This window comes from Triticum aestivum, chromosome 3B (genome assembly GCF_018294505.1).
Source record: "Triticum aestivum cultivar Chinese Spring chromosome 3B, IWGSC CS RefSeq v2.1, whole genome shotgun sequence".
Classification (NCBI taxonomy): Eukaryota; Viridiplantae; Streptophyta; class Magnoliopsida; order Poales; family Poaceae; genus Triticum; species Triticum aestivum.
In genome coordinates this window covers 3,494,385-3,566,303 of record NC_057801.1, presented here as the reverse complement: position 1 = coordinate 3,566,303, position 71,919 = coordinate 3,494,385, and the positions used below count along the sequence as shown (strand labels likewise).

Sequence of the window (71,919 nt, the reverse complement as noted above, 5' to 3'; positions counted from 1 at the left end):
CTATCACTCCGACGGGCAGTGAAGGCGAGGGAAATCCCAGTGCCTCTGCTCCGGTTTGTAGTTCAGGCTAGGGTTTATTAGTCCTCGCAGGTATGGCGCTCGGGCGGATTCTGATGCTACTTCTTCGAGTTTGACTTCCGTGCTCTGATACTCATCTAGTTCGCCCGTATATACGTAGTCGATGGAGCTCCGGTATAGATTTATGTCATCTCCTGGGGTCTGTGAGGTTATGATTTCTCGTAATGGCATGATATTTGGTGTCAAGTGCTTCAGATCTTTGCAAAGGTTCAGCGGCGACGAGTGCGGCTCCATGGCACCGGTCCGCACGGGCATGTGCACGAAGACTTCTCGGTTGTCATCGACAAGGTCAATCCGGCTCTGGTAGGGGAGCGGTGACAGCGGCGCGTAGACAACTTGTTTTGGCGACAATATTGGTTGCTTGGTTCTCTTGGAATCTCGATGTAATTTTTAATATGTTTGAGATACTTTTTAATTTCGGTGAACTTTAATAATAGATCAAGATTATTTTCGTCAAAAATATAATGTTGTGTATTTTAAAAGACACCTTTCGGCCTTCCTATCCTAGTTGAAAATGACTTCTAGTTCCTAGCACCTCTAGCATCTAAAACAAATTGGAAAAACTGCCTTGACCCCTGACCACTAGATGGAAACAAACCAATATATGAGAATATATAGGACCGCATTAGCTGGTGAACTAGTTCGTCATGAGGGTTGGTCTTCACAAATGATTTGGCTGCCAGTTTTAAGTTGTGAGGGAAGACAATTTCTTTGGAACACATGACAGTTTCTTTCCGAGAAGGCAAAATTGGTTTAAAAATTGCTACCGATTTATCTCACCTCGCAACTAAAACTGGCATAAAATAAACATTTCGCTTGCCACCCCCTTTCCATCTGACGTTCGCAAGGTAATTTTTTTTCATATGTTTATGTTTTTTCACCTGCTGATTTAAACTGGTGTGCGGGAAGCAATTATATTTGTTTTTCTTTTTCCTTTTCTCAAAATGAGGTTGAAGACGTGTCATCTCATCGAGCAAACCATACAACCATTTATTATATATTCAATAATGCTACAAAATAAAACATGATCCTTTCGAATCCACCTTCTAGTGACAAAGTCGCTCCACCTAAAGCCTGATGATAATGTGGTCATGATTAGGGCCGTTGGCCTGACTTGACCCCTATACAAATCATCTAAAATGGAGCACCAGTCCAGCAGATCTTAGCAACACCGCACGCACACGCTCCAGAACTCGCCGCGTCTTCGCGAACCCATCTTTGTTGCAGGGATCAATGAGAAGTCCTGCAGTCGATGCCACCACGACATAAACAAGCCACTTCCCTACACTGTCTATCATCAGTGTTTGCCACCGAGACCCGCTATACGACGCGCGACTCACCGTCTTCGACTCGTAAGACCATGCCACTCCATCTCAGGACCCCCCAACTAGCACATTGTGCAAAAAAAGATGCCCCAGGAGGGTTAATGCGCTGCATGTCCATCGTATGATCAGGGAGATCTATATCCAGGGTTTCCCTAGGAGCATACTGGGAGAAAAGACAATAGTTGCACAATTATACCTTCAGAAAGAAATGACACAAATATGCTGCCATCGTCCGCCATGACCGACGTCCGCGAGGTTTTCATCTACAATTGCACCTCCAACCCACAATAGTCTTTTGATTCGCAACTCTGGAGGACTGCAGATCTACTGCATCAACCGTTGTAGACGGCGGAAAGCTCCGGCCGCCACGCGCATCAGCGACGAACAAAGGTACGGGATCCCTAGATCCGCCACATCCAGGCAACGCCACATGAAGCTTCCTCCTGATCCATCATCCTTGGAGGAGGGGACACCATCGCTGCCGTGTCTGGAGCCGCTGCTCCAGGGGCCCTTGCATTCTAGATGGTCACACCCCAGCTGAGTCCCCCGTCCCCACTCTAGCACCAGAGCAATGCCTCGCCGCCAGGAGAGCAGCCGCCGAAGGAAGATCTTGTGTTATGTTATGCTCCAAATTCAAGTATAAAGAAGGAGGCTAACTTATGATGAGCGAGTGGAGCGAGGGCCCGTCGCCGGTAGGCTTGGGCCGAACTTGATCAGTATTGGCCTACATCACCTGTGTTATATATACCTCTTGTAAACCGTTGCACGGGGATAAGTTGACAGTTGTAAATCATCGTGTTTTTAACCTCCCCCCGATATAGTGAGGTTTGGTTGCTGGCACCCGTGGGTTTTTCCCCTTCGTGTTGGAGGGGGTTTCCACGTTTAAATTCTCGTGTTCCCTACTTGTTCTTCATTCTTCATCGAGTTGATTTGCTTGTCGTATCTAACATCTTGCACCATCGTGCACATCCCCTCTAGGCAGTCACGCCACGCCGTTGACGCGAGATCCCCGCTGCCCCTTTCAACGGTGGGGCGCAGGCTTTCTCGACGGCCACCTCTAGGGGCGACGTGAGGAGAGGGAAGAGTGGAGGGAGTGGAGCAGCGTGGGCTAGGGTTAGCACCCTCGGTCGCACTGGAGGAGCGACGCAAGGGACTCCCAGTGCTCACATGCGTCGATTTTAACGTTGACATTTTTCTTGTACATTTGACATGTACTAGAAGGTGGGGCGCTCCTCCTCCTGGATGGGCGCAGTTCGTCCTATGTAGTCTTTGTCATGTTCAGTTACAACTATTCCTATTGATGTGGTGGCTAGTAGTGGGATCTGTCTTCGCCCGGTGCCACAAACAAATCTACTAAGTTAGTAAGCTTCGTAGCAATGGTGGGTTGTGCTGGCTTGGGGCTTTGGAGGGTAGTTGGTGGGGCATTTGTAAAAGTGAGCTTGGCTGCCTGAGAGTCATTTGTAAAGTGAACTAGAAATATAGTTCGTTTATTGTATTTAATTGTTTCTGTAGTAAAAATAAGCTGTGTAATAGAATGAAAAATTTCCACGCATGGTTGCATGTCGATATGATTTTTGCATGTTGAGAGAAATAAGTTGGTAGGATTATGAATTTAGTTATGTAGGAATAACAGGCTGGAATTTGGGTTATTGTATGGGTGTTAGCTTAATTATTTGTTGTAGTTTAACTCCAGTTCACCGTTTGTTGCACGTTGTTGATTTATGGTTCGTCCAGGAAACAGAGTCATATATATGTGTCCTCTGTCAGACATGAACACATCTCAGTTGTAACCTCATCTAAAATAACATCAAAGTAGAGAAAATGATGTGAATTTCCCGATTGAATGAAGCAAAAAAGTGCGAGATTATATTTGATCTATCTACCGTTTTTATGACATGCACAATAGTTGCAAGATGACCTCGGTCCTTTCTAAATTGAAGCAAAAATATTAATGATAATTGATTTGATTTGATTCTGTATTTTATTTGGCAATACTCAACAATCATAAAAAGAAAATATTGAAGGCAGGGGAATAAAAAGAAAGAGTTTTGCCATCTTTTCTACAAGGAGAGGCCCCGATAACGGGTAAAGATAAAATGGTTTTCTTATTATACCTAGATATCATCTTCTCTTGTATGTATAGTTAGAATTTTGGTCCAAGTATGTGTAAGGTGACTGAAATATTTTATGTACATATCAACGTCCGATCCCTCTAGCTAATATTCTTAACTCATGAAACCCTTTCTCAAAAAAAAAAAAAAAACTTGCCATCCTCATGTCAATCTCAACATGGCTCAAGGCATCAACTTAGACGTAACAGATCTTAGACACATAGATTTAAGCAAACCTTTTGAATTTAACAAAACTGGAGGAATGTGAATATTTTACTTCTAGAGATAACACTAGAAAATAACGTTCTCTTTTTACACAGGAAAAACAATAGGAAAAGATCTTAGTGTAGTTCTGTATTAATATTATAATGTAGTGGGCATATAATTTGATAAAGTACATGTGAAAAGAGGTTTTAGCTACAAAGGAAAAGATTATGTTGCATCCATGCTATAAGGCCCTGTTCGGATTCCCTCACTCCCCAACTGCAGCTCCCAAAGCGGGGGACGCCAGTACATCGCGCGGAGCGGTTCGAACCCAGCTCCTCGCACGGTGCAGAATTGAGAGTCTGGAGAGCATTCCGAACAGGGTCTAAATGTGGTGAGTGCTTGCTCTTCTCTGTATAACATGTTTCTGTTGCCAATTCTAAATCACAGGCAGAGCTAATAGTAGGTTGCCAACCCCAGCACTCTAGATGCCTTACTTGTGACAAGTAAGATGATGTTTGCAAGGAAAATATGGCTAAGGGTTAATTCTTGATTGTTTAATGTATGAAAAGAAAACATTGTGTCAGCACGTCACCTACATCCTGGCCTAATTATTAGTTTCGTATCACCTTGCCTTTTTCAATAAACGCCCTTTTGTATAGGTGAAAATAATGATTAGAGGAGCACTTTTTCAGGTGTATAATGTGCTGTTTTTACTGCAAAGTAGTAGACTTACATTTTAATACCTAACGTAGCATCACCAAACATGGTCCGATGATTAATTGTTTTTCTTAAAATGGGGTTTGTTGCATGCCATATAGTCCTCCATTTACTATAAAGATGTTCTAACTTTTTTTTTCTAAATTGGATGTATGCTACTTTGTATTGAAATATCCAAAATATTTTATAACAGTGAACGGAAGGGAGTGAGTTTTTTGCATGGGTACATTCAAATTTGCAAACTGGGCAGCATTCTCTCATATATATATTACTACGTAGTACAGTACATACCAGAGATGTCTAGCGCATATAAACACATGCACACACGCACTAGCTAGTTAAAGAGGAGAAACGTACGTACGCGCTAGCTAAAGCTTAAGGCTGAGATCAAGCTGGTTCTCGTCGCCGATCTCAGGATGAGACGTTGCGGTTGGTTCGGCGGCCAGGGGCGGGTCAGCAGCTGGAGGTAGAGGCTGCGTTCCAGCCGGCGGCGCCCCTGTCCTTCCTGTGCGCGTTCTGGTGGCCGCCCAGTGCCTGCGACTTGAGGAACTTTCTTCTCGTAGAAGAGGCAGGAGAAGACCTTTCCAACCGGCGCCAGCGACAGCGCTAGAAACGGCATCTCCGGCAGCCTGAAGAGAGAGAGGGGGGGCTGCTGCTGCTGGTGGTGGTAACGGTTGTGGCATGGTGGCCAGTGCCAGAGACAGGTCTAGAGAAGCAGGGGGAAGCCTGAGTCTCCATCAATCTGCCGAAGAAGAAGCTAGGGGAAGCTAGGCTGCTCGGTGCTCCGGTGGTATACATTACATAGCGACCTGAGCTGAGCCTGAGGTGCGGCGATGGCAGGTTTATAGCCAGCTGGTAGATGATGGCCATGGCCCATGGGTACTGCTGAAGCGACGCGGGAAAGGAAGCATGCCACTTGCTAAATCTGAGAGCCGCATTAGTTATTGCTGGTGGCACTCCCCGTGACCGTGGAGCCATGGCCCGGCCAGCGACGGAGGAACACGTAGCAGGTACGGACGGACAGGGTGAGGGCGAGGGTCCATTGGTGGACGTGGATCGATCGTGGCTACAGATGTTCCAGTACCGCTGCAACAGTTTTGCAGTGATCCTTGTCGAGCATCCTTCTGCCCTGCGTGCATGAGATATGGTTCAACAGCACTCATGGCGTGGCAGTCACTGCACTGGTTGATGGGTGCGTGAATGGAATCCTACCGCTTCCTATATCTGGGAGCCGCATTACTCATGGCGAGCAGTACCGGCTAGCTAACGTCCAACCACCGAGGAACGCTCGTACGTACGTACGACGACGACGGCGAGGGACATCGTGGTTGCTGATATATCCTTGGTCGATCATCATCATCATCATCATCATCATGCGTTATTGGACCTATCGATATATGCATATCTCCACTAGCCCAAGATTGTTTGCATGTGAGGAGCAAGCAAACACCAGACGTGCAGCGCGAGCAGCAGAGCTGGGAAAGCCGCCGATCAATTCATGTCATCGTTGTCGTCGATTCACACTCATTCAGATCATCGGGACCCGAGTGTCTTAGGCACCGCCAACACACACTTCACTTCACTTGGGGGCGTAGGTATCTGCAAGCTTTTGTTCTATGCCTTGCAATGCCACATTTTTCACACACTTCTTGCCAAAATTGCCTAAGTTTAATTCGATAAAATGGAAGCCACAAGTTGATAAGTCTAAAAAAATCTTTCTATATTTTTAAGTGTATGTCTTGTGGGACCCTAAAGTAAGGCTTAAACCAAACAACCATCTATGTTGGTCAAACTTTCCTTATCTTAGGTTGTGATTATGTGTGATAACCATAATCACAAACCAAACAGCCCCTATGTTCATCGACTATATACTGCTCCGGCATGTGTCAGGGGCCGGTGTTCATCACGGGTCCAGTTCAGTTTCAACAGTTCATCGACTGTATACTGCTCCGGGAGGACATCGACGCACACTATATTTGCAGAAGCAGCATCACAACGAGATCCAAATAATAACAATCCGGGTCACTGTATCCTCAGGCTAATCGTCTTTGAATCAATTCCTACATAATACAAAGAACCAACCACTCAAATGTCTTTAAGATCGGTAGAACCTGTAACAGAGTAGCGCCCGGGTCATGATCATATATAGTTTTAAATAGCGGGCTATGCCTTTTAGCGGCAAACCTCTTCTAAACGCTATAGCATGTTACATTGCGGAAAACTAATTAATTTGGCTCCCAGGTGCACATGCTTCCGGGTCCAAAAAAATTGAAATGAAAAAAAAATCAAGACAAAAAATTTTTGTGTACCTAGTCACATGCAAATGCTACCTGCAAATTTTGAGGCAAAAAGGTTAAGCATTTTGGCTTGTGGAAAAAAACAAAATTGAACACCAATTTTTTTTTCTTTTTTGCCGACGAAACACCACCGCTCTGTTTCGCATGAAAATTGTCATGCATGCTTGCGACACTAACACCAACATCTACAAAAAAAATCAGAATTTTTCGGGAAACATTCAATATAATTTTTTGCGTTACTGTTCACCCGGAGGAATGTGCTTTCACTATAGAAAAAGGGCCTAATGTGAAGCTCATTAATCCCGGTTTGTAACTGAACCGGTACTAATGTGACCATTAGTGCCGGTTCCAACGGCTAGGCGGGCGGCGCTCATTAGTACCAGTTCGTGGCGAACCTTTAGTACCGGTTCGTGCCACGAACCGGTACTAAAGAGGTGGTGGCCTTTAGTACGGGTTGGCGGCTCCAACCGGTACTAAAGACCGTACGGGTTCGTGCCACCAACTAGTACTAAAGGGGTGCGCTCCTGCAGTGCACAATGTTTAGTCCCACCTTGCTAGTTGAGAGAAGCTCGCACCAGTTTATAAGCCCGCCCGCAGCTACTGTGTCGAGCTCCTCTCTAAGCAAGCCTTTGTGGGTCTATTGCAAGTCTTCTGCCCAGTGGGGCCTACTGGGTCATACGGGCCTGCATCCTGGCCCAACTAGAGGTTGGGTTTCTAGTCGTATGCATGCCGTGCCGGCCCAGTAGGTGGGCTGTTTTTGCTTTATTTCAAAAAAATCCTTTAGTTACCAACCGAGACTAAAGGTCCCCGCCAGACCACGGGGCGCCTCGTGCCACGTGGTGGCCCATTAGTGGCGGTTCATGTTGAACCGGTACTAAAGGGGGAGGGGCATTTAGTCCCCACACTTTAGGTGCGGTTGCAGAACCGGCACTAAAGGGCCTTACGAACCGGTGCTAAAGCCCGTTATGCACTAGCGTCTTGGGAGCCAAAACGCCAGCCCCATTACATTGGTGCTATAGTGCGCTATTTAAAATGTTTTTTCATGTGTTTTGAATCAATTAAAGTCCCTTAGCACAAGATCTCTTCTAAATGTTATATTGTTCCATAGCGAAGTTATAGCTCCGCTATAGCGGTAGCGGATTAGGAGCACTCGGGTGCTCCACCCGGTTATATTCAAAAATAATTTAGTAATTCAGAAAAAATTCAAAAGATCCCGAAACTGTTTTAGAATCAAATATGATCAGGTATTATACTCTTATACAAAGTTTGGCCAAGGAATGATTCCCGTCAACTTCAAGGGAAAAATACAAATTTATGACGACATATAGCATGAATTGTACTTGTATGTAGTTCTTTTTGGCAAATCTTTAACCCCCGATACAATGAAAGTCATTCCCTGTTTAATCTTTTTATACGACTGCAATACTTGGTCATGATTGATTCCATAAAAAGTTTCGGGATTTTTATGGGGGGAGGGGTACCCGAGTTCTCCTATGTGTTTTCACGCTATTGCTCCTATTTAAAACCATGGTCATGATGCATGAACTTGCTCTTTCCATGTGTGTAGGCTCTAGACAGCAAATCTCTCAAACGTAAATATGCTTTCATTGCACATTGCCAGGTAGAAAATGGTGGAGCGAGGTCCGCAGAAAAGGAAGCATGCCACTTGCTATATCTGGACATGCACTGACGTAGTTTGGCCAGCCACAAAGGAACAACATATGAACGATTTGACGGGGTGATGGAACCCAGCAGTGACAGATCTCGGATTTGAAACCAGGGTGGTCATAAAAAAAATGCCAACAAACATGACATGTGATGCTCGAAGTAATTACCAATACCACAGAAATAGATCAATATGGTCTTACAGTCTTACTAAAATTTCTAGTTATAAATCTAAGTGGCAAGCATATAGGTCTTGTCCGAAAAATTGGGTTTGATAGCTTCTTGTCCTCGAAATATTTTGAGGTAGACAAGGGTCGTATGCTATGGTTAGTTCGTAAAGGCTCTTGAGTTTTAAGGAGGCATATCAATTCGAGTGAGGCTGCTTGTGAAGTTTTTTCCTTTGAATCCCTTCAGGTCCAATCTAGATAGTGGAGGGTCCCGATGTAGATAATACTCTCAGTTATCCGCTCATAATAATAGGAAAGGCAAGAATGCGAAAACATTGTTGGTTTTTACATTTTCAAAAAAGAATAAGAATGTCATGAACATATTTTTTGAAAAGTTCGATTAAGGGACTGATTCTATGGTTGGTTTATAAGTTCAACTCTCACACTAAGGTTGTTCAATCTGAAGGAGGCATGTCAATTTGAATGAGGCTGGCGTGTGAAGTTTTTCCTTGGAATTCCTCATGTCCAATTCTGGTTGTGGTGGGTCTCGATTTACATGATGCTCTCAATTATCCGCTCATAATAATAGGAGAGGGAAGAATGCAAAAACGGTGTCATTTTTTTACATTTTCAAGAACATTTTTTTATAAATGTCATGAACATATTTTGAAATGTTGAACAAAGGGTGTATGCTATGGTTGGTTGATAAATTCAACTGTGACACTAAGCCTCCTGAATTTGAAGGAGGCATATCAATTGGAGTGAGGGCGCCGCTTGTGAAGTTTTTCCTTGGGATCCCTTTGTGTCGAATTCTGGTTATGGAGGGTCTCGATGTAGATGATGCTCTCTATTATCTCCTCAAAGTAAGATGAAAGAGAAGAATGCGAAGACGGTGGTGTCATGAACATTGCTTTAGAAAATGTGAGGAACAAGTTTTGAAATGTGTTAATATTTTTTAAGTGTCATGAGAATTCTTTTTAATTGCATGTTGATTTTTAACTCGCATGATCAAACTTTCACAATCCAGGAATATCTTTTTAATGCATTGTGAACATTTTTTAAAGACACCACAAAGTAAATTCCCATGTAGGTATACAATTTAAATGTGAAAACCCCACTCTTGCAGAAGTTGAGAGCAAACTGAGTCAAAAATAAAACATTTAAATACATGAGAAACCGAAGATCGAAAATATAAAAGTAGAAATTGAAAACGAACTAAGCGTAGAAGCAAATAAAAGAAATACGTACTACACCAACCCTTTATTGCGTCTGTTATGGAAGACATCCTTCTATCTAGCTAAAAGTGGGACAAGATACCATCCAACAAACAAATGCTTATAGATAGTTGGGCTTTGGAGCACCTACTTCTCGCCTGTTGCGGCATGGTAGAACCGCTCGAATCAGGGACGCTTTAAATGGGCCACCCAAATTTGAAGGGGTTGGTTTGCTTCGTTTCTTTTTTTGTCCATTTTTTATTATCTTTCAGAATATTAGAAATATGAATATCTTTAAAATTACTTTACTAATTTTTCAAAAAAAAAATTGACTGCGCAATAAAAAAGTTCACATAACGTAAATAATTCTTCATATACTTTGTAAATAATATTCATTAATAAAAAACACTTCATGATATACTAGAAATGTACACACGTTTCAAGTGTATGTTTGTGACATTTTTTGAAAAAAAATATGCATCATGATACATTTCTCCCATATTTTAGAAAAATACTTTGCACCATTCAAATAAAGTTTGTGACATTTGAAAGATGCTCATAACACTTAAAAAATGTCACACATGTTTTGAAATAATCATGGCATAAGATGTTCTCCTCCTTCTGCCAATTATGAAGCTTCTAAGTGACAATCAAATAGGTTTTGTCAGAAAAATTGGGTTTGAGAGCTTCTTGTCCATGGAATATTTGAGGTAAATAGGGGTGATATGCTATGGTTGGCTCATAAAGGCTCCTGAATTTGAAGGAAGCATATCAATTCGAGTGAGACTGCTTGTGAAATTTTTACTTGGAATCCCTACTAGTCCAATTCAAGTTGTGGAGGGTCTCGATGTAGATGATGCTCTCAATTATCCGCTCATAATAGTATGAGAGGGAAGAATGCGAGAATGGTTTCATTTTTTACATTTTCGAGAACATTGTTTTAGAACTGTCATAAACATATTTTGAAATGCTTCAATAAACGGTCTATGCTATGGTTGGTTGATAATTTCAACTGTGACACTAAGGCTCTTGAATTTGAAGGAAGCATGTCAATTCGAGTGAGGCCGCTTGTGAAGTATTTCCTTGGAATCCCTTAATTTCCAATTCAGGTTGTGGAGGGTCTCCATGTAGATGGCGCTCTATATTATCTCTTCATAAGAAGAGAAAGGGAAGAATGCAAACATGATATGGTGTCACGAACACTGTTTTAGAAAATGTCATGAATATAGTTTGAAATTTGTTAATATTTTTTAAGTTTCATGGTATTTTTTTTAAATGTATGGAGATTTTCTAAACAGCATGAACAAACTTTCACAATACAAGAATATCTTTTTAGTGCATGATGAACATTTTTTAAAAACAACGTAAAGTAAATTCCCATGTAGATATACATTTTAAATGTGAACCACCACTCTCGCATAAGCTGGGAGAAAACTGATGAAATTTTTTGAACATTTTAATACATGAGAAATTGTAAACCCAAAATGTAAATATAGAAATAAAAAACGAACCAAGCGTAGAAGCAAATAAAAGAAGACGCTACTGGACCAACCCTGTATAGCGTCTGTTGTGGTGATCCTTCTATCTCGCTAAAAGCAAGACATAGACCAAAAAATCCAAAGGTGAGCATGGTTCTACACGCACCCTTGTGAATAGTAAATTCGAAAAAATACTAGAAAAATTAAACCAATCTGAAATTTTGGAGTATGAAACTTAGTCGAGCATTTTACGCATGTGTGAAGTTTCGTGATGTATTGACACCCATGGTATTCTTCGTGAAGAAAATACAATGGGGACCATACTATTCATCAATAGTGTTTTCTAATATAGCTTTGATTTTGTCACTTTTTCCTAGATTACCACGGATGTGATTTCTTCGCGAAACTACATACGCAAGTATAGTGGTTGACTATGTACTCCCTCCGGTCCATTTTAGTTCGCATATAAGATTTGTCTGAAGTCAAACCTCATAAACTTTGACCAAATTACAAAAACAAATACCAACATTCAGATTGTGAAATCAATTACATTAGATGCATCATGACTTTAGTTTTCACATTTATAAATTTAGCATTGTAGATGTTAATATTTTTTCATATAAAATTGGTCAAACTTGACGAAGTTTTACTTCAGACAATTCTTATATGCAGAGTAAAAAGGACCGGAGGGAGTATATTACAAAAAAACATTTTTTGAATTTACTATTCATAAGGGGTGTGCATTGAACCATATTCACCGAATCCGCTTCCGACATAGACCCTTCAATAAACAAATGCTAACAGATAGTTAGGCTTAGGAGCACCTATATCTTGCCTGGTGCGAGATGGTTGAACCGCTCGAATTAGGGAGCTCAAACGGGCCACCCAAGTTGGAAGCGGTTGGTTCGCTTCGTTTCTTTATTTTGTCTATTTTTATTATATTTTATTAATTTAACAAAATATTATAAATATAAATATACTTAAATTTACTTTTCTAAGTTTTCACAAAAAAATTGAATGCACAATAAAAGATTTCACATAATGTAAATTATTGTTCATGTAATTTGTAAATAATATTCATTTTATACAAAAAATTCTTCATCATGTTCTAGAAATGTACACGCATTTGAAGAGTATGTTTGTGACATTTTTTAAAAAAATGTGTATGCATCATAAAATTTTGCCCGTGTAATTTTGGAAAAATGTTTCAAACCATTCAAATAAAGGTTATGACAATTAACAGATGCTCATAACACTTTAAAACATCACACTTTTGCTGAAATACTCATCGCAGTTTTTGAAAAATGCTACATCTGTGTTGAAAAAAAATGTTCCATCTGCTTCTGCCAATTGTGAAGTTTCTAAATGACAAGCAAATAGGTTTCATTAGAAAAATTGGGTTTCAGAGCTTCTTCTCCATGGAATATTTTGAGGAAAATAAGGGTCGTAATCTATGGTTGGATCATAAAGGCTCTTGAATTTGCAATAGGCATATCAATACGAGTCAGCCCGCTTGTGAAGTTTTTCCTTGGAATCCCTTCAGGTCCAATCCAGGTTGTGGAGGGTGAAAGATCGTGGATGTCGCCTAGAGGGGGGTGAATAGGCGCTTTAAAATAATAACGGTTGAGGCTTGAACAAACGCGGAATAAACCTAGCGGTTAATTTGTCAAGCACAAAACCTACAACAACTAGGCTCACCTATGTGCACCAACAACTTATGCTAAGCAAGAAAAACTACTTAGGTGATAGCAAGATATATGACAAGAAACAATATGGCTATCACAAAGTAAAGTGCATAAGTAAAGAGCTCGGGTAAGAGATAACCGAGGCACGCGGAGACGACGATGTATCCCGAAGTTCACACCCTTGCGGATGCTAATCTCCGTTTGGAGCGGTGTGGAGGCACAATGCTCCCCAAGAAGCCACTAGGGCCACCGTAATCTCCTCACGCCCTCGCACAATGCAAGATGCCGTGATTCCACTAAGGGACCCTTGAGGGCGGTCACCGAACCCGTACAAATGGCAACCCTTGGGGGCAGTCACCGAACCCGTACACTTTGGCAACCCTTGGGGGCGGTCACCGGTACCCGTCAAATTGCTCGGGGCGATCTCCACAACCTAATTGGAGACCCCGACGCTTGCCCGGAGCTTTACACCACAATGATTGAGCTCCGAACACCACCAACCGTCTAGGGCGCCCAAGCACCCAAGAGGAACAAGCTCAAGGGCACCAAGCACCCAAGAGTAATAAGCTTCTCAAACTTCACTTCCACGTATCACCGTGGAGAACTCAAACCGATGCACCAAATGCAATGGCAAGGGCACACGGAGTGCCCAAGTCCTTCTCTCCCAAATCCCACCAAAGCAACTAATGCTAGGGAGGAAAATGAGAGGAAGAACGAAAGAAGAACACGAAGAACTCCAAGATCTAGATCCAAGGGGTTCCCCTCACTTAGAGGAGAAAGTGATTGGTGGAAACGTGGATCTAGATCTCCTCTCTCTTTTCCCTCAAAACTAGCAAGAATCCATGGAGGGATTGAGAGTTAGCAAGCTCAAAGAAGGTCAACAATGGGGGAAGAACACGAGCTCAAAGGATAAGGTTCAATGGGGAAGAAGACCCCCTTTTATAGGACCTCCCGAATCCAACCGTTATGTGCTCAGGTCGTGCACAAGCGGTACTACCGCTTGGAGGAGCGGTACTACCGCTTAGCACGCTCAAAACAGCCCAATCGAGAGAGAAAACACGAGTTTTTGGTCCGGGGCGGTACTACCGCTTAGGAGCCACGGTAGTACTGCTCTGGAGCGGTACTACCGCTCAGGAGCCGCGGTAGTACCGCTCTAGAGCGGTAGTAAAAAATTACATCCGCTCTAGTCGCGGTAGTACCGCTGCAGCCTTCACCAAAACAGCCACAACTTTTGCAAACGGACTCCGAATTCAACGAAACCAAGTTTGTTGGAAAGCTAACGACAAGGGCTAACACAATCTTGAAAGAAATACCAATAATAAGCAAATGAGAAAAGGCCCAAAAGAAAATGGTGAGAACCCTTCCTCTGAGAAGACCGGTAAAACCTCCAACACCGAAAACATCATAGAAGACGCATGCAAACTCCGTTTTCGATGAACTCAAGCTTGTCATCAAGATGACCATAAGCTCTAAGACTCACAAAGAGAATCAAACAAGAACCAAGAAACATGATGCAAGGATGCAATGGTTTGAGCTCTCTACGAATGATACGATCAAGCAACTCATCGAGAGCCCCCCTTGATAGTACGGCAATCGATCCTATAACCCGGTCTCCCACAACTACCATGAGACCGGTAAAATAGAAAACCTATCAAGGGCAAACCTTTGCCTTGCACATGGTCCACTTGAGCTAGATGATGACGATCTTCACTCCCTCAAGTTGGACCACCTTTCTTGATTGTGTTGGCTCGATGAAGACTAGATGATTGCTCCCCATAGTCCACTATGGGTGAGCCACTCTTCGGCTCATCTTCACAAGTCCATTGACACCACAATGGATGGAAAGATTCAAGCACTTGATCTCTTCGTGATGCTCCACTTGAACTTGCACACGGCAATCTTGATGACGATCACCACTTGATGTCATCCTTTCCATGGGTTGTATGATATCTTCCTCTTGATGCAAGCCCATGGATACGTACCTAACCCCACATAGAACTCTCACATAGACCATGGGTTAGTACACAAAGTGCAATGGACAATGCTTACCATACCATGGGATCACTTGATCCCTCTCGGTACATCTTCTACGCTTTGTGAGTTAATCAACTTGATTCACTATTGACTTAGTCTTGATCAACCTTGAATCTTTGCAACTCTCTTCATTTGGATGATGTATTGAAGGTAAACATGAATGATCACACAACCTTCTTCTTCAAGACATGCTTGCAATAAGCTCAACACCCGCATGACCAATCTTTGGATAATTCCTTAATAGCACCTTGGTCAACTCATAAACTCCTTGAAACCAACACATGGACTTCAAGAAAAGCCTATGGACAAATCCTTCAAATATAACTCAAGACAACCATTAGTCCATAGAGATTGTCATCAATTACCAAAACCAAACATGGGGGCACCGCATGTTCTTTCAATCTCCCCCATTTTGGTAATTGATGACAATCACTTTCAAGAGAGTTTATACAAGGAATTATGCATCACCATGCAATGCAACAACCAATGATGCATGAGAATGAGATGCAAATGCTTAGGAACCAAAACCAAAGCAAGGAGAAAACTCAGAAGACTTCTCCACAAAACTCTCTGAAACTCCTCCCCCATTGGCATCGATTGCCAAAATGGGTGAAAAGCTAAAAGGCCAAAATAAAAGGTGTTCCTCCATAAATTGTGTATTTCTCAACAAGAGAGTGGAATGTAATACACATATCCAACTGCCAATACTTGGAGGAAGACAAACTATATTGAGGCCCAAAGATTGCAACAAAAAGATATGACACAAAGACATATAAAGAGAGACACAAGCAATCAGAAGATACCAATTGAAACAAGCAATCAACGGATATCAATTGAACCAACTAGACCAATGATCCTACATGCCACAAGAATAAAGATATTATGATAAGCGCAAAGGACTGTTCTAAAGAAACTAGAGAAGCTCCCCATGATTTGTGCACACATAAGAATTTTTGTATTTGAATACAAAGTGCACAAAATAGGATCATAGCTCCCCCAGAATCAATAGAAACTCACATCCAGTGCAAGTGAGCATATGGGAAACAAAGCCTAGCACTTGCAACAAGCACATGGTTGAGCAACATGTAAAAGAGGCAACTTAAGAATAGGCTCAACCAAAATGATGTGTGTGAGTCATGGCGAAGCACTTGAGAAGACTAAAATTAGGATGAGCATTAAGCATCAACATAGTCTTGAAAGAATGAGGCACACGGTGCAAGGCCTATCATTCCCACACACAACTAGCAAATGGGTTCACAAGCTTACTAATAAGCATATAAAGAACTTATGCTTGTGACGACCTGTGGTGAAGATAGAAGATGAAAGCCTCATCAAGACGAGGGATGCCAATTAAGATGGCAAAAGCCTCGTAAAGATAAGCATGAGGAAAATAATCTTCACCACACAAGAGTGCATCAAGATGCAATGATAGAGGACACACACTCAAGGCAAAAGCTTTCACGAAGCCTGCAAAGAAATAACATAAGAAAGACCAGGTGGGCGTGAAAGAAAGGATATCAACTAGAGATGTAATTTCTCTCAAGTGTATAAGGTTCTATGTAGACGAAATCATGATATATATATATATATATATATATATATATATATATATATATATCTACAAAGAAGGATGTACACCCGAAATAGTTACAACATGAAGGAACAAGATATCCACAAGGAAGTCATAAATATACCAATAAGATATTTGCTTGAAAGCATAGCACTTGGCTAGATATGGTCTTATTGTATATAAATGAATTCCAATCACACATCCCTCAAAGACATCACAACTAGCAACAAGAGATCATCGTTGGGATGCTTTGAGAAAGGAAACAAGTATCACAAGATATGAAATGAATATCATGCCAAGATGCAACCTACACAAGGTTGAAAGCAAGAGAGGAAAGCATGAATAGATACTTGTTACCGAGATATCATTGGAAGGATGTAGTAGATACCAATTGAAGGTGGATAGTAGTTCATTGATCATCCTAGCTTGACTCCAATATGCACATGGTGACAACACCTTCCTTGTGAGTGAGCCGAGCATCCATTGTATCTCCAAATGTTCCTAGAAGAACAACACAAACTAAACGGTACCCAAACTCATTGGGACCACATAATTAGAAACACCAATACATAGGACAAACTACACATAAATATGTGCATATAGATATGAAAATAAATATCAGACATCTCATCCAATTTGAGACTTGGTGGAGTTTCCCCTATATATTGGGTCAAAGAAAGAAAGCATGCCAAATAAAATACATGAAGTAAACATGCATGCTCAAAACTTTCAAGAACCGAAACGAAAAAGAAATGCCAAGCGAAAAGGATACCAAATGGAGAAATAATCACTTGGAAGATATCATTAAAGATACATCAAGGAATGAGATATCCATCGATACACACTAAAATAAAGATGTCAAACTCCCAATGAGAGGATGGTTCCAAACAAACCAAGCTCTCAACAAAGTTTCATGATGGCACAAGGTACCAAAAGAAAACGGCTTTCCTTCCACCAACACACACTTGATAAGGATCACAAGAAGAGTGTTCTAAAGAAAATAGGATAGCTCCCCCATGATTTGTGCACTATAGAGAATTTGCTTTGAATACCAAATGCACAAGGTGGGATCACCACTATCACTATATCTAGAAAACACTAGAAAAGAACAAGAAATTAATAAGATCCACAAGTGGTATGGAAGACAACGGGAGTTGACACAAACCTTGGCTAGAGAAAAGGCAAATAAAAACAAAAGCCAATGTAAAGATGATCAATTAAATTCTACCACACATAAATGACTACCAATTGTCAAAAGACAAGAAGTAGATGGAAAGAATTCCCGGTGGTAGATAGCAAGGATATCCAACATCATCTTCACACCACACACAAGCAAATTGCAACTTGTAGAGCTAACATGCCACCTAGGAACAAGATAATCTACAATATCAACACTAGGTGACAACATCTCAAATGTACACATTTTCTAGGCTAGTAATATACATAGCATATTACTCCCCCATAATGTGATACCAATGAAGAAAACTTAACAAGAGGCAATAAGAGGATCCAACACGAGATAATCAATGGAATTTTTAGAATTTGAATTTCTCATGAGAGATATACCACCTAGCGACTAGATAATCTTGAAATATCAATACTAGATGGTATTACTCATGTGCACACATTTATAGGATTGTGAGGTGCACAAAGCACACCACTCCCCCATAATGGATATTCCATTAATCTCTCACAAGAGCCAACTGAGAAATAAAAAAGATGCACTAAGGCTCAACGAACGACACACAAGTACATGATGTGCAAACCAACATACACAAAGGCAATTTGGAGACACATCATATACAAACACATGCAAGGAACAAAACCAAAACATGCAAAGGGGCAAGTAACTTTCAATGTAAACAATTTAAGTACAAGTTACCGCACAGAGGCACATTGGATATAAGTTATAAACTTGACGATTCGATAGACTTGGCTTGAGACAATAAGAGTGATGAAGTCCCCTTAATTCTTCATAATGTAGCCAAGTCTCCAATGCCCTCCAACAACACCTATTGATCAAGTTTGAGCTAGTTGGTCCCCAACCAAGTTGGGTCCTAAGAGGTTAGTCACAATAGGCTTGGCTACCCAAATGGTTCGTTGCTTCAAACCACTTTGAGTACCAACAAACTTGGCAAACACATTGCCAACCTTATCCTTCCCAAGAGAATAGACATCATCAATAACAATTGGGTTGGATAAGTTACCACTAGTGCATGAAGAAGAAAGGTGACCTTTCTCACGACATAGATAGCAACGTCTACTCTTCACTTTCTTCTCACTTGATTTCTCTACTTGAGAAGAATTAGCTTGAGTCTTCTTGGGAAGAGGCCTTTCTTCAACTTGAGGTTGAGCATGAGAATGCACTTGTAGCCGCTTCCCTTGTTACTTGACACTAATGGCCTTCTTCTTCAATGGGCAAGATCTAACATGATGCCCTTCAATTTTGCACTTGAAACAAATAATCTTTGCCGAATTCTTGACTTGTTTTTGGCCCTTCTTCTTGTTGATATTGGACTTCTTCTTCTTGTTGGAGTTGAATCCAAGTCCACCTTTGTCATTGGGGGATTTTTGCACACTCAAGATATTGTTGAGTGTGAATTTTCCTTGATGACTCTTTTCCAAGTCTTTCTTCAAAGAAGTGACTTGGGCCTTGAGCTCTTTGATTTCCTTTACATGGTTAGTCTCAACACAAGTACTAGAGGAAGTATAAGCTTCATCGTTAGAGCAACAAGGCAAGGAAAGCAATTCATCACAAGATGTACCAACATTGTGAATAGATGAATTACAAGGACTAGCACATGGCAATATACTATTTTGATTAGAAGTAGTGCTAGTACCCACATGAGGCTCACTAGATGTTACCTTAGCAATCATGGCCTCATGAGCTATCTTTAGCACACTATGGGATACTAGAAGATCATCATGAGAGCTTCAGAGCTTTTCATGACTTTCTTCCAATTTCCCATAATTGCTAGATAGCACCTCAAGTTGAGCCCGTAGCTCAACATTCTCCTTCAAAATGGATGCTTCACAAGTAATAGAGTTAGTAGCACAAGCATCATCATTTACAACAATAGGAGAGGACAACTTGGCAAGCTCTTTTAAATAAGAAGCTTCAAGTTGGGCATGAGACTCGGTGAGTTTGATGAGCTCACCCTTGATGACCCTTGAGCCATTTTCGAGGTGCTCAAAATCCTCAAGGAGTCTAGCATGAGAAACCTCAAGCTTAGCATTTTTAGTTTTGAAATCATTGGCCACCTCAAGAGCTCTATCATGAGATTACCTCACTCTAGGTAATTCTAGAGCAAAAGTCTCCTCAAGAGATTCGGAGGTGGTTTGTTCATGTTCAAGAGCTTGAGATAGCTCCGCGATCTCATTTGCGTAATCACGCCCATGAGATTCCATTTTCTCAATGGTGGCCTCATGCTCCTCTAGATGAGATTCCAACTCCTCAATGTATTTCTTGCCATCAATGGCAATGGACATTATTTCCATGAAGTTGGAACGAGCAATTTTATTTTTATGAAGAGCTTTAAAAATCATTTCCCCCTTACTTTTTAAGGAGGCAACATTATCATTCTCTTCATCATTATCCTCATCATCATTAGTATCAACATCATCATCAAGAGACATATTGGGGTACAAAGTAGGAGATACCTTTGACGCCTTAGCCATAAGGCAAAAAGCAATAGATGATGATGTAGGATCCCTTGAGGCACCATTGAACACCACATCTTGTTCCATGGAGTGTTCGGTTTCCTCTACATTGTTAGCACAACAATTCGAGGAAATAGATGCATTTTTATCATGGCAACAAGACATAGCAAGCATATCATCATGAGATTTAGTCAAGCAATTTCTACATGATATGCAAGGACTATCAACACAAGCATGTGAAACATTTGGAGTGCTAGAAGTGTTAAAGTCCAAAGATGAATCATTGCAATAAGAAAGTGAAGAAGGATTATCAACAATAAGCCCACTATCATCATTGCAATGGACACCACTACTCACCATGTCATTACCATGTGGCAAACCACTTGTAGGTGAAGTAGAAGAAGTTGAGAAGACAACACGGCCGAAGGTGGAGGGAGAACAATCATCCTTACAAAACTTGGACACACCATATTTATCTTGAAGCTTTGTCCACAACTCATGAGCATCCCGGAACGGCATGAGTTGAAATATAACTACATTGCTCAAAGCATCTAAAAGCACATTAGAAGCTTGAGCATTGAGATAAGAGTTTTTCTCATCCTCTAAAGATAATCTTTGGGGATCCTTTGGAGGAGAAAAACCCATATCTACAATTCGCTCTAAATTTGGGTCTATGACCCTAAAGAGATTAAGCATGCGAATTACCCAAACATCAAAATTTGTGCCATCGAAACTAAGAGTGTTAGAGAATCCTAATCCTCTAGTCGACATCTTTACTCTCTAGGCGGTTAAGCCCAACAAAGAGAGACGAGGCTCTGATACCAATTGAAAGATCGTGGATGTCACCTAGAGGGAGGGTGAATAGGCGCTTTAAAATAATTACGGTTGAGGCTTGAACAAATGCGGAATAAACCTAGCGGTTAATTTGTCAAGCACAAAACCTACAACAACTAGGCTCACCTATGTGCACCAACAACTTATGCTAAGCAAGAAAAACTACTTAGGTGATAGCAAGATATATGACAAGAAACAATATGGCTATCACAAAGTAAAGTGCATAAGTAAAGAGCTCGGGTAAGAGATAACCGAGGCACGCGGAGACGATGTGTATCCCGAAGTTCATGAAGGAAATATGCCCTAGAGGCAATAATAAAGTTATTATTTATTTCCTCATATCATGATAAATGTTTATTATTCATGCTAGAATTGTATTAACCGGAAACATGATACATGTGTGAATACATAAACAAACATATAGTCACTAGTATGCCTCTACTTGACTAGCTCATTAATCAAAGATGGTTATGTTTCCTAACCATTGACATGTGTTTTCATTTGATTAATGGGATCACATCATTAGGAGAATGAGGTGATTGACATGACCCATCCCGTTAGCTTAGCACTTGATCGTTTAGTATTCTGCTATTGCTTCCTTCATGACTTATACATGTTCCTGTAACTATGAGAATTGTGTAACTCCCGTTTACCGGAGGAACACTTTGGGTACTACCAAACGTCACAACGTAACTGGGTGATTATAAAGGAGTACTACAGGTGTCTCCGAAGGTACATGTTGAGTTAGCATAATTCGAGATTAGGTTTTGTCACTCCGATTGTCGGAGAGGTATCTCTGGGCCCTCTCGGCAATGCTCATCACCTAAGCCTTGCAAGCATGTAACTAATGAGTTAGTTATAAGATGAAGTATTACAGAACGAGTAAAGAGACTTGTCGATAACGAGATTGAACTAGGTATTGGATACCGACGATCGAATCTCGGACAAGTAACATACCGATGACAAAGGGAACAACGTATGTTGTTATGCGGTTTGACCGATAAAGATCTTCGTAGAATATGTAGGAACCAATATGGGCATCCAGGTCCCGCTATTGGTTATTGACCAGAGATGTGTCTCAGTCATGTCTACATCGTTCTCGAACCGTAGGGTCCGCACGCTTAAGGTTTCGATGACAGTTATATTATGAGTTTATGTATTTTGATGTACCAAAGGTTGTTCGGAGTCCCGGATATGATTACGGACATGACGAGGAGTCTCGAAATGGTCGAGACATAAAGATTGATATATTGGACGGATATATTTGGACACCGAAAAGGTTCCGGAGAAGTTTGGAGCCCCGGAAGGTTACCGGAACCCCCCGGGAGGTATATGGGCCTTATTGGGCCCATGTAGGAGGAAGAGAGAAGGAGCAAGGGAAGGGGGCGCGCCCCCCCAAGCCCAATCCAAATTGGGGAGGGGGGCCGGCCCCCCCTTTCCTTTCTCCTTCCCCCTCTTCCTATTACTACTACTAGTACTACTTCCTAATACTAGTACTCTTTCCTTCCCCCTCCAAATAAGATAAGGAAAAGAGAGGGAAACCTACTTGGAGTAGGTTTCCCCCTCCTCATGGCGCGCCCCCCTAGGGCCGGCCACCTCCTCCCTCCCTCCTTTATATACGGGGGTAAGGGGGCACCCTAGGATACACAAGTTGATCATTGATCGTTCCTTAGCCGTGTGCGGTGCCCCCCTCCATGATATTACACCTCGGTCATATTGTAGCGGTGCTTAGGCGAAGCCCTGCAACAGGAGAACATCAAGATCGTCACCACGCCGTCATGCTGACGGAACTCCCCCTCGGCGCCTCTGCTGGATCGGAGATCGAGGGTGCGTCATCGAGTTGTACGCGTGTCAAGAACTCGGAGGTGCCGGAGTAACGGTACTTGGATCAGTTGAACCGGAGGACGTACGACTACTTCCTCTATGTTGCATCAACGCTTCCGCTTCGGTCTACGAGGGTACGTAGACAACACTCTCCCCTCGTTGCTATATCATCACCATGATCTTGCGTGTGCGTAGGAAAATTTTGAAATTACTACGTTCCCAACCGTTCACACCCTTGCGGATGCTAATCTCCGTTTGGAGCGGTGTGGAGGCACAATGCTCCCCAAGAAGCCACTAGGGCCACTGTAATCTCCTCACGTCCTCGCACAATGCAAGATGCCGTGATTCCACTAAGGGACCCTTGAGGGCGGTCACCGAACCCGTACAAATGGCAACCCTTGGGGGCAGTCACCGAACCCGTACACTTTGGCAACCCTTGGGGGCGGTCACCGGTACCCGTCAAATTGCTCGGGGTGATCTCCACAACCTAATTGGAGACCCCGACGCTTGCCCGGAGCTTTACACCACAATGATTGAGCTCCGAACACCACCAACCGTCTAGGGCGCCCAAGCACCCAAGAGGAACAAGCTCAAGGGCACCAAGCACCCAAGAGTAATAAGCTTCTCAAACTTCACTTCCACATATCACCGTGGAGAACTCAAACCAATGCACCAAATGCAATTGCAAGGGCACATGGAGTGCCCAAGTCCTTCTCTCCCAAATCCCACCAAAGCAACTAATGCTAGGGAGGAAAATGAGAGGAAGAACGAAAGAAGAACACGAAGAACTCCAAGATCTAGATCCAAGGGGTTCCCCTCACTTAGAGGAGAAAGTGATTGGTGGAAACGTGGATCTAGATCTCCTCTCTCTTTTCCCTTAAAAACTAGCAAGAATCCATGGAGGGATTGAGAGTTAGCAAGCTCAAAGAAGGTCAACAATGGGGGAAGAACACGAGCTCAAAGGATAAGGTTCAATGGGGAAGAAGACCCCCTTTTATAGGACCTCCCGATCCAAACGTTATGTGCTCAGGTCGTGCACAAGCGGTACTACCGCTTGGAGGAGCGGTACTACCGCTTAGCACGCTCAAAACAGCCCAATCGAGAGAGAAAACACGAGTTTTTGGTCCCGGGCGGTACTACCGCTTAGGAGCCACGGTAGTACTGCTCTGGAGCGGTACTACCGCTCAGGAGCCGCGGTAGTACCGCTCTAGAGCGGTAGTAAAAAATTACATCCGCTCTAGTCGCGGTAGTACCGCTGCAGCCTTCACCAAAACAGCCACAACTTTTGCAAACGGACTCCGAATTCAACGAAACCAAGTTTGTTGGAAAGCTAACGACAAGGGCTAACACAATCTTGATAGAAATATCAATAATAAGCAAATGAGAAAAGGCCCAAAAGAAAATGGTGAGAACCCTTCCTCCGAGAAGACCGGTAAAACCTCCAACACCGAAAACATCATAGAAGACGCATGCAAACTCCGTTTTCGATGAACTCAAGCTTGTCATCAAGATGACCATAAGCTCTAAGACTCACAAAGAGAATCAAACAAGAACCAAGAAACATGATGCAAGGATGCAATGGTTTGAGCTCTCTACGAATGATACGATCAAGCAACTCATCGAGAGCCCCCCTTGATAGTACGGCAATCGATCCTATAACCCGGTCTCCCACAACTACCATGAGACCGGTAAAATAGAAAACCTATCAAGGGCAAACCTTTGCCTTGCACATGGTCCACTTGAGCTAGATGATGACGATCTTCACTCCCTCAAGTTGGACCACCTTTCTTGATTGTGTTGGCTCGATGAAGACTAGATGATTGCTCCTCCATAGTCCACTATGGGTGAGCCACTCTTCGGCTCATCTTCACAAGTTCATTGACACCACAATGGATGGAAAGATTCAAGCACTTGATCTCTTCGTGATGCTCCACTTGAACTTGCACACGGCAATCTTGATGACGATCACCACTTGATTTCATCCTTTCCATGGGTTGTATGATATCTTCCTCTTGATGCAAGCCCATGGATACGTACCTAACCCCATATAGAACTCTCACATAGACCATGGGTTAGTACACAAAGTGCAATGGACAATGCTTACCATACCATGGGATCACTTGATCCCTCTCGGTACATCTTCTACACTTTGTGAGTTAATCAACTTGATTCACTATTGACTTAGTCTTGATCAACCTTGAATCTTTGCAACTCTCTTCATTTGGATGATGTATTGAAGGTAAACATGAATGATCACACAACCTTCTTCTTCAAGACATGCTTGCAATAAGCTCAACACCCGCATGACCAATCTTTGGATAATTCCTTGATAGCCCCTTGGTCAACTCATAAACTCCTTGAAACCAGCACATGGACTTCAAGAAAAGCCTATGGACAAATCCTTCAAATATAACTCAAGACAACCATTAGTCCACAGAGATAGTCATCAATTACCAAAACCAAACATGGGGGCACCGCATGTTCTTTCAGAGGGTATCGATGTGGATGATGCTCTCAATTATCCACTCATAATAATAGGAGAGAGAATAATGCGAAAACGGTGTCGTTTTTTACATTTTCATGATATTTTTTTGAAATGTCACGAACATATTTCAAAATGTTTGAATGAACAGCGTATGCATAGAAAGAGCAGTAAGGGTGGTCTCAACTTGTGGCCCATAAGCCGAGCACGAAGCATGGTGCTCCTGTCGAACACTGAAGTACACCACCGTGGCCACTTAGGTTGCGCTTGGATGCAGTGTATCGTAATACGGAGGCGTCAAATTTACACATGTATTATACCGGCCACGAATGATTTCGGGCCGAAAACGAAACCGGCGGGCGGAGGCGTGTATTTTTAGGTTGTATTCGATAGAAACACGACAATCCAAACATGCACGTTCGCACGTGTCTCCACCAGCCCGACCATAGGGAGGAGCAGCGACCATGTGCACGCTCCTCCCTAGGATCCGCAACAGGAGGTTGCGCTTTGCGTCGCAATCGTGTGCAAGCCATGGGACGCGTACGTCTATCCAGCTGCTGACGCGGGCAAGGCAACGAGCGGCAACGGCTGCCAGGACTGTCGTCGACGAGCATCCCACCAGTCATCGCCGATGCTAGGCAATAGAAATGGAGCATTACGGAACGGGTAGGGTTCAACAAGAAATGAAACGTTGGCTTTAGTGTTAGGAAAGTTTGGTTCGCTACACAGACGGAAACAAATTGGAAAGTTTTGATTTGTGTTGGACGTATATGAGGAAAGTTTTGATTTTCCCATGACTTTTGGGAGAAAAAGTAGTGAGGCGGGGAGGGACTTCAGTGATCGGCAGATTTGTGTACGTGCACTACTAGGGAAAACCTTATACACAGAATGTTACCAGTAGCGCCTGTTATAATGAGGCGCTACTGCTACTTAGCAGTAGCGCGTCTGGCAGAACTGCGCTACTGTTAGCCGCTTAGTAGTAGCGCGGCAGGAACAGAAAGCGCTACTACTATAATTGCCACACCGTTCCCGACGTCCTAGGTATAGTAGTAGCGCCCTTCTACGAACAGCGCTACTACTACGGATTTTAGCAGCATCGCGTTTTTCCTCTCCACGCTACAGTTAAAGCTATTTTCACCTAACCCCCCGCGCGGCCTGATTCCCTCTCCTCTGCTTCCTCCCCCAATTCTCCTCTATTATTCCCCGTCGCCTCCGCCTCGCCGCCATCTCCCCCGACCCCGCCTCGCCGCCGTCTCCCCCGACCCCGCCTCGCCGCCGTCTCCCTCGACCCGCCTCGCCGCCGTCTCTCCCGACCCCGCCTCGCCGCCGTCTCCCCCGACCCCGCCTCGCCGCGCCTCGGTGCCGCCGTCTCCCCCGACCCCATCTCTTTCCCCGCTCTCTGTAAGCACTCTCCCCTTCCGATCCCTCTTCTCTGCTTAGTATGAACCCTAGCTATTTAGTGCTAGTTAGTATGAACCCTAGGCTATTTTTAGTGCTAGTTAGTTAATTACTTAGATGGTAATTAGAGCAGTAGTTCCTAGGTACTAATTAGTTAGTAAAAACTAGGTACTAATTAGGTACTAGAATATTTTTATTTATAGTAAGTTTATTTTTAGTAAGAACTAGTTGAATTAATAGAACTAGTTAGTAAGAATTTGTTTCTATTTTTTAGTTAAAGCAATTTTTCCCGCCTCGACGTGGACGATGCCTATCCCGCATCCTCGTCGTCGAGTCGGCGGAGGACGACACCTGCTTGACCAGATCGGCCATGTCCGGGACTGGGCTCCGCCGGGGTGGTACTGGGAGGCGCTACCTACCGGGGGGCGCAGGTTGGTAAGGAGCCAGCCTGTCGTTGACCCGAACCTTCTTTGGTGGCGGTCGCGTGGGCCAGTGACGATCCAGAGGCTTGAGGACTCCGCGGAGGTGGTGCATCACCGTGTCAGTGAGGAGGACGCGCACGTCCATCGCTACTTGTTTGCGTTGGAGCACAGGCCGTTCTCCAATACCTGGCAGGTTCTCCGGGGATCTCACTGGAGCTATGATCCCGTGATGGTTCCTTCTCTGTGGGTGTCCACCGCCCGCGCCGATACCCGTCGTGTGCTAGAGTTTTAGTTGTATTAGTGATGTTATATGTATGACACTATTCGTGATGTATTAGTGATAATATTCGACGATGTACGGACGCATGAGATGATTTACTTTTGCTTATTGAATGCATGCTAATTTGAGTCCTATAAGATATTTTGAAATGTATATCTTGTGTTGCTCAATATCCAAGTGGCCGGTCATGTTTGCAGGTTACACCTCCGAGTGGCCTATGTTTTGCCGGAGTGTTGATTCATTTCCGTTCCGGCAAATTTCAGGCGCTCGATATGTCCTATTTTAGCAAAGGTCATGCCGGATTTTTCCGTGAATTTTGGCATGACTTGTGCCAGAATATGTAGGAAATATCGAGTGCCCCGGATTTGTGTGTTGAGTATCTTGGTAGTTGTCTTCGATCGATTTTCAATTAATGTTTTAACTATGAACATAGGAAATGTCTGACGACGAAAAGGATTTCGGTATTTGCAAATACTGCGAAGACGAGCGCGGCCTGTGCGACGGAATCTTCCTAGATGATGATAGGCGCTTCAGCATCAAGCTGGACGAGAACTTCGAAGTGGATACAGTAAGTCACAACGACAAGTCTTTTTTCGTAATTAAGCATGACATCTGCTTCATTTGCTTCAACTTATATTTTTTTACTATTCTACTAGCGTATCCCCTGCCATGCAAGAGTTTTTGTATTGGATAAGATAGGTTTCAGTCATAGTATGGAGGAAAAGAAAGTTTACTTGAAGACCGAGCATGGTTATATTTTCCATGCAAAATTATACAATTCAGACGACTACACCTATTTTGGATGCAAAACATGGCGAGCACTATGCAAGACTTATGCATTTGAGCCTGATATGGTTATCACCTTTGATATTCGTCCGGAAGATGATATTGAAGGTAATACCGACATCTGGGTCGATGTGCAGACGCCTCCAGTTATACCATTATGTAAGTTTCTCAACCATATTTATGTCTTTGATATTGTTTATTCAAAAATAGTTGACAACTAATTTGTATTGTCAGCTTATTTCGGTGCAAGCAAACATGTCCAGCGCTTGGTAGACAGGACCGTATACTGTCCTGGGGCTGAACTCAACTGCGAGGAGCTCAGTCATTATGTTTCATGGCTTGAGGATCTTGATACTGTCAAGACAAATTTCTTCCTGCATTTAGAAATGTTAGTACTGAAAATGTGCGACCAATAGTGTTCGTAATGAACTACGGTCACATCTATTTAGGAAGGATGGTAAGATTTTTACTATTTGTCATCAGTGCATCTTTTCCATACATTATTTTTGAAGCTAAACTTCATTGCTAAGTATGTTACCGTACGATGTTCTTCAACAGGGACTCCCGATGAATGTTGTGCCTTATGGGATCGAGACTAAAGGTACCATGAGTATTATCAGCTTACGGCCAAGATATCCTACAGATTACTTTAGTGCATTCAAGATTAGCGACGGATGCTTAATAGTGCAAGACTGGACCAAATATGTGATGGGGGAGCGCAGAGAAGTACTAGGGGGCAGCAAACAGATGCGCTACCCACGATTAGGAGATAGGTTCATCTGCATGCTCCAGTTTGATCAAGGAGGAGAGCTATACATGTTTTATGTTATTTTACCTAAGAGAGAGCAGCAGGAGTGATTAGCTAGCTAGAAATGAGTTTGAGGATGATGATGTGCTACACTATTACTATGATGATAAAATAGCTAGTGTTGGTGGTAATGACTATGATGATTATTATTAGCTAGTGTTAGTGGTGATTAAATAAATATTGTTGGTGGTAATGACTATGATGATGATTAAATAGCTTGTGCTGGCGGATTAGATTCAAGTGGAGGCAACATGTGGTGCACATCGAAAGTACTACTAGTCCAAACTAGATCAAGTTTGGATTAGTAGTATACTTTTAACATGCACCACATATTGCCTCCACTTGAACCTAATCCACCTTCATTTGACACACTGTTATGGACATAATGATGTAAACCTCATAACTGGTATTATACAAATATTTGTACGATGGCGCATAAATACACTAAAATTAAAAAAAATAAAAAAAATACTAGTAGCGATGGACAGAAAACACGCTGCAAGTAGTTACCTTAGCAGTAGCGTGGTTCTGAATAAACGTTGCAGCTATTTGTCCTAGCAGTAGCGCGTGCGGGCACGCGTTACTGCTAAGCAATAGCTGTAGCGCCTTATTAATAGAGCGGCCTCCCGCGCTACTAGTGGACACAAAACCCGCGCTACTGCTAGGGTTTTCCCTAGTAGTGGTGGGACATAAGAACCGGAAGAAAACCAGTACGTTTGAAGAAAAAACCGGTACGGATAGTGGGGGTGCTCCTTCAATTGATTGTGTTATTAGGAGTATCGAACCGGAGTAGAGATTGCAACGAATATCGAATCGTATCACATAAATACAAAGATTAGCTGGGATGATATCTTTGCAAAAATAGAAAGAACCGTTGATTATTGGGCATATATATAAATATAAATAGTACTGTACACCCGAACAAAGATACCTGTCATCGTTTCTCAGAAAACCTACTCTGCTACAGACGATATAGACGAGGGGCAAACATAGCAATATCTCCATGGACAAGTATAGGAACCGTTCCCTTGCACCAATCATACTGTGGGTGCTTCTTCTCACGTGCTTCACTACGACCCATGTGCAGTGTAAGTTGATTTCTATTTACCCACAAGTGTTTACGGCTTTTCTGAGTGATTATCTATTTGTTTGTTTGTTTGTTTGTTTGTTTGTTTGTTTGTTCATCAACTACTTATTTGTTTCTAAACAGAGACTAATATGATCATTAATATATTTTCTGTTCCACAGCTAGAATATTGGAAGAGGTGGAAATGGTTAAGATCCATGCAAATGGACTGTGCGTCCTTAATTCGTGCGACCAACCATCGGTATGCTACTACTGCTGTTTAGTAAAGGATCAGTGCTACGGCTCAGTTGATGAGTGCAAGGCCGACTGTCCCAAGATTTCTCCCCTCGAACCGGCGCCGGCGTCCACCATCCTTGCACCATCGCCTCCTATCTAATCGAACCTAATTATATAGTTTTTCAACTTTCAAGTATATATAATGCATGCATGATGTACCGCCGATGAATAATTTGGATGATGCTCTCTATTAATTAGCTCCCCATAATATGAGGAGAGGCAAGAATGCCAAGACGCTGGTGTCATGAACACTGTTTTAGATAGAAGAAAATGTCATGAATGGATTTTGAAATGTGTTAATATTTTCCAAGTGTCATGAGAATTCTTTTTAATTGTACCGACAGTCTTTCAACCGCATGAACAAAGTTTCACATTCCAAGCATATCTTCTTAATGCATGCTATGCTGGCCATTTTTTTAAAACAATGCAAAGTAAATTCCCGTGTAGATATACATTTAAAATTTGGGGGAAAAACTACCTCGCAGAAGCTGAGAGAAAACTGACGCAAAAATTAGAACATTCTAATACATGAGAAATTGAAAACCCCAAATGTAAAAATAGAAATAAAAAATGAACCAAGCATAGAAGCAAATAAAACAAGACACGATTGGACCAACGCTGTATATCGTCCGTTGTGGTGAGACATCTTTCTATCTCGCTACAAGTGAGACATAGACCATCCAATAAACAAATGGTAGAACAGCTCGAATTAGGGACGCTCTAAATGGCCCAACCAAGTTGGAAGCGGTTGGTTGGCTTCGTTTGTTTATTTCGTCAATTTTTACAGTTTTTTATCTTCAAAATATTATAAATATAAGTATCTTTAAATTACTTTACTAAGTTTTGGAAGAAAAAAAAAAGCTGACTGTGTAATACAAAATTTTCACATAATGTAAATAATTGTTCAAGTAATTTCTAAATAAAATTAATTTTACGCAAAAAATCATTCATCATATTCTAAAAATGTACATGCGTCTCAAAAGTATGTTTGTGATTGTTCTTTAAAATGTTCATATATCATAAAAAAATGCTCACATAATTTCAAAAAAAATGTTTCATAGCAGTCAAATAAAGTTTTTGACATTTCAACAAAAATGCTCATAACACTTCAAAAACATCACATATTTTTTTGAAGTATTGACACCATTTTTGAAAAATGCTCCATGCGTGTTGAAAAATTGTTCACCTCCTTCCGCCAATTATGAAGCTTCTAAGTGACAAGCAAATAAGTTTTGTCAGAAAAATTGGGTTTGAGAGCTTCTTGTCCATGATATATCTGGAGGTAAATAAGGGTCATATGCTATGGTTGGTTCATAAAGGCTCTTGAATTTGCAGGAGGCATATTAATTCTAGTGGGGCCGCTTGTGAAGTTATTCCTTGGAATCCCTTCAGGTCCAATCCAGGTTGTGAGGGTCTTTATGTAGATGATGCTCTCAATTATCCGCTCATAACAATAGGAGAGCGAAGAATGCGAAAACGGTGTTGTTTTTTTACATTTTCAAGTTTTTGTAAGAAATGTCATGAACATATTTCAAAATGTTTGAATGAACTGCGTGTGCTATGGTTGGTTTTCTAGAAGTGTCCTTTTTTACATTTATGATCATGTTTTAAAGAAATGTTATGAATATATTTTGAAATATTTGAGTATTTTTGAAGTTCCATGAGAATTCTTTTTAATTGTATGAACATTTTATTAAACTGCATGAACAAACTTTCACATTCCATTAATAAATTTTTAATGCACGGTGAACATTTTTCAAACTATGTAAAGTAAATTCCTATGTAGATGTACATTTAAAATGTGAAAACCCACCCTCGCGGAAATGAGAGAAAACTGACCCAAAAATCAGAACATTTTTAGTACATGAGAAATCAAAAAAATCAAAATGTAAAAACAGAAAGAAAATAATGAACCTAGCGTAGAAGCAAATAAGAAGGCACTACTGAACCAACCCTGTATAGCGGCCGTTGAGGTGTGGCGTCCTTCTATTTCGCTACAAGTGATAAATAGAGCCTCCAAGAAATAAATGCTAACAAACACTTGGCTTGGGAGCGCCTATGTCTCGCCTGTTGTGAGATGGTAGAACCGCTCGACTTCGGGCCAGCCTAAATGGCCTGCCATAGTTGGAAGCGACTGGTTTGCTTTGTCCTGTTTTTAATTTTGATATTTTTATTATTTTTCAGAATGTTATCAATATGCATATTTCATAATCACTTTACTAAGTTTTCGAAAAAAAAGACTGACTGTGCATTAAGATAGGCCACATAATATACATAATTGTTCATGTAATTTGTAAATAATCTTCATTTGATTAAAAAAATTGATGATATTATAAAATGTACATGCGTTTCAAAAGTATGTTCGTGACATTAAAAAAATGTTTATGCAATGCAAAAAATCGCATAATTTTGGAAAAAGTTTCGCACCATTTAAATAAAGTTTGTGACATTTTAAAAATGTTCATAACACTTAAAAAGCATCACACATTTTTAAAAATATTCATGACATTTTCGAAAAATACTCCATCCATGTTGAAAAAATGTCCACCTCATTCTGCCAATTATGAAGGTTCTAAGAGACAAGAAAATAGGAAAATTGGGTTTGAGAGATTTTTGGAATCCCTTCAGGTCAAATCCAGATTGTGAATATTTGCTCATAATAAGAGGAGAGGCAGGAATGCGAAAGCGGTGTCATTTTCTACATTTTCATTAACATTTTTTTTAGAATTTGTGAGTATTTTTGAAGTTTCATGATATTTTTTTAATTGTATGAAAAAGTTAAACCGCACGAACAAACTTTCACATTCCATGAATATCTTTTTAATGTGTGGTGAACATTAAAAAAAACTATGTAAAGTAAATTACCATGTAGACATACATTTAAAATGTGGAAAAACCACTCTCGCAAAAACGGGTAGAAAACCGACACAAAAATGAGAACATTTATACATGAGAAATCTTTTTTTTTGCGGGGTTATACATGAGAAATCTTAAAGCGAAAATGTAAAAACAGAAAGGAAAACCCCTAGGGTCAGAAGCAAATAAAAGAACGCTACTGGACCGACAATGTATAGCATCCATTGAGGTGAGGCGTCCTTGTGTGCATTTGGGTTACGACAAGAGTCGGTCGCCACCAAGACTCCAAATTGGGAAGTTTGTCGTTGCACACACGACAAAGACTGACGATGAAGGAAGATGCGCCGTCAAAATACACTGTCAGACGCTCCAGCAGCCGTCACAGTCCTCTTACTTGGTTGTCCTAGCATGTGGCTGCAGATTCAACCGACAAGCATACCTGTAGATGCCAACGAATTTGAAGGTACAAGACACCCCCCGACCCCTCATGACGGCTGCCCAGCAACGCATGACCACGAGGCCAATCGCACATCCGAGTGGAGGACTGGCTAAGTTGGACACATAAGGCTGGTGTTGGCGCATGACCACGAGGCCAATCGCACGGCCGAGTGGAGGACCGGCTAAGTGGGACACATAAGGCTGGTGTTGGCGCATGACCACGAGGCCAATCGCATGGCCGAGTGGAGGACGACCTAAGTGGGACCCATAAGGCTGTTGTCAATGCCTGCGTACTTGCAGACGAAATCGTAGACACAGCGATTCCTCTTCATTGGAGACCGCCAGTCTAGCCAAAAACCTCCCGCCGCCGCTGCACAGCCGCGCCCTCTTTCTCCCGTCACCACAGGTAGGTCACGTCTCATTGCTGGCAGGCACTAGAGTGAGGGCCTATCGGAGCAGAGACCTCCTCGCCGCCACCTTCATTGGCGACCATGCATGGGCTCAGTCCGGCCATTAGTCTCTCGCAACGAGGACAAGGTGGCGAAGGAAGGGCCGGCGGCCAGGGCCCTAAACAGCCGGCGAACGTTCGCTGTGAGGGGTGTCATTTGTGGACCCTTTTTTTTGGTGGGCAGTTTCTTGGGAGATGCATGGCATTTTCTTGAGAAACTGCCACCACATTCATAACCTACAACAGGATGTAGCACATTATGAAGAAATGGAATATTCTTGGCGTTACGCCTAGGGTAGGCACTCCCTTGGGAGTCTATGCCGGTGCGTTCCCTCCCGTGCGACGGCGTCACGTCTCTTCACGCCAGTCCAACCGCTGACACGTGGGGCCAGACCCGCGTTCCAGCCAGCGCGGTGCTTCTAATCTAGCCTCAACCCTAATGTGAACCTTCCATTTACGAATTAAAAATCCCCATTACGTTCTTAGCGGTTTCCACTCCCTCCCAATCTCTCGCCAGCGTGACTGCTACTTTTAATCAATCCTCTTTGCAGTTTGCTTTTGTGCCTCCCCCTCCATCCCCTCCAACCCCACAACCACAACCAAACCAAACGCACGACGCCCACCTGTCTCCTCCCGCACGCACGCCTCGAACCTTCCCCAGGCCGCGGAGGAAGGGAAGGGAGGAGCGATGGGCGAGTACTGCGCCCCGGCGGCGGCGGCGGAGGCGGAGGGGGAGCGGCCGGTCGCGGTGTCCGTGCTGCCGCTGCCCCCGGTGGCGGCGGCGGGCAGGTACCTGTACGGCGACTACGACCGCTGCTCCACCAAGCAGGTCTTCGACAACCTCCACGGCAACATCTCCCTCGACCCCGTGCGTGAGCGATTCGATTCCATTGCTTCCCCTTATCCTCTCCTCCGCTCTCCTTCCTCCTGCTTGCTTTGTTCCCTTGCGGCGGCTCGGCTGGCTGTGTTATCGTGGGATTGGTTGCTTGGGTGCGGCTTCGGTCCGTCGGTCTCGGGTTGGTTGGTTGGCGATTCGATTCGATTCGTTTCGGGCCTTCATCGCGGCGCTCGCTCGATCCTCCGCTACCGCGCCGCATTGCTTCCCCACCCCACAATCTCTGCCCGCGCGCGGTCCGAGTTTTTTTTTTCCGACGAGTATGCGTTTCCTTATGTCTGTTTGTCATCGTCGGCCGCTGCGATTCAGTCCGATTTCAGTCTCGTGGAAATGGGGACCAATCGATGTGCTGAGAGTTCGTTTCCTTGTGCTCCACGACGGGACCAAACAGCAACGACAGCGCAAGTCCCCGTCCAGCAGATTATCTCCCCCCAATGCATTACCAGTATCTGCGCTGTTTTTCCTCTTCAGATTTTGGGCTGTATGTTTATGTTGTTGTGGCGTATCAACTGCTTCTTACTAGCTCCGCATGTGCCGTTCCGTTTTAAAATTCGGTGGCTGCGCCATGTGCCCGACAGTTTTTAAAATTCGGTGGACCTTTTCCACGCTTGCTTGTGCTAATGTATGGCCTGTTTCTGTTTCCTCCACCGGAGAATGAGAATATTGTTGTCGCCTGATCTGAGGTCAACCTTGAGAGCGATGGGTACTATTATAAATGGTTATTATGGGATTCATAATTAATAAACGTATTATGCTTTCATTGGCCGGTTTATTATCTATTATTAGTGCTTGGGCTGTAACGTGCGTCCACAAGTAAATGGAACAGTTTAGCAATGCACCAGAAGGACAGTTTCAGCATCTCACTTCATGGCTATTTTTGGCTTGGCCACTCTCTGTGCTTTATTGTACCGCACTACAGTTACCACTGTCTGGTGTAGCTGCTGCTCTGCTTATGGCAATTCGTAACGTCCCTACTAATGTGGTTGATCTATTGATCACGACTGGTTTGTACTTAAGGTTATATGTACTGGGCCCCTTTTACTTTCCACCATGGATAGTAGCAATCTGCATCCTGTTTTAACATTTCAGCATTCTGAATTCGAATAACTCAGTTCTGAGCACTGGTATCCGATGGCACTAGCACTCGTCTATTTTCAGTGCTACAAATTAACATGATTTGATACTGCATATATGGATTTAAGTTATGCTGGGTCCCTTTTACTTTCCACCATGGGCAGTAGTAATCTGCAGACTGTTTTAGCATTTCAGTATCCTGAGTTTGAATAACTCAGTTCTGATGGCACTAGCATTGGACCATCTTCAGTCTTGCAACCAATTAACAGGATCTCATGCTGCATATATGTATATTCCTTTTATTTAAACTTAAATGTGTTCAACCATTGAGGATTCTGTGGGGAGTTCTCTGTGTACTACAGTATTTAATGATCATTCATAACTGCCCTTGTCTTCTTGCTGTTGGCCAAGTGGTTTTCCATTTTAAGCTTCAGTGCTCTGCATGCGTTGCAAGTACAACCTACACCTGCTGTTTCTTTTCATGAATAAATAGTTGCTTTATGTTACTTGGATGCGCGGTCAGTCATCAGTGAGTATACAGTGATCACACTAGTCGTCTATTTCATATATATGGAAAAATAGTTCAACTTTTACTACTACTTTTCTGTATGTCTACTGAGAAATAGAAGCTTTAGATAATTTCTACTCCCAACTATTCATCATCTGTAATAAGAGTCACTTTCTCTGATAATTTCTGTTCCTTTAGCTATTCACTTTTCTTCAATAATAACAATTACTTCCTCTGATGTGCAGTTGGCCCGTGAATTTGTCGATACAGAGGAATTTCAGAGGTGACTTGAGTTTTCCCAAATTATTGCTGCACATTTCCCTATTTAACTTTCTAGATGGCCTAATTATGTTTTCATTTCATTGCATCATTTCATCCAGGTTGCGGGATCTGAAACAGCTTGGTGAGTTTTCTTCCCTTGCTAGAGAAACCATATTGGCAACTTTGCCTTCTATCTTGCTGGGAGTGTCAGAAATCTAAATGGAGTCCCATATCCTATGTTTTTTTTTGTGTGCTAGTGAATAGTGAAAGTGCATTGCTACTTCAATTTTGTCAGGCAACTGTGGACTTCTTTGTGAACAGTGTTTACTGTATACTCCCTCCGTCTCGATTTACTTGTCGCGGAAATGGATCTATCTAGATGTATTTTAGTTCTAGATGCATCCATTTCTATCCATTTCTGTGACGAGTAATTCCGGACGGAGGGAGTATGATTTAGATTATCTTGAAAAAAAAATCTAAAATGAAGAGTGCTGTGAGCTTCTTTTATGGGTAATCCAACTCTGATGAAATTTACAGTTCATTGATGTTTGTGTGACATGCTCTGTATGCTTTTCAGGCCTTACATATCTGGTGTTTCCCGGGGCTGTCCACACACGTTTTGAACATTCCTTAGGTGTTTATAGACTTGCTGGGGAGGCTATGAACAATCTTCAGAAGTACCAGGTTTGTACCATGGAGCACTGTCTTGACTGATATATACTGGCAAGTGACAGTTTACTTAGTAATGCAGAAGCTTATGCATTTTTTTTCACTCAACAGGGAAACGAGCTTGGCATTGACCGCATTGATGTTCAAACTGTGAAACTTGCAGGTTGGTGTTCTCAACCGTGGCTCAACAAGTTTTGCTTGTTAATGATCTTTGTGATAATTCTGTTCAGGTCTCTTACATGACATTGGACATGGCCCCTTCAGTCATCTGTTTGAGCATGAGTTTCTTCCTCGTGTTCATCCAGGATCAACATGGTGATTCTCTTTTCCAACTACAACATTTTGTTTTAGTTGTCAAGGTGCCACGCGTGTGAGCATATTAACATTGCATGGTTAATGATTATTCATCCACTTATCCGTGTTTCCATATGCCTGTTAATCTGTTAAAGTCTTCTGGAGATTTTGGTTTAACATTTTAATAAATAAAATCTCATTTGCTTATTCAGGTCCCATGAACATATGTCTGCACTGCTTCTGGACAGCATTGTCGATAAACACGCAATAGATATTGAACCTGATTATCTGAAAGTTATCAAGGTAAACTGCATTTCATATAAGAACTTGTGGTGGCACCAACTTAGTTATCATTCCAATTTTGAAGCGATCTTATGGGTCATACAGAATTCAGTAAATTGTGCAATCTGCCATCTCTAGGTAGTACTGTTATAAAAAAAATGAAATGAAAAACCTGGAGTAGTCGGGCATGATGTTCATTTGTAGGGTATCCTGCATAGCTTGTAATAGTACAGCACAGTGTGTTGTTCTAAATTATTAAATTCATACCCTGCTCCTTCAAAAATATCTGCAGGAAATGATAGTTGCAAGCTCTGACGTCTCCACAGCAGAAGTATGTATATTGTTCTCTCCTACTATTGTAATCACCCATTTCGATTGAAATAGATTGATTAAATGTTGATTGGTTCTTCACAGGGTGTGAAGGAGAAGCGTTTCCTTTACGACATTGTTGCTAACGGGCGCAATGGTATAGATGTTGACAAGTAAGGGCCTTCTTTGTATCGTGCTTCCAAATTTCGTCCATAAGTCTACCATTGTCTCTACCATCATCTGGTTATGGCATAACCTAGAGTAATGATGCAGGTTCGACTACATTGACCGTGATTGCAGAGCATGTGGTATTGGGAGCAATTTCCAGCACTGGAGGTATATTTTGCCATCAAACGTGCCAACTTTCTTTTGCCCGATTGCCCCTATGACCTTGTTGAGAATATGAACACATGCATTCCAAGATCTGCACTGTTGGGCAAACTGACAATGCCAAATAATTACGTAGATACGCAATGTTAACATAATTGAAGATATGATTATGATGATGAAAGAATGTCGGATACACTGTTGGCAACATTTATGTCCTGACAAGAATGCCAATGATTTTGTGATCATGAGCATTTAGGGAGAACTTGTCCATCAGCATATCTTTGGCTAGACGTTGATCTATTAGAAGATAATAAAATACGGACAAGTAACGTGGAAAACTTAGACCCTGTTCTCTCATGATGTTTAACTTTCCCTTTGATAAGATAGCGCTGTCTTGGTATTGCTTTTCAGTAGGTAAAAGAGCGTTTTCATATAATTAGCTGGTTCATACAGGGCCTTCTAAGATCAAACAGACATTATCTTTTCAAGCTTTTATGTGAGACATGCACTAATCATTGTGGCTGAACATTTGAAATAGTTGCGCTGTGAAGGTGTTAGATTTGCGACTTGCCACCAAACTCAAGCTAATTGCTGTCTTGTCTTCTTTGGGGAAATTCACTTGAGGTCTTTTTAACATTTATCACCATGATAATTATCATACCATGTGGTTCATTGCCATTTTTCATGCAGGCTTTTAGAAGGTATGCGAGTGATGGGCGATGAAATATGCTACCCTGCCAAAGACTGTAGGTCTAGTATATAACATTCATCTATTTCAACTTGACCCATTGCCATTGTTTTCTTTTTCTGTAAGTATCTAATACGTGACTTGGTATACTCCACTTGGAATTACAGATCTGAGCATCCATAAATTGTTCACAACACGTGCTGATCTGCATCGGACTGTCTATACCCATGCCAAAGTAAAGGTACACGTTCTTTATACTCAGGGTTTTCCAACTCCAGCACATTATTGCCTTATTTACATTACAACATATCATGGTTACATCAAGAGAACCCATAAGTCCATATGACTGTATTACATTACACTGAGACTTCCCGTCAACAGTGTTAACTGTTCTCATAACAGGGTATTGTAGATGATCATCATAGTAGGGTATTTAGAATTTAAGATGAAGTTCTCGTGTTTAAATAAAAATGGTTATGCTGTCGTGATCTCGTTTTTGGATGTCCTAAGTTGCTTCACCAATTTATACTGCTAAATGTTTATGCATAAGAAATCTGCACTCCTGTAATATATTGCCTTCTTGTTTTTGTATGTCCTTTAAGTTGCATCACCAATTATAATGTTAGCTACTATGCCTGCAAAAACACATTGCCAGTTCCAGTTATCTGCAGTCTCATGTGCATTGCTTTCTTTCTCTATAAATGGAACTGTTTCTAACAGTCTTCAATCGCTAGGCTGTTGAACTGATGCTTGTGGATGCGCTTGTTGAAGCGAATGAATACCTGGGAATATCTTTGCATGCCGATGATCCAGAGGACTTTTGGAAGGTTTGGTGTCAGATAATGTTATTTTTGTTACGTTGATGTTTCTTTTGTTGGTCTATCCCTCTTACTTGCACAACTCGGGGATTTCCAGTTGGATGACACAATCGTGAAAAGCATCGAAACTGCTCCCAACGATGAACTGAAGAAAGCAAAGGAAATCATTCAGCGTATTCGCCGGAGAGAGCTCTACAAGGTAGCAGTTCCTTTCAGTTTAATACTTGCATAACCTGCAGCATCTCATTTTATGTTGTGGTCTTGCATATGTATTTTGATTCAGTTAAATTCTTTTGAGTTGCAGTTCTGCAATCAATATTCTGTTCCAAAGGATAAACTGGACCATTTCAAGAATATAACTGCACAAGACATAGTTTGCTCACAGGTTCATACCGTCTTCACACATTTGAGTTGGTTCTACTATCTGACCTCTCTGAAACTAACTATAGAAGTTACTTGTCTCTAACCTTCCATGCCTTCAGATAACTTCAAAGGTGCTGCTGAAGGAGGAAGACGTGGCGGTCAGCAATGTCAAGATTGACTTGACACGTGGGAAGGACAACCCGCTCGAAAGGTTTTTGAATGCCTGAACACCCATGAGTCCCACCCTGTTATTTATCTTCCAAGTTCTGCTTCTAACTAGTCGCCCTCTTTTTTCGTTTTAAACGCATAATGGCGGCCATTCCACAGCATCAAGTTCTTCAAGGTATCTATGATCATCTTCACATGTAGGATATGTATGGTGGTTATCATATTATGCCTTGGCATTGGTCTAAGTAGCAGTGTTGTGATGCCAGGATTTCGGATGCGAAGAGAAGTTCCCGATAACGGACGAGCGCGTGAGCCACCTGCTGCCCGTGTGCAACCAGGACAGGATCGTGAGGGTGTACGCCAAGAAGCCGGAGCTGGTGAGTGAAGAAGAAACCATGCGACTAGCAGCATACGTTCACTGGCTTTGCATTGCGATTGAATAACCTGAAAACCTTTGTGTTCGCAGGTGGAGGCGGTGTCGGAGGCGTTTGAGAACCTGCAGCTGAGGATGTACGGGGAGAAGACGCAGGTGCATGGCACGCCCACCAAGAAGAAGCGCAGGTTCAACTAGGCTCTAGCTGCGGCATACCACAGGCAGGCAGGCAGAGTAGGAAACGAAACAAACGACATATGGAGGGTGGACATATATATACATATACATATATACTTACTAGTAGAGTCAGTTGGTTTTAGCTAGGAAAGTCAGTCAGTCAGTCAGTCAGTCTGCGTAGGGAAGTTAAAGGGAAGGACGACACACGCACTCACTGTTGAAGTGAATTGTACAGTTTTGATGCACGGAAACGGGGGAAATTTTACCGTCGGCGGCATATCTAGTGTAGGTACTGACTGACACACAGGATGGCTGCCGGGTGCATGCATGGTGCCTTGTGATTTGGCCATACACTCCCTCCCCCGTGTCCTCCGTCTGCTTACCTTACCACCTACTCCCTCCGATCTAAAATAGATGACCCAATTGAGTCATCTATTTTGGAACGGAGGGAGTATTACCTATATCTATATGGATGATGATGATGATGATGACACTGCTACCAGTTACGGAATGGTGAATATATATCACACACATAGAATCCCTTTGCATGATGATCGAGAGGCTTCTTTTTGGCTCTGTTTGAATTTGAAAGAAATTTGCGTGTCAGTCTGTACAAAGTTCCATCTCACCCTTCCAATTCTCCTTTCGAGGTTCGAGGGTAATTTATACTATACATTATACACTGTCCATGGACGGCGGCGAAAGGGCTAGTCCGCAGATACGGATGCAGTAGCCGGTCATGCAACGTTATCCACAAACATTTCAAACAGACCACCTCGTAGGCGTGGCTGCCCTGTTGTGGAAGGGCGTCCCTCCAGCTGTGGAAGGTCTGGCGGGCGGCTGCCTGTCTTGGGCATCAATGTCGGCTGATGCATGCTTTTGACCGGCATGAATGCAGCGTGGGAAGTGGCGCGTGCATTGGACGAAAAGCCCAGGAGAGTCGGGAAAAAGTTTTGTGGTGGGCCAGGTTAGTCTGACGCGGGCATGGCAGCGGTGCGGACGGCCGCAAAGCCCCCATCCCCTAGTTTGTCTCCGGTTTGCGGGGCAAACACGTCCGGGCGGGCCAACATTGAGGCCCAATGTATTTAGTCTGATGATTTGTTGTTGCGTTTATTTGCACATGTGGCAAACTTTACTACCCTGTGGATGTAATCTGTGTAATACTCGTAATATTCCTGCGTAAATTGCTTGTTTAGTTACCGCGGTTTGATTTCCACGGTACACTAATGGACCGAACGTTCTGTCAGCCATTGACAGGCCATAATAACCATGGGCCACATACGGGTCGTAGTAACCATGTGCCACATACGGGTCATAAGAACCTCGAGCCACAAACGGGCAAAAAAACAACATGGGCCACAAATGGATTGAGTAATGTTGTACATCAAAAGGCCTAAAACACAACATGAGCCACAAATAGACTAAAAGCACAAGGACTTGCCAATGGTCCCAAACACATAACGGATCGTTAACAAGCCAAAAGCCATCTAAGACAAACCACATCCATAATGGGTCGTTAATGGGCTGAAAGTTACTACGGGCTAGAAACAACCCAAAGGATCCACGTGCCTTTAATGAGCCGAATGAACAAAACTGGCCCTTTTCAAAAGTTCAACACAAAATGGCCTTAATATGAAAATATTTTACAAAATGACCCTCTTTTGCATGACGCCCAGGGCTAGGGCGTCGTGCTAAAGAGCATAACGCCCCGGTCTTCTAACTTCACTGAAAATTCTATCATTTGGATCGGATCATTATTCATCCCGACATGGAATTTGAAGCTTCATATGGCATAGGTGTTTAGGTTCCCTAACAAAATTCAAGACATGTAATTGCAAATATTCAATCATTGAAAACTTGCCACTGTCACTGCCCCTTTGAGATGCCGAGCTTCTTTTTTTCTTCAGTTTGAATTTGGTGAAGGAATTTTGGTCATTCTGATTATACGTTGATGTGTATCCTCTGCCGTGCAACAACGTATCATTTATGTGCTGTCTCTTGGGACTGTTTTGTAGAGAAACCATGTATGTTGTATGTTGCTACTATTATGAATGAATACATGGTTCTTCTAAAATAAAAGGGAAGGATCGGGCCAAGTTCAACTCCTTGCTCTATTATGAATGAATACATGGTTCTTCTAAAAAAAAAGAAGTTGAACTCCTTGCTAGAGCAGTTCCAGGGGTTGGTCAAGTGCTTTAAACTATAAGTATACATAACTTTACGTAAGCAAGTAATCACAAGCCGACTTTAGCTCAGTTGGTAGAGCGGAGGACTGTAGTGTTGCAGATTAATCCTTAGGTCGCTGGTTCGAATCCGGCAAGTCGGAGTACGCTTTTTTATTTTTACTTTTTTTGTTGCTAAATTCAATTCCGGATTTGTTATCTACTCATCACTGTTCTGCTAATAAATGGTCCTGGTATCGACACATCTTCCAAAAATGATGCTCAGTATATATTTTTGTGTGTGGCAGCTCTCATCAATGAGAAATAATTATGTCTCTTCTAACTCACACACCGTTGGATTTTACGTGAAGATTCGTGGGTTTTGTTTTTGGTTAATCAAATCAAATAGTGTAGGAGTTGGATGAGACTTTGTTAGTTCTCATCTAGACGAGAAATAGCAAATCCAATATAATTTTTTGACTTGTGAAAATAACTCCTTTTCAGCCAGGTAAAAGGGGACCGACTCCCATTTTTATTCATCATTATGGGGTAAAAAATTCAATCGATAAAAGAAAAAGAAAGGTGCGACACACATCTGCTCAATTCCCACTACAAAAAAAATAAAATCAAAATCACACTTCGGCCGGATCAAATCTATCTATGCGGGCTTTCGACCATCACACATCACAGGCTTCTTTCTACCCTGGGATCACTGATCAATCGATGCCCCCCGGTTGGTTTACTTCTGCGACTCCAGAGCCTTCAGGACCTCCTCACCCATTCGCTTACATCCGACCAACGTCTGCAACCAATGGAAGAACAACATGACTACATAAGTTTCAGACAAAAAAGGAAAGAAGGAAATGCGGGATCTCGAAAGCAGTGCTTGCTAATAATGACTATCAGTAGATCCGGGCGCTTGAGAACTACAGACTTGCAAAGTAAACGAAGGTTTTATTATTTGCCGGCAGCTACTGGGCGGTTGCTAATGCTGCACAAACTAAATCTTACCGTTCCAGGAGAATATATGTCCCCTGTTCGGAACCCATTGTCCAACGTCTCCGTAACCGCGGTTTCGATTCTCTTGGCAGCAGTTTCAGCACCGAGGCCATATTTCAGTAGCATTGCGGCACTGAGAATTGTAGCCAAGGGGTTTGCCTTGTCCTGCACTCAACATATAGGAGGAATCAGAATTTCAAACAGAGTCGCACATTAAAAGCTAATTGGGTTGTTGCCTTGTTCTGCACACAAAAGATGCTCTGTAAGTAGAGATATATATCAACCAACCTGCCCAGCAATGTCAGGGGCAGAGCCATGGATAGGTTCGAATAGGCCCGGTCCCTGCAAAGAAAAACAAGATCCTTCAGTGCCTTCTTCTAGCATTCTCAGCAGAACAAGATCCTTAATGTGGTCTAGAAAACAGTAAAGGGCCTCCCTCTATTACCGATTCGCCAACACTAGCAGATGGGAGCATTCCAATGCTTCCTGTGATCATGGATGCTTCGTCCGACAATATGTCACCAAAAATATTGTTCGTCACAATTGTGTCGAACTGTCGCGATGCAGATAATTTACTAGGTCAGCACATTCTCATACTGCTTAACTCAGCATGAAATAAGTTGCATACAAAGAACCAAACCTGTTTAGGGTTCCTAACAAGCTGCATTGAAGCATTATCAACATACATGTGTGAGAGCTCAACGTCAGGGAATTCAGAAGCTATTGCAGTTACCCGCTTCCTCCAAAGCATAGATGCCTAAAATAAAAATAATAGGGCAAAATGCTATATTAGCCATGTGCGAAATAAAATACACATAACTCTAAGCTTAAATTCTCAGGAGGATTCAAGCATCAGCAAAATGATAGGTCATAGTTGTTTATCCAACAAGATGTCCAAGATAGTTGTAGAAACATTAAATATCATAGTGTCTAATATACCTCAAGCACATTCGCTTTGTCTACAGAGCATAGTTTCCCTCCTCTCTTTCGAGCAACCTCAAATGCAACACGTGCAATACGATCAATCTGGAGACAGAGCCATTCAAACAATTAGCTCTTAACTAATGCATTATTCAGAAAAAATGGTATCAAACAAATTGTTCTTAATTTAATTACACATACTTTAAGAAAACACATCCTGACATAATAGAGGAAAGAAACAGTGAAATAAAACGGTCAGCAGGCATGCTTATGCCTTGGTGGACAGCAAGGACTATCACCCAGTTTATCAGGGGGGTGGCTGAAATGTCTGACGAATAGTGCATCACCTCAGAAACTGAATATATTTCAGTGTTGAAGCCAATTTCCTCTCCCATGTCATTGGTACCAAAACCCCTAGGTTGTCCGAAGTAAATCCCTGCCACGCAGAGCAGTAGAAATTTCAAGTTTCATCAGAATGCCACATGGAAATGCATAAATCAGCAAGAAAAGAGGGGCAACCAGTAACCATCCATGTATCATCATAATTTAGTCAGCAATACCTCCAGTAAGCTCTCTGACAACCATGATGTCAACTCCTTCAGCCACCTCTTTCTTCAAAGTAGATGCATCTACTAACTACAAAAGTGTAAGGTCAGATAGGGAAGTAATTACACAGAACATCACTATTTTTAAGCGAATTAAACAAGTCCATCCATCCCAAATCCTGCAGCTAAGGCTACATTTGCTAGTATTTTTCTGTTTAGTTAAACTATGTACCGCTACGACAGATTACATCGGGGACGCAGGAGCCACTCTGATGCCTTGGATGCAACTAGCAAACTAGAGTACAAAAGGCAGTGCTGTCGAGTAAAGCATAGCGCTTATGTGAAATGCACTGAAACTGAAACAGGGATAGGGATATATACCTGCGGCAACACTGTGGCTGGCCGCAGATTGGCAAACACGCCAAGCCCGGCACGGATGTTGAGCAGCCCGGTCTCGGGCTTGAGATGCTTCTCATTGCTGTCCCACTTATACCTGCAACCAACCGCAGCAATTAACATCCAATTACTTACTGAAACTGAAAGTCACAGGTGCACATCACGACTTCTGAACAAATTACTGCCAGATCGTTTCCACTCACCCTCCTATCGCGCCGAGCAGGATGGCGTCGGAGGCCTGCGCCGCCGCGAGCGTCTCGTCCGGGAGCGGCACCCCGACGGCGTCCAGCGCCGCGCCGCCCATCAGCATCTCCCGGAAGCGGAGCTCGACGCCTGCCGCCGCAAGCAAACAAATTGGGGTCACCCATCTAGCTAGCTGCTAGCACTCGGAGCTCAAAAGTAATGGAAGGCGTAAGGTTCGGCTAAGCTTGCCTTCCTTGGCGCCGGCGGCGGAGAGGACGTCCTTGGCGACGGCGACCACCTCCGGGCCGATGCCGTCGCCCGGGAGCAGCGTAATGATGTAGCTCCGGGCCGCGTCCGAGCAGCGGAAGGTCGCCGTCGCATGCCGCGGCCGCGCCGCCGCGACGGCGCTCCGCCGGCCGGAAAAGCTTAGGGTTTTGAGCGGAGCAGCTTGGAGCTGAGTCATCGTCGTGCTTGGGTCGGCCTGGCGTCGTCGTCTAATGGGCCTCGGCTGGATGTGATATAAATCCTGTCGATGGAGTTGGGCCCAAGTTTAGCTCCAGGATTTGTCTGTTTGATTTAAAAAGGTTTGAACGCTAACAAAATAAGATTCTATCCCTAAAGAAAGAGATTCAAAAGGTTTGCGTGTATTTTTTGAAAGAAGGGATTATTTAAATGATTTTTTCACATGTGAGTTGTTCCATTTGTAATATTTTTCTTTTGAGGGGATCAATTTGTAATATTTAATCACACAATTCCATTTTCTTAAGATTGATTTGCTGTGCTTACACTTCAGAAGATAATTTTAGGGGCGGGCTCTAGCGATTTCTATCATCAAACAAATTAAATGATGTAGGATTCAAGTGTATTTTTTCCCTAAGATTCCTCTGGATAGAATCTATCAGACTCTGGCCCTGTTTGGTTTAGCTTTTATCGATGGATTCCGCTGCCGCGCAGCAGAATCTGAACCAAAGGGTGAACCCAGCAGAATCCAATTCCAAAAATCCGCTGCCAAAATCTGAACCAAAAGCGGAAGCAGCCCAGGACGTGCTTTCCAAAATCTGATTCCGCTGCGGGCCAAAATCTGAAAAAGCTGTATCAGCTGGTTTGCCAAATGACCTACATCTTTTTCACATCAGATTTTCCACAACTATTTTTCCACAGCAGATTTTTCACAGCTGCTTTTAGAAATCAACAGCCGAACCAAACAGGGCCTCTAGCTAGCCTATTCGATACAATTTACGTGCATTTTATTTTCCTATTTTCCGGTGCTCTTGGAATCTTGCAAATAAAAGGAAGCCTTAGTGTAGAAAATGAATCGATCTTGTGATTGATAACTCGTGGTGGCACGGTATCGTTTATCACGTATGTCTAAAGATTTATGGAGAGGCCTAGTGTTTATTTATAAAATGATGATATTCCAATAGATCAAAGCAATTAACACGAATAAGAGCAACAAAAACTCTTGGCTTTTCTTGAGACAAACAAAAACTCTTGATAGAAAGGGGTGGAGGTGGAGGGGTGGGACGAATGGGCCATCATCAATGGGTCTGGACCATTCGGCAAATGGGCATCTTATATCGGAGATCAAAGACTTGATGGTAGTTAGGGAGTTTATTTCTACGAAAATTTATGGGCACCAAAGTAGAGTGGCAGATTGCGTGGCAAAATTTGGTAGAACTGACTGTAGCACGGCTTGTTGGCTACACTGAGGATACCCTTCCCGCCGCCTGCCGACTCACCCCGGGGTGTTGCACCCCGACACCTCCCGTCACCATCCCCAACGGAAGTTTAGCTCCAGGGCCCGTTTGATTTTAAAAGGTTTGAATGCTAACAAAAAAAAAGATTCAATCCCTAAAAAAAGATTCAATCCGTATTTTTTTGAAATAATATATTTCTTATGAATTTTTCACATGTGAGTTCCATTTGTAATAGTTTTTCTTTTGAGGGGATCCATTTGTAATGTTCACAATTCCATTTTCTTAAGATTCATTTGCACCTACACTTTAGAAGATAATTTTTGTGGCAGGCTCGGTTTCTATCATCAAACAAATTAAATCTATCAGACTCTAGGCTGTTGGATACAGTTTACGTGCATTTTTTTCCCTATTTTCCTCGCTCTTGGAATCTTGCAAATAAAATGAAGCCTTGTTGTAGAAAATGAATCGGTCTTGGGATCTATAACTCATGTTGACACGGTGTCGTTTATCATGTAGTCGTATGCCTAAACATTTATGGAGAGGCCTGGTGTTTATTTATAAAATGATGATATTCCAATAGATCAAAGCAATTAACATGAATAAAAGCAACAAAAACTCTTGAATTTTTTTAGACAAACAAAAACTCTTGATAGAAAAGGGCAGAGGTGGACGGGTGGGACTAATGGGCCATTGGGTCTGGACCGTGCGGCATATGGGCATCTTTGTGTTTCTAAATCTCATCAATCAACCACTCTAGTTCGAGCATGTGCTAGTTTCGAATATATTGACTAAATAACACAACAATTAATGGTTTACATGTTTTCCTTCCCAAACCTTAGATGGTTAGGGACCTCCTATACGCCGCATTATGCAGCAGGAAGTCGGGGTTTCACATAGAGCAGTACTCCGACTGGGCCGGCCCATGCATGAGCTGCTAGCAGTGTTAAAAGAAAGTAAGAAAAAGGAAGAGCGTCACACAGGATTCGTACTCGCGATCGCTCTGCTGCAAAGCCAAGTAGCTAGCCACTGCGCCTTACTCGGTACACAGGCAACGCAAATACTTTAAATACTGATCAATTTATGACAATCACGGACAAGTTTGAAAAACAGTGAACAATTTTTTACTTTGTGAACATATTTTTCAAAACAGGAACATTTTATGAATTTGTGAACAAATATTGAACAACAGACACATTTTCTAAAAACTCCGAACAAATTTCGAATTTGTGAACAAATTATCAAAATGGGAAAGTTTTGAATTTGTGCACAAATTTGGAGAGCAAATTTTGAAGCACGAACATTTTTTAAATTTTGTGAACAAATTTTGAAATGGAGAACAATTTTGAAAAATCCGGAACAAATTTGGAAGCGTGAATTTGTTTCGAATAGGTGAACAAAAAATTGAAATCCAGTACATTTTCTGAATTTTGAAAGTTTTGGTAATGAGATTTTTTTTTTTGAAAACTGAACATTTTTTGAAAACAAGAATGTTTTGGAATTTGTGAACAATTTTTTATAGCAGTAATTTTTTTTGAATCTTGAGAACAAATTTAAAAATGGAGAACAAATTTCGAAGCATGGACAATTCTTTAAAGCACATACATTTGTTGAATCTTCAGAATTTGTTTTGACATGGAGAACAATTTAAAAAATACCGAACAAATTTGGAAGCGTGAATATTTTTGAATACGTGAAGAAAAATTTTAAACCCAGTCCATTTTATGAATTTTGAAAGTTTTAAACAATTTTTGAATTTTGAGAACATTTTTTTAAAACTGAACAATTTTTGGAAACATGAAATATTTTGAAAAAAGTTTGAAAGAAAGAGAATAAAAGAAAAAGAAATAAAAAACCAAAGAAATAAAATTGTTGAAAAGAGAAATTAACTTGAAAAGGAAAACTGAAAGAAAACAAAAAAATTAACGAAAAAAAAAGAAAAAGAACCAGAAAAAGGAAGAAGAAAAAACAGAAAGAGTAAAAAAGAAAAAAAACGGTTCAGGAACCTTCTAGGTGGTTCCCAAAACCAGTAAGAACCAACTGGGAACGCTCTAGAAGGTTCCCAAAACCGGAACATGGTTGACGCTACAGGGTCGGCCCAAAATCTCTCGCTAGTCAGATCCCCTATGCGATTAGTCACAGTTCGACGCAGCGAGCGTCCAATAGGGAATTCCAGACGGTTAGGGCAAACTCACCCCTCCAAAATTCGCATGTGAGCCCGTGGATATGCCTCCCCTTTGCCTACCGCTCTGGCGGCCGGTGGCGGGGGAGGGGAATCCCGGTGCCTCCGCTCCGGTTAGTAGTTTAGGTTAGGGTTTTTAGTTCTTGCAGGTGCGGTGCTCGGGCGGGAAGCGGCGCTATTTCTTCAAGTTCGTTGTCTAGGCTCCGATCCTCCTTGAGTTCATCTGTCTGGATGTAGTCGACGGAGCTCCGGCATAGATTCCTACCGTCTCTTTGGTGCATTGAGGTTAGGGTTTCTCGTCTTGTGCGAGATTTGATGTTAGATGCTTCAGATCTATGTAAGGGTTCAATGACGACGACTGTGGCTCCAGGGCGCTGGCCCTTAGGGGAACGTGCACGAAGACTTCCCGACTGTCATCGACAAGGTCAACCTGGCCCCGATAGGGGAGCGACGACAGTGGCGCGTTGGCGGCAATAATGATTGTTTGGGGGTCTTGGAATCTCAATGTAATTTTCATTATGTTCGAGATGCTTTGTACTTCAGCTGAACTTTGATAATAGAACTGGATCACTTTCACACAAAAAAATTAACGGTATACATTTTAAATGCTCAGTTCAAAATTTATTTCTCAGAAATTGGATTTCAGAAAAGAAAAGGCACTCCATACATAAGACCACATCCATCTTACGGGCAGGAGAGAAAGTTGTCATCAATCAACCTTCTAGTTCAAGTATGCATTAGTTTTGAAGCCATCAACGCGAAGGACACAACAATTAATGGTTTGCGATCTGGGAACTCAGTTTAAAATATCGGCAATAGTAATTTCCGAACGTTCTCACCTTATCGATAGATCCGAACGATTAGCTCCAGCGGTCCACCTTCCGCCTGCTTTTTGATAGATCCGAACGATTAGCTCCAGCGGTCCACCTTCCGCCTGCTTTTTGATAGATCCGAACGATTAGCTCCAGCGGTCCACCTTCCGCCTGCTTTTCATTTTTCGAAAAAAAGATGCAGTAGTGGGAGTCGATCCTTGCACCTGCTGCATGCATTCTCGTCTCTGTAACGAGCCCAACTGACTCTTTTTCGTGTTTAAAAGGACGTTGCATTTCGTTTTATTGTATACGGCCAAAAAACTAGAAAATAAATTTGATGTCTGTGCGTGGGGTGCCTTCGACTCGGACCTGAGTCTCTCATAACTAAGCTCAGGCCCATTAATCAGCTCACTTAAATTACTTTTGTTGTCTTACCCCTAATTTTATGCTTTTAAATAGCCCGTTGGTTACAGTAGGCAGTTTCCATATATAGTATTAAAAATGCTATTGTTTCTCTCCATTACGGTAGTATGTCTCGTTGTCTTGCTCATATTTCTATCTTGTCCGAGGAAAGTAAATAATGGGCTGAAAAATTAAGAGGATAGAAATGGGAGCACATAATCCGTGCTCTCATTATGGTAGCATGTTTCTCTCCATTTCAAGACCAGGAGCACGCAACCAGTGCATGTCATCGGGCTCCTGGACTTGATAACTTAGGTACAGAGACTACGATAACTTTGCCCCGTGGATAAAAGTTGGTCAAAACATACCATCGATAATTTTTTGTAAATAGCATGATAATAAAGACTCACGGACTGGATAACTTAGGAAGAAACACCACGATAACTTTGACCCGTGGAAAAAATTGTTAAAAACATATTCCGATAACAACCGTGTAAATAACATGGTAATATAGGCTCCTGAACCTGATAACTTAGGTATAAACACCACGACAAATTTGACTGGTGATTTTTTTTGTTGAAAACATATTCTGATAACTTTTTTTGGTGTAAATAGCATGATAATATAAGCTCCCGGTCCTGATAACTTGAATACAAACACCACGATAACTTTGCCCCATGAAATCTTTTTGTTGAAAACATACCACTGGTAACTTTTCGTGTAAATAACATGATAATATATGCTTCCGGACATGATAACTTAGGTACAAAAATCATAATAACTTTGACCCATGTAAAAAAGTTGTTTGCAAACATACTCCGGTAACATTTGTATAAATAACATGGTAATATAGGCTCCCCGGGCCTGATAACTTAGGTACAAACACCACAATAACTTTGACCCGTGAAAAAAAGTTGTTGAAAACATACTTTGATAACTTTTTGTGTAAGTGCATGATAATATAGGGTCCCGGTCCTGATAACTTGAGTACAAACACCACGGTAACTTTGACCCATAAAAAAAAACTTATTGAAACCATACTCCGATAGGATCTGTGTAAATAACATGGTAATATACGCATAGCAGAGCTGATAACTTATTTACCCAGCCATGATAACTTTTGACTCAGAAAAAATATATTCAAAACATGTTAACATGGTATCTAATTTCGAAGGTCTCGCCGCGGCGGATTTTTTTTGTAAAAACAAATTTTTGATGGAACAGGCGATTTGAGCTACAAAACATTTCGAAATTTAAAAAATAAAGAGAATCTACGTTGACATTAGTTTTTCTGCACTTTTAATGCATTTGCACGTGAGATAAAGTAAGAAGTCATTTTTATGCCTGGATTTTGCCTACGTAAACATCATGGTAACTTATGTATCATAGACGTGATAATTTGCATACCCCACGCATGGTAACTTTTTACCCGGAAAAAAAGTCGTCAAAACATATCAACATGGGATCTAGTTTCGTAGATATCGTCGAGACGAATTTTTTATGTGAATTTTTTTTCAATCCGAGCGACGGTTTGAGCTACAAAATATTTTAAATTTTAATAGAATATTTTAAATTTTTTAAATTTTCAATCCGAACGTTTGGAAGATATAACAGTCCTTAAAATATATTTCTGTTGAAAATTTGGATTTCAGAAGAAAGAAGAAAACACGTCCATCAAATTCAAACCACCTGGACCCGTCGAACGGGACAAAAATCTCACCTATCGACCCTCCTTAGTTTGAACACGCGGCTATTTATTTTTTCCATGCACGTATCATGGGAAAACAAATACTAAGCACATCCAACAACTCCCTCAATCGTATGGAAGGGACGACAAAAACTCATCAATCAACCTCCTTAATTCGAGCATGTCTTACTTCACCTGTCGCCACTAATCAGTGTGATTACAACGGACTTTTGCATACTAAATTTTGACACAAGCAAAAACAAGTATTATCCTGTGCCATCACACAAGCGGCTGCCGGCCGGAGGGGTAGCACTAGCACAGTAGCACTCGACCATGCGCGCGCCCGTATCTCCCTAGTTACTTAGTACTCCCTCCGTCCGAAAATACTTGTCGGGGGAATGGATGTATCTAGACGTATTTTAGTTCTAGATACATCCATTTTTATGCATTTCTCCGACAAGTATTTCCGGACGGAGGGAGTAATATAATGAGTCGCGCACAAACACATAAGCATGTCCCGCGTACCCCTGCACAGTTGCTATTATTTAGCCCCGCAGACCAAGGCTTGATCTCCCCACTCCGGCTTCCTCGCTCACGCACACGATGAAGCACGCGGCGGCGCTGCTGCTGATACTAGCAGCAGCCGCTCATGTGCTGCTGCCTTGGGCGCAATGCCACCGGCTCAACCCGGAGATCCACGACGCCGGCGGGCTGAGCCGGCAGGGCTTCCCGGAGGGGTTCGTGTTCGGGACGGCCGCGTCGGCGTACCAAGTGGAGGGGATGGCGGAGCAGGGAGGGCGAGGGCCAAGCATCTGGGACGCCTTCATCAAGATACCAGGTAAAAACATTTCCATCGATTTGGTTCATCTTGTTTCTTTTTTCTCCTAGCTCCACTGAACAAGTTGTAGTGGTGCTACTGCTACATGCATACATGTAAATATCTGCATCTTGGATCTAAATGGGTGGTGTTGTTGGGGGGATCGACAGGGACGATCGCCGGCAACGGCACCGCCGATGTGGCCGTCGACGAGTACCATAGATACAAGGTGTGTATAGTAAGCGATTAATCATCCAGCTGATTGCTCTGTTTTTGCGAGTGCCTTTTGGTGTGTCGTCAACTCGTCATGCTTCACAAAGGTCTTTATTCTGAGGTGTAGGAGGATGTGGACATAATGAAAAACATGGGCTTCGACGCGTACCGGTTTTCCATCTCTTGGTCGAGGATTTTCCCAGGTATATTGAGTATATGGCATCATCTCTCCTCCAGCTGCAGCAGTTTCAAATTTCAAAAGAGTATTTGATGCACATGGAGTTGTGTATAAAATTCAATTCTAGATGGGACTGGGAAGGTGAACTGGGAAGGAGTGGATTACTACAACAGGCTCATAGATTACATGCTTCAGCAAGGTAACTGGAATTTCTACACGAGGCAAGAAGCTTTCAATCAGCACCAAGGTCCCGATTTCTAGTTTAATTAATAACCCTTATTATAATGGTGGATTAGGCATCACTCCATATGCAAACCTCTATCACTATGACCTCCCATTAGCACTCCATCAGCAGTACCTTGGCTGGCTAAGCCCAAGGATAGTGTAAGCATTTCAAATAGCTAATGATTATTTCCACATTTCAAAGTTGAATTTAAGTATGTGTCGTTGATACGCCCAACTTTTTCTATTTTTACAAAAGGGGCGCGTTTGCAGACTATGCCGATTTCTGTTTCAAGGTGTTTGGAGACAGGGTGAAGAATTGGTTTACCTTCAATGAGCCGAGGTGCGTCGCAGCTCTCGGCTATGACAATGGCCTCCATGCACCGGGGAGGTGTTCTCAGTGCTCTGCAGGAGGCGACTCCACGACAGAGCCGTACCTTGCCGCGCACCATCTCATACTTTCACATGCTGCGGCGGTGCGGCGATACCGTGACAAGTATCAGGTAAGGCTGACTGAAGATTACCTTCAAGTCATTTCTCACTTGAAGAATCACATATTCAATGGCAGTGCCTAATAGTGAATGTTAACTAGTATGTTTCATTCAATCATTCTGTTCTATTTAATAGCATCACCAAAAGGGGAGGATTGGAATTCTCTTGGATTTTGTATGGTACGAACCTTTGAGCAACAGCAATGCTGATCAAGCTGCAGCACAGAGGGCAAGAGACTTCCACCTTGGATGGTAAACTCTAAACCAGTTTACCCCAGGATAAAATTTTACTTCACAAGTTCAGATTGCAACACATGTCTACCACCCTACTTTCACCAACTTTGTTTGGAGGGAAGCAGACTGAAACTGTATGAATGTCCTTGCAGGTTCCTTGACCCCATCATCCATGGTCGCTACCCGTTCACGATGCTCGAGATTGTCAAGGATAGGTTGCCACGCTTCAGTGCCGACGAGTCCACGATGGTTAAAGGATCCATTGACTATGTTGGTATCAACCAATACACTTCTTTCTACATGAAGGACAATGGCACTTGGAACCTGACGCCTATCAGTTACCAAGATGATTGGCATGTTGAATTTGTCTGTAAGATCTCTCTCATTCATGCCAACTCCTTCTACTGTGCCACATACTTCACATTCTTAGACCCTCGTGATTTGCATGTGTCTTTGCAGATGAACGAAATGGCGTGCCTATTGGAGCTCATGTAAGTGTTGTTCTAGATTACTCTCTGTACCTTGTAGATGGATAAGTCAGGTTTTCTGTGGAACATTGTAACTGCAAGCTGGTTGAGTTTATGCAGGCAAACTCCTACTGGCTTTATATTGTACCATGGGGAATCAACAAGGCTGTGACCTATGTTAAAGAAAGATATGGAAATCCTACAATGATCCTTGCTGAAAACGGTACTTCAACATCTCAAATGACAATTGTTTCTTCCAGTTAAACAAATTACTCCCACTACTTATCGTTCTCATAAGGACATGAATGATCAATGTTATGGTCTAACAGGGATGGACCAACCAGGCAACGTGAGTATCGCTGACGGTGTGCGCGACACAGTACGAATCCGGTACTACAGAGACTACATAACCGAGCTCAAGAAGGCGATAAACGATGGCGCCCAGGTGATCGGGTACTTTGCTTGGTCTCTGCTTGACAACTTCGAGTGGAGACTCGGCTACACTGCCCGTTTCGGTATCGTCTATGTGGACTACAAGACTCTGAAGAGGTACCCAAAGGACTCAGCGTTATGGTTCAAGAACATGCTCTCCGAGAAGAAAAGGAGCTAGTATTACAAACAAGATCCCCGGGTGGATCAAATTCTTCCGCTTTCAGAATATGCATAGTGTAGCATTTGTTCATCATTGCACCTCAAATTTAGCTTCAAGAAGCTGGAAATGAAAAACATTGAGACAGTAACTTTTCTTTCTTATAATACAAATCGGAAACAATGAGATCTCTTTTAAGTCAAAACACTACTGGTCGATCAGTTTAAGTGCACTGAAGCTCATGACGTAATTAACTATCATAATATCAAATGGCACCTTTTGAACAACATACACATGACCTCGCAGAGGAAAGCCAGTTGAGCAATTCACTAGATGCAAATTAGTGCCCCAAAACTGACCTCGTTATATTTGATTACATGCCCTCCTCATGTTAGCTAGGCTTCTAGCGGACCAAATTCTAGATTTCTTTGTTTGTTATTGCCATACCTAGTGATAATTAGAAGGGCACTATAATTTCTTTTCAATGCTCAATTGAAATACCATTTTCAGTCAATTTTATATTATGGTAACAAATTATCTTATCTATAAAAAAAACTACATATTTTCTTAACCAACTTTCTGACTGACCTCAGGCTTGTCACAAATTTTTGAGCTGCCAAGCCAGTTTCTACAGTAGGCTAAATCATCCACGACAACTCAACCAAAATGGTTAGGCATAGTGGGAGCAAAGGGGGCATGTGTACCCTCTAACTCTCTTTTGTTCAATTAAACAAAGTCTTAGAGCATCTCCAGCCGCACCCCCCCCTCCCCAAACAAGCCAGGGTGCCTTCTTTACCGCCGCCACCAAAAAATGACCCAGTCGCACCCCCAGGACGCCGAATTCCACCGGTTTGGCCCAATTCCTTGCCCAGCGATCCCAGGCCGAACCCAATGCACTGGGGGCACTTGGGGACTCTGTCGGAACGAAAAGTGGTGCATGGGCCGCCACTGTCAGGCGAGAAACACCTTTTCCCCGCCTAGATTCGACTCGCGAGAGGTCGGACGGCACTTCCACCCTTCGCCGCATGCCGATCCCGGCGCCATAGCCACTGCCTCACCGCTAGAAAGGCCACACCCCTCCGGAAAGAGAGGGTTTCGCAGCGACATCCTCCATCCCGCTCCTAGACGAGCTCTCCAGGACTCCAAACACGCAGGTGGGGATACCGACGGCTGCCCACCCACTATGCCTGCTAGGTGTTCAGCGATTTGCCTGTTCGGCGATGGACTCCGATGATAAGGATTCGTTCGCGGCTCTGATGGAGGAGGAAGCCGAGGACGACACAGACGACGAACAACACCTCATGATCCTCGACGCTCTGGCCGGCCTGTTCACGAATGATGCAAAGCCACGACGAGGTGGCTCGGCGCCGGGCTGCCGCAAGAGCAAGCAGAGGCATCGAATGGAGGGCTATTGCTTGCTCTACGCCGACTGTTTTGCCGGCCCTCCACTGCACGGCAGGAAAGTGTTTCGGCACTGTTATCAGATGAACCGGAAACTCTTCCTCAGGATTGTGAATGCCATCCGGGAGTTCGACAACTATTTCATTTGCAAGAAGAATTGCACAGACACAGTTGGATTCTCCTCACTCCAGAAGTGCGCGACAGCTATGAGGATGCTTGCATACATAGCTCGCGGTGATATACAAGAAGACTATGGATGCATGGCCGAGTCCACCACTATTGAGTGTTTGTATAAGTTCTGCAGGGCAGTGGTGGCAGTGTTTGGACCACAATACTTGCGATCACCCAATGCTGAAGACACTGCTCGGACCCTAGCACAGAATGCAGCAAGAGGATTTTCTGGGATGCTTGGAAGCATCGATTGCATGTAGTAGGCATGGAAAAACTGTCCATTCTCTTGGCAGGGGATGTACAAAGCTGCTAAAGGAGCTTGTTGTGTGGTACTTGAGGCAGTGGCCACACAAGACCTCTGGATTTGGCAGGAACTCACAATGACATCAACGTACTGCAGTGCTCGAATGTGTTTGCCAAGCTTGTTGAAGGTCATGCTCCTCTGGTGAACTTCGAGGTCAATGGGTGCCACTACAACAAGGCATACTACCTAGCAGATGGCATATATTCTAGATGGTCCATATTTGTGAAGACTATCTCAAACCCTGTGCCAGAAGGCCAGAACTGCTACTTCGCCAAGTGCCAGTAGGCCTGCAGGAAGGATGTCGAGCGGGCATTTGGTGTGCTCCAATCTAGATTTACTGTTGTCCGGTACCCACTTTGACCTGGTCGAAATCTCAGATGTGGGAGGTGATGAATTGTTGTGTCATCTTGCACAACATGCTCATTGAGAGCGAGCAGGAAGAGCCAGTGTTTGACACTGAACCATATTTCAGGCAGGGTCCTCTTGCATATTATTAAAAAAGGCAATTTCTATGTAAACGGTGTGCAAATTTTGCCATTATTTATTTATTTATTTATTTTTCATTTTCGCTTTCTTTATATATTTGCATTTCTCTTTAACTACATAAATGCACGGGGTATGTGTAGTGATACGATAGCTCCTAGCTAGCTTTTTTATTTTACTTGGAAGCCCCTAGCTAGCTTGTACTGTTTGTGTCTATACATGCATGGCGGCATTGCTGGCTCGCTTCCGCTGAGCGTGAGGCAGCGAGCCGTTCCCTGCAGCCTTGCACGCATGCATGCTCGTCCTTCCGGTCAGCGTAGTGCACAAGGCCGGTGGAGCGCGTTGTGTGTTGCCAACGCCACACGACAGAAATCGACTGACCGGAATTTTAATTTCAGTCAGCTGACCCTTAGCCGGTCCCACTAGTGGTACTGATCCGTTACAACGTGCTGAAGTGTGCTAGTTTCTTGGTAGTTCCTTGCGATTAACTCGATAAGTTGAGGCCCATGTGGCCTTCCCTGTCGTTCTCGACGAAACAGAGCTCTGCTCCCATGGCCGACCGAAACAGGGGAAGATGTCGAGGATGATTCCGACGACGAACGCCGATGGGGAAAATTGGGTCTATAGTAATAGAACTGTCGATAATTTGAAGATTCCGGTGTTCACTACTCAGTTTGGTATGATTCAGACCAGATGAAACTCGCTGCTTTATCTGGTCTGTTTTTCAGGATCGGTAGTCCCGCTTGCATCCTGAAAAACACAACAATCAAGAGACATGTCAGCAATGAGAAAGTAAGGATGCTAAAGGGGACAACACTTTCAGTATTTATCATCCCTTAGAAAGGATCTAGCTGAATACTACTATAGCACAACGGAATCAAACGTCTAGATCTGCTGTTCTTCATTTCGACAAACGATAACGTAGGGATCATCCCATAGACAGGGACAACACTTCCAGTATTTATCATCCCCAGGGGCAGGATCTAGCTGAATACAGCTCAAATGTGATGAAACATCACACCTGCTACTCTTCATTTGGGTTTAACATAGAGATTTATACGTATCATCAAAAATAATCCCAAGCTCCTGACATCCTACGCATTACATGGTAGCATGGCTGCAATGGGTTACAACATGGTTACTGAATCACGAGGGGAATGCATGTGAACCAATGTCAAAATGCTTGAGCTGACGACATGAGCATTTTTTTATTTTGCTTTTTCGACCTCAGATGTCAACCATGGAGTAAAATGGAGGCCTCGTTGAAATGCATCATTGTAAGCGCCATATGTACATATGGATAGAAAGATCATGGATAATGCAAGGAGTCTGTAATATAGGAGAGCGATAGCAGACACAACAAGAAATGTATCATTTGTGCATACTGTCCAACATATATGATCAGTACATCCAAAATTGCGCTTCTCCTCAACAAGAAGATTACAGGAAGATTACGTGTATCCTGCTGGAAACGACTGCGCTTGATCTTGTCTGAATGTTCTGCAAAATAAACAAAAAAGACTTGAGGGCACGAATAAACAGAGCAAAAGCAGAGTACACTGAATAGATGTTGAATCCTTTTGGTTTTGGCTTACGTTTGGAGGCGCGGGGCTGGCGTGTCACCATCGACTATCACCGTGATGAGCTGAAACCCTTCATCCTCATCATCCTGAAACACTTGATCAAAGTACACAGCCCCTAATCCACGGGTTCCCCAACCGGGCCCGTAAGAGTTGAGGAAAACGAGAAAGGGCCGCCCGCCGCGCATTCCATACCCGACAAACATAACCATGTGTGTCTCCGGGTGAGGATCACCATGCTTGTAAGGAGGGTCTAGCTCGTAGATGTCCTCTCCAAGGTCACTGAAATCAGCTCTGACAGGGAAACTTCCGAGGAGCGGGGTGCCTGAAGCAAGCATGGCGAAGACCTGATATGCATCCATATGTCGATGACACTCGTAGCCCGAAATCCTCTCTAGCTTCCTCCTGCCATTGAAGTATGCAAAGACACCTTTATCCCTCAGCAGGTTGAGTGCTGTGATGGCTCTATTTTTGTCTTGGCCAAACGGAACTCCCGTCTCGTCTATGTAGGCATTCCAGTAGTAGTTCAAATCAAGCAGATGTGCCTTCTTCCGGGACTCCACAATGTGCGCGATCGCGTTCAAGACACAGCTCTCGTCAACCTGCCACGGGACGTGTACGGGGAGCGCAACGGTTATACACCCATAGTCCTTTCCTTGCTGCAAACATGATCAACAAGAGACAGCATCAAGCCGGATCACTTCAAAACGGTAGGTGTGAGTAGCAATAATCTGGGTGACTAACTCACATTGTGAAACCTAAGAGCCAGAGCATCATATTCATGCCCACGACCACACCGGCGACCTCGATTGTTCATGCTGCGATAAAAACAAGAGCGTCAGAAGTTCAGAAGCGCAATCATCTGCGATAAAATCAGGTCATCAGTTCAGAAGTGAAAACCGTGGCACGTACACACACACGAGACATGGTGGAGGTCGAGGAGGAGGACCAAGGAGTGCAGAGTACTTACAGGTGCCCAATTAACTTTGTGAGGAAGCAGAGTGGAACAGGGGAAGAAGAAGAAGCATAAGCAACAGGAGCAAGCATCACAACTTTGAGACGCCAGTGCTTGGCAAGGGAGTAGCAATAGGCCGGGGGTCCTAGCTCACATTACTCAGCCGTAACAGAGAGCCATCTATCAAAAACAGAGTGCAAGCATACGGTATGAGTGCAGCGCAGAGAATTGTTTCTACTTGTGTTTACATCTAACAGCCTCTCCCTAACCAGGAAGGAACCTGGCTACTGCACTTGAAATTATATAAGTTGACATCGAAAAACAAGAGCGGCTGGCTCCATAGTTTGCGAAAAAAGAAAGAAAGAAAGAAAGAAAGAAAAAAGCCCCACTGATCCGCTTGCTGTACGGAAAATTTTGACCGGAAGCAATCGCAGACTGAGCATGGTGGAGTGGCGATCCGAACCTGGCGTCGCGGCCAGGAAGGAATCACAGCGGCGTCCTACGGTTCCAGCAGCAGACAAGAATCACGGCGCCGTCCTCCCACCCCGTAGAGTAGAGCTGCCATGGATCGACCGGAAGGAATGGCGTGGAGCAGAGGAAGAAGAAGACGCGGAGCGCGGCCTTGTAGCTCCGTGGGTGGGGGGCAGGGATGGCGGTCAATGGCGGGCTGCCGCTGCTGGAGGGCAGCCAGCGTGGGCAGGCAGGCACAGGTGCCGGCCGCGAGTTGGGAAAACCCAACGGGCAAAAAGGCTACAAGAAGCATCCAACGGTTTATTCCTCATCCAATGGCTGGGCGTGATGAGGAAAGCGAATCCAGCCGCCTGGGGATGGCTTGTGCCTTCCCCAGCGCTGAGTCTGACATGGAAAGAAAATCCGGCCGGCGGGGGATGGCGCACTGCGGCACTGGCGGGCGTCGCTGTGGGAGAAGGGCCATCCAACGCTCTTTCCGCGTTGTTTTCCCTTACACACATCACCATCCAACGGGCCTGCCTGCCGATGGCGATGGCCTTCCGCCTGCAGCCTGCTGCCTGCCCGATGGCAATGGCCTTCCGCCTTCCGCCTGCTGTCTGCCGATGGGAGGCAAGGAAGGAGCGACGGTGGGTGATGACGATAGTCGCTGATTACCTTCTGAACCTATACAGTAGTATATTACAAATGAGTAAAAAGTGAAATATCTGTTCATATCATTTCAAAAGATGTTCATATGTATGTAAACATATACAGTAGTATTCCCTATAATTAAAGAAACATGTTGTACATGTAAAAATACAAGTGTTCACGTGAATACCTTCTTTTAATACCATCTCCTAGCCTTCACGTCTAGGTTGAAAAAAAGTTTTATGCCAGGACTAAAGCAAGCCCGAAGATGCCGACGTACGGCGCTATATATGATGAACACCGCACTTTAATTTGCTCTCATATTGCTATGCATTTCAAATGAACAAGACAAGACCTAGATGGACATTTAGGGGATGCGGTTGGATAGCTGGCTACTGTATCCATATCCGACTATGTCCGTTTTAGGGTCCGCGTTGGGATACCCTTAGCTACCACCCTGCAAACGAGCATGGTTTTTCTCGTGGATGCATGGCTCGCGAATGACATGACATAACTCCAGCAAACATCGATATATCAATTGAATGAAATGCCCTTTATACCGAAATAGGCTTACGCCCCGCTATATAGATATAGCAACCACCCGATACAACAATCCGATCCATGCTGGGGCAAACAGCACAAGCACGCCCAAAAGAAATAACAAGAGAAATTAAGAGAAGAAATGCCAACAACGCCGGATCAACGAAAGCTACGGCACACCGCGATCGCTGCGCCCACCGAAGATAACCACCACGCTCCAAAGCCACCGAGTTGTCGTGTACCAAGCACCACCTTCAAGAAGGAATGCGACGATGCTGCCCGGACGAATCCTAGGATTTCTCCCGGTACACGGAGGGTAGAGGGGGGAGAGGGTCACCCGACGCCCTTCAAGAAGGATGGCGGCGCCCGCAGGCGTCACCGCGTTGGTGCCGGCAAGACCCGACATGGATTTCTCCCGACCTCTCGCGCCCAGGACCAACCTTCGTCTCCACCACACCCACCGCCCACCAACATGCGCCAACAGTCATGAGGACACCGCCGTCGTCTCATCACGGCCAACGAAGCGAGGCCGGCCGGATCCAAACGAGACACCCGAAGACAAGGGCCGGCAGCACCGCAGCCACGAGGGACGGAACAACCTCCACCGGCTTAGGCGGTAGCAGACCGGGCATAGCAGCAGAAGCACACCAGACCCCCTGTCCGGCCAGGCCCAGCGTGGGCCCGTGAAGCTCCGCCGCCGTGCTGCAGCAGTCGCGGCACAGCAGCCGTCGTCCATGTCGCGAGGAGCTCGCCGGAAACCACCGGAGAACAGCCCACTGCGGCCACCCAGCAGGCCCGCCCCAACCCAGATCGGGCCCGTAGGGCCTAGATCTGGGCCAGCCGGGCGCCGCCGGCCGCCGCAGGCCATGGGCCGTCACCGCCGCCAAGGGGCAACGCCTCCGCACCACCGCCGTCCAGATCCGCGCCGGAACGCCGCCGGCCGAAGGGCTCCGCCGCCAGGACCGCTCGCCCGAGCCGGGGTCCAGCGACGGGGGAAGGAGGAGGGCCGCCACCGCTGGACTGCGGGGCGCCGCGCGGGCAACGCCCGGCCGCGCCCGCCGGCGGCAGCGGCGAGGGGGAAGGGGGGCGGGGACTCGCGGGGAGGGGGTGGGGAACCGCCCCGGTCGCCTCGCTCGGGGAGGGCGACGCGGGGGGCACGCGGGGATCCCTACCTTCGCAGTACGACCACTTATGAATGCAATTCCTAAAATGCTTTATGAAATGCCCTTTATAGAAAAACTCCAACAAACATCACATTTGCTATCTTCCACGTAGTTGTTTTTTCCTTTGCTTGATCCACTACTTAATTAATGTCACACGCATCATGGTTTTTTTTATCACACACAAAACTGAAATTGAAAATAAGCAAGATCACCATCCAGAACACAAAACAGATAGATGTTAATTCGACACATAAAGCCACAATACAAGAGAAAAAAAGATCGGGTGGAAAAGCACACCAAAAAAGATAATGGACATCAAATTTAATAAATATTGTTGCCACTTCCCACTTACTACCCCTTTGTGCTTCACCTAGAGTTGGAAGTGATCATGCTCCCCTCCTTGATACTGGATTCAGTTTTCGTCCACGCGGAAAATCTAGTTACATTACTAAAGCATGTTTTTTTAACACTTAAAGAATGTTTGTTATAATGTAAAGGAAGACGAAGAACACGAGGACCACAGTACTAGTGTTAAACAAAACAACTACTCCTATATAGTACTCCCTCTGTACCGAAATACATGTCGCTGGAGCAGCTGAAGTTCAGCTGCTCCAGCGACATGTATTTCGGTACAGAGGGAGTATATCAGGAATGCTAGGGTCCAACTGCGTGGTCGCATGCCCGCGGCCGGCGCAACGAGTGCAGTTGCACACTGCACAACTGCAAGCGCCCAAGGAAAATTGAAGAGGCCCTCCTCTTCTTCGTTTTACTCCATCTGTCATGTACTGTAATAGAAAGGGAACTTGAGGGGGAAATAGCAACATCTTTAACTTAGTCAGATAAGTCAAACAGAAGTATTTGCAGTGGTTAGTTGCAAAGGTTTTTATTTTTTGTCAATTGTACGGGTGCCGACAAGTACACACAGTACCTCGACACAGTCAACTGGACCGGCCCAGCAGCATAGTGAAACAGTGAAAAATGTAAAAAAAAAATACCAATCTACTGGCCCAGCCCAGCAGCGTAATAACAGTGGAAAATGGCAAAAAATACCAATCAATTGGGCCGCCCCAGCAGCCTAGTAACAGTGCAAAATCGCTATAAATACAAATCAACTGGTCCGTATTGGAAAAGGTTTCGCCATCAACGCTCGCCGTATAAGTAATAGGAAGAGGACAATTCCTATGACTGGGACGACAAGCGTTGATAGTGAAAAGTGCTTATAAAAAGAGTGTTTGTCTTTCAAATAATATTTATGTACTTCTAAAAGATACATAAAAGATACATATAATTTTTAAATTATTAATGTCTTTCGTAAACAAATATTCATGTAATTTAAAAATTGTTCATATATATTTAAAAAAATGATCATGTGATTATGAAAAAATAGTTATATGGAAAATAAGGAAAAATAATAAAATAAGAAAATAGAAAAAAAAAGAAACTAAAAATGAGGAGAAAATGAAAGAAATAAAACGAGAAAAAATTCCATGAAGCACAAACAAATTGGAAGAAATAAGAAAGAACAAACAAAACTAGTTGCAACTTGTTGGGGCTGGCCCATGCGCGGGAGCACTTTGCCCTACTGGCAATTCGACGAGCAGATGGGCAGACCCAAGAACAATGCTCGTGTTCCTCATTATCGGACGCGCTTGGAAGAAAAAGAGTTCTTTTTTTTAAATGATCGTTTAATCATCTAAAAAAATAGTTATAGGGAAATTAAAAAACAAATAAAATAAAAAATAGAAATAGAAGTAACTAACAATGAGGAGAAAATGAAAGAAATAAAAAACAGAAAAGAAAACAACGAAGCACAAAAAAATTGGAAGAAATAATAAAAACAAAAAAGAGAAAGAACAAACGAAAACTAGCTGCAACAAGCCAACAAATTCTTGTTTGGGCTGGCCCATGCGCGGGGCAGTGGTGTTCGTGAGGTTCCGACAGTGGGTGTTTGATGACAGAAGGAACTGAATTTGGTTTGGTTTCGGCATATCTGACCCGTGCTCTTGAGAGCAGCTTGGATTCAATCAAAACTTTGTTGAGTTTTGAAGTTTGAAAAGTCGGTCCGCCACGAACTTTCAAAAATTCGGCCGTCACTGAATGCATGAGTCCCTTTTCAATTTGGACAGAGTTCACCTAGTCCTGAGATTCAGTGTTCACTCTTTAGCTTGGTACGATTCAGGCCAGATAAAACTCGCTTGCAATTTCAGAATTTAACATCCAGACATGTTGTTCTTCATTTGGACAGTCCAAAAGGAAAAAGTAAGAGCGATTGCTTTGCTTCTTCTTTCTGTAGGTGGAAAGGGCCGACCAAATAACATAGTAGAAAGGTAGTAAGAAATTTGCAGTTAGTCATGCAGAGTTGGTAAATTACCATTTTGGGAATCACATTAAAAAGGGAATCTCTGAATCCAACTGATGTGGGTGCTACAAACTTCAGTTAATTCATAGGATAATAACCAAAATAAAATAAAAAATCCAGTATCACAGTTTAGATCAGTACATGAATGCTCTTGCCATGAGCTTCTCCTCAACTACAAATACAGGCAAATTACCAAAATGTCCTATTAGAGACGCGTAGCCGCTGCTCTGTATTTGATCATGTTTGAACAGACTGCAGAATAAGTGCAAACTTCAGAGCACAAAAGGGAGCAAATGGAGTACACACATGATGCATGTGCTATCATCTATTTACTGCTGACTTACATTTCGAGGGGCGTGTCGTCGTCGCCATCCACTATCACCAGTATGAGCTGAAATCCTTCATGCTCCTCCTGAAGCACTTGATCAAAGTATACGCGCCCTAGTCCACCGGTTCCCCAGTCTGTGCCGTAAGAGTTTTTGAAGACTAGATATGGGCGTCCCATCTTCTTGCCATGGCCGACGAACAGTACAATGTGTGTGTCCAGCAGCGGATCACCGTGTTTAGGAGGAGGGTTTAGCTCGTAGATGCCACTTTTAAGGTCGTCGAAATCACTTCTCACTGGGAAACTTCCCAGAAGCGGGATGCCAGAACCAATCATGGAAAAAGACCTGATTCGCATCCATACCTCGGTAGCATTTGTGGCCGGAAATGTGCAGTCGCGTCTCACCGCTGCCGTTGCAGTTTGCAATCACACTATATGAGTCTACAAATTTTTTAGAGCTGTGATGACTCTGTTCAGGTCTTGGCCGAAAGGAACAATGATGTGCTCTGTATATTCCTTGACATATGAGTCTACATCGACTACAACTCCCTTCTTCTGTGACTCCACACAATATGCGATAGCTCTGTCCCTTTTGATTCCGGACTGCACGCGTGGTTAGTTCAGGATTAGTCCACTCGTAATCACCAACCTCAGCACCCTACCGACAAAAACAAGGAGAAAAAACCATCAGGAAGGTCATTATGATAATGTGCAGCTCTTATTTCGCCATTTCAAGGCTATTTTGGTGATTCTAACATGCAAAACAACACATATCCATATGTTATAGGCTGAAATAAGGCTGTTTACATTGTTACCAAGCCGAGGGGCTTTCTGAAAAGCTGTTTATTTATACCTCTTCACCTAGCTCGGGAATAGACAGAGAGTTGAGATTGTTCTCTTCTTGAGAGAGCTCTAGGGTTAGCAGAGAAGTGAGCCAATTTGATCTACAAATCGACCCAAATGTGAATGCTAAATTGGGAATTATAAGCCTCCCCTCCTTGTTGGCTCCCACCTTATACTCGATTCATCTCAACAGTGTAGCACGGTTTTCTTGGTTTCTTCTATTGTTTTGTCTTTATCCTTTTCCTTTTTTCTTTGGTTTTATTTGATTTTCTTCCTTTAACCTTTTCTTTTTTGACTTCCTTTTTTCCTTAGTTTTCTTTAATTCTTTCCCTAGTTTTCACCGATTTTCTGCATTTTTTTGTTTATTTATTTTTGTTTTCTGCTTTTCAACAGATTTCTACATTTTCCATACGCAGTGTATATTTTTGTATCCATTAGGACTATATTTTTAAATGAGAGTTTCAAATAGCTGGCTATAGCCAAACTATAGCCCGGCAGTAATTGTTTGAGCAGGGTGCCATTGAATGATAGGCTATAGAACTCATGTTTAATATTTTTCATATATATGTTTTGATGTCTATATTTTTCCTACATGTTGTACAATTTTCTTATAAATCTGAAACAGTTATGTATAAATGTTTCATATTTTTAAATACATGACTAACATGGGGAGCGGAGATCGCACGAAGAGCAGATCGAGGCGAGCACACGAGCGATTTTACCCAGCTTCGGAGCTCTCCGGAGAGATAAAACTCCTACTGCTGCTTTGTGTTTGTATTTTGCTCAAGAGCGTGAGCGTTCTGTAGTTTCGAAAGAGTCGAACCCCCCCCCCCCTACGTTGCGCATGGGCCTCCTTTTATAGGCTAAAGGGGTCACCGACAGGTGGCAACGCAGGCAAGGGTACAAATGTAAAAAGGGTGGTTGGTACAACCGCTATCCACAGTGCATCCTACCTAACTCTGACGGCAGGGGACAAGAGCATTTAATGTCCGTCCGCGTCGCCCAAACAGTGCAGAAAAGCGACCGTTAGGGGCGCCATCGCTTGCCACGATGGCCTTCTCGTCATCTCCACTTGCCACCTCGCACCGCTTGGCTGCACAACCACCCGCCACGTGCGTCAGGAACGATCCTGCGGCTACACGTCGTCGGATGTGCTGGAGCGTGGGCGCACGGTGGTGGCTCTGCCGCGGCAAAGCACCTTGCCGCGGTTGTTGTCTTGTTGCACCCGAAAGCTTACGAAAATATATTGTGAATATTGTTTTATTGAATACATGTCAAACATATGTCGAATACAAGTTGAAACATTTTTATGAACTATGAATTTCTTTTTTTGCATTATACAAACATTTTTAAATGCACAACACATTTTTTGAATTACACGTTTTTTAAATGTCATGTACATTTTTTACACTCGTACATTTTTCTTGAAACACATGACATTTTATAGATGTCCCAAAAAAAATCTGCACATGATTAACATTTCTGTGCGCATGGTCAACATTTTGTACTTTTTTTTTACATGTTTCTATGCATGTTTAACATTTTCCAAAGGCAAGATTAACACTTTTTGAGATTTATGTAAACTGCTTTTATTATAAAAAGGTAAAAGGATGTACGTGAACAATAATAATGTGAACAAAAAACATAGGCAATGATGATGAGAAGTGGTTAGTAGGTCAGGCCAATACCTACTCACTACAAGTGAGGCGTGGTAGGTGAAATCACTAGTTAAGAACTACCTCATGTAAAGGTCACTCCCACCATCTCGGGAGCTGACAAGTGGTGTGCGCCATTTGTCAGCAACATGAGACTTCTTTTTTTCGTAGTTTCATTTATTCAAAATGTTTTATCATTTGAATCATGTTGTCCAAATTCAGAACTGTTTTCACCATTGGATTTCTCGCGTCGAGATCTTACAAACTAGATCACATGTTGATTGGTTTCGACAAACTTTTTTCACGAAAGAAACTAAAAAGAAAAAATAAGAGAAAAAAACAAAAACAGATAAAAACAAAAAATGCAAAAACTGACAACTGAAAAATACAGATGGCGAAAAAAGGGAAGACCAACCAGAGCTGGAAGCACGGTTGTGGTTTTTATTTCTAAGAAACATGGTTGTGCTTCTCGCGGAAGCAAATAGGTGCTTCCATAGGAAGCACTGTTTTTTTTTTCAGAAGCAAGTTGTGGTTCTCACGGATGCAAATATGTTCCTTCGTTGGAAGCAAATCTATGCTTGTTGTGGAAACACATTTTTTCCGTTTCTGAGAAGCACCGCTATGGTTCTCGCGGAAGTGAATCTGTACTTCCACGAGAAGCAACTCTGTGCAAATATCTTCTTCTTATTCACCAGAATAATATAAGGAGCCAAAATATTATATCTTGTGCTGCTTGGCAACAAAGAGAATTTAGAGGATGGAGTTGCAGAGAAACTGGACATGGGTGACTCATTTTAGTTGCAATCCCCTACCTATTTGGTGGCTAATGGGCATTATTTGTGGGAATTTGAGAGAGATGTTCCCCCGTTTGGTTAGCGAGAATTCAATTGATCACAAGGTAAGTTATGATCAATAGTCAAGATGTTCTCAACTTTCTCCCGATTGCCACCCCTCTTTGAATGAAAAGCACACAGTATACATCCGATTGTCTTTCGAAGCTAAAAAAGTTACTAAAGTTGGTGAATCTAAAAACAATGAACTTGAATTTTGGCAAGCGATAAGGGCTATGAGAAGGTTTGCATGGAAACTGATTGCCAAGCAATCGCGGTATGTAGTGTTGCATATTATGCGAGAAATGAGACTACAATGTATTAATTCCAGGGTTTTACATTTTCTTTTGAGAGAGGTTTCACATTTATATTTGGAAGCAAATAGAAGGCTGCATACAAGTCTGCACTTCATTCTCTTAGCTCGAGTACTGTCCTTATAATTTGCTTTGCCCTGGTTTTCTGAATGAGGTATTTCATTCAGAAATAGTTTCGCCTTCGGAATAAAATAGTTATTGTTTCACCCGCAAAAAGAAAATAGTTATTGTTGAGTTAGAAAAATTATTAACCTAAAAATTTAGAATCCTAGTAGCTCAACACTACCGACTCGACTACTGTAGACAATCATCGGGGTGTAATGCTATAACCCCTGTTCAACAATTCACCCGATTAAGCAGTTAACTTGTCGATTAATCCCTGCTCGTAGGGTCACCGAGTAGCCGATAAAATGATAAATCGTCCGATTAATTGATTAACTTGCCGATTAGCCTATTAATCCCCTATTCGCCAGCCAACCGAGCAGCTACCAGTTAAGGATTTCCTCATCAATGGCTATAACATGAGATTGAAATTGATAAATTTTTTTCCTATGAAACCTTGTACGAATGAATTCTAAAGAAAATATTAAATGGATCCCGTCAAAAAAAAAAATTCTATTGTCCATGTGGCCATGTGCAGCGGTAGGTAACACATGTCAGCCTGGGCCGGGATTGCCAAAAAAAACATACTGGGGACAGCGGCCGTGTGGCCATGTGCATGTCGCCTGGGCCGATCCCGTTCTATTGTCTTTCGCCTGGGCTTGTTACACACCGTGTACCGCCTGACCCTATGGTGGCAAGGGCTGCCGCCTCCGCACAAGGCGGTAGGTAACACATGTCAGCTGGTGCGCCTGCCGCCACGGTTCAGGTGGTCTTTTCTGGTAATCTGATCTGAAGGTGATTTTTTTTGGTCAATTTCACCCTACTGGTGGTCCTTTTGGACAAAAATTCGAGGCTCGGCGGCCGTTTTGGGGCGAGTCTATGGCGGGTAGGGCGCCCCCTAGCGCTGTAGCGCGCACCCCCCACCCCCCCCCCCCCCACCCCAAGCTCCCTTGCGCGCCTTTTGGGCCGGCCCATGGCACTAGGTCCCCCAGTTTTTTTGCCGCCGACCATGTTTTCTTTTGTGTTTTTTGTTTTGTATTCTATTTTTCCTTTTGCGGAAAACTTTTTTGAAATTGTTAAAATATTTTTTACAAATTCACGAACATTTTTTTAAAAATCATTAACATTTTTCGAAATTGTGAACTTTTGCAATTCTGAATAATTTTTTGAAATAGTGAACATTTTCGAACAGGTGAACACTTTTTGTATTCACAAAAGTTTTTTCTGAAAACGTGAACATTTTTTG

The 71,919-nt window shown here is 43.1% G+C and overlaps 3 protein-coding genes and 1 non-coding gene across 5 annotated transcripts; 3 read left to right on the top strand and 1 right to left on the bottom strand.

Moving 5' to 3' along the window:
- The first annotated feature begins 34,727 nt into the window (after positions 1–34,727).
- LOC123068177 (deoxynucleoside triphosphate triphosphohydrolase SAMHD1 homolog) lies at positions 34,728–41,912 on the top strand. 2 transcript variants are annotated; one of them, XM_044490661.1, is made up of 19 exons: positions 34,728–35,015; positions 36,870–36,907; positions 37,005–37,027; positions 37,463–37,569; positions 37,666–37,717; positions 37,785–37,869; positions 38,061–38,151; positions 38,423–38,461; positions 38,545–38,612; positions 38,713–38,775; positions 39,460–39,515; positions 39,625–39,698; positions 40,192–40,284; positions 40,373–40,474; positions 40,580–40,660; positions 40,758–40,849; positions 40,966–40,981; positions 41,073–41,183; positions 41,273–41,912. In XM_044490661.1, exons 1-19 carry the CDS (start codon positions 34,836–34,838, stop codon positions 41,375–41,377), a joined length of 1,476 nt encoding a protein of 491 aa, XP_044346596.1. In that variant the 5' UTR covers positions 34,728–34,835; the 3' UTR covers positions 41,378–41,912. The 2 variants fall into 2 exon arrangements, with proteins under 2 accessions (XP_044346596.1, XP_044346595.1); XM_044490660.1 differs by having other exon boundaries at positions 40,966–41,183.
- Positions 41,913–43,597: 1,685 nt separating this feature from the next.
- Positions 43,598–43,682, top strand: TRNAY-GUA (transfer RNA tyrosine (anticodon GUA)). The gene is given in 2 exon segments: positions 43,598–43,634; positions 43,647–43,682. It is a non-coding gene; the product is annotated as a tRNA-Tyr (tRNA).
- Positions 43,683–44,015: 333 nt separating this feature from the next.
- On the bottom strand, positions 44,016–47,053 carry LOC123064221 (3-isopropylmalate dehydrogenase 2, chloroplastic). Its single transcript, XM_044487748.1, has 11 exons — positions 46,812–47,053; positions 46,583–46,712; positions 46,365–46,476; positions 45,999–46,074; positions 45,786–45,874; positions 45,457–45,543; positions 45,158–45,274; positions 44,963–45,070; positions 44,806–44,859; positions 44,530–44,682; positions 44,016–44,320 (listed from the first exon to the last, which is right to left on the bottom strand). Exons 1-11 carry the CDS (start codon positions 47,023–47,025, stop codon positions 44,258–44,260), a joined length of 1,203 nt encoding a protein of 400 aa, XP_044343683.1. The 5' UTR covers positions 47,026–47,053; the 3' UTR covers positions 44,016–44,257.
- A 6,825-nt stretch (positions 47,054–53,878) lies between these two features.
- LOC123064220 (beta-glucosidase 26) lies at positions 53,879–56,697 on the top strand. Its single transcript, XM_044487747.1, has 11 exons — positions 53,879–54,177; positions 54,327–54,385; positions 54,497–54,572; positions 54,675–54,746; positions 54,844–54,931; positions 55,029–55,272; positions 55,397–55,512; positions 55,647–55,864; positions 55,954–55,985; positions 56,082–56,184; positions 56,291–56,697. The coding sequence occupies exons 1-11, from the start codon at positions 53,943–53,945 to the stop codon at positions 56,569–56,571; spliced, it is 1,524 nt and encodes a 507-aa protein (XP_044343682.1). The 5' UTR covers positions 53,879–53,942; the 3' UTR covers positions 56,572–56,697.
- The last annotated feature ends 15,222 nt before the right edge of the window (positions 56,698–71,919 follow it).

Bases quoted from the DNA above. Each gene is read 5' to 3' on its own strand.
- LOC123064221 (XM_044487748.1), bottom strand. From the start codon at position 47,025: ATGACTCAGCTCCAAGCTGCTCCGCTCAAAACCCTAAGCTTTTCCGGC. The intron at 46,075-46,364 runs GTATATATCCCT...ACACTTTTGTAG, and splicing joins CAGCCACAGTGTTGCCGCAG to TTAGTAGATGCATCTACTTT. The intron at 45,544-45,785 runs GTGATGCACTAT...CTCTGTCTCCAG, and splicing joins AAATATATTCAGTTTCTGAG to ATTGATCGTATTGCACGTGT.
- LOC123068177 (XM_044490660.1), top strand. From the start codon at position 34,836: ATGGGCGAGTACTGCGCCCCGGCGGCGGCGGCGGAGGCGGAGGGGGAG. The intron at 38,776-39,459 runs GTATATTTTGCC...TTTTTCATGCAG, and splicing joins AGCAATTTCCAGCACTGGAG to GCTTTTAGAAGGTATGCGAG. The intron at 40,661-40,757 runs GTTCATACCGTC...CCATGCCTTCAG, and splicing joins AAGACATAGTTTGCTCACAG to ATAACTTCAAAGGTGCTGCT.
- LOC123064220 (XM_044487747.1), top strand. From the start codon at position 53,943: ATGAAGCACGCGGCGGCGCTGCTGCTGATACTAGCAGCAGCCGCTCAT. The intron at 54,932-55,028 runs GTAAGCATTTCA...TTTTTACAAAAG, and splicing joins TGGCTAAGCCCAAGGATAGT to GGGCGCGTTTGCAGACTATG. The intron at 55,513-55,646 runs GTAAACTCTAAA...ATGTCCTTGCAG, and splicing joins AGAGACTTCCACCTTGGATG to GTTCCTTGACCCCATCATCC.